This window comes from Hippocampus zosterae, chromosome 17, assembly GCF_025434085.1.
Source record: "Hippocampus zosterae strain Florida chromosome 17, ASM2543408v3, whole genome shotgun sequence".
Classification (NCBI taxonomy): Eukaryota; Metazoa; Chordata; class Actinopteri; order Syngnathiformes; family Syngnathidae; genus Hippocampus; species Hippocampus zosterae.
In genome coordinates, this window is record NC_067467.1 from 5,215,035 (window position 1) to 5,278,594 (window position 63,560).

A 63,560-nucleotide genomic window follows, 5' to 3' on the forward strand; every position below is an offset into this window, starting at 1 on the left:
AAATGGACAGAAATACATAAAGCAAAGTGCTCAACGTTGAAATCATAAATAACGGTGAGATTAAAAGTTTGGAGTCAAAGAAAGTTTGCCCTGTAAAACGTGTTTGTTCTAATAGAGCAAAATAACGGCGCCGTGGCACAGCTGCTCCGCGGGCCCCGACGGCGTCTCGTGGCGGCGGGGCTCTCGTTAGCCTCGTCTCCCTGCGCTGTGTGCTCGGGTGAGAATTAGCCGGCTTTAGCGCTCGCCTCGCCTGCTAATCCCTTAATCTACGATGGTGGAAAGAGGAGGGAGGATTTATTTCTTCTTGGCACTTTGGGAACAAACACAACAATCCAACCGCAGCAAACTTTTGATGGAACGATATTTCAAAAGTGAAGGACCGCATTGAACCTAGCAGCCCGTTGCTGTTTTCACCTCATTCAACAGTCGGAATGGATTTAGATTAGGGCTATCCAAAGCACAGCCTGGCATTTGCTCTGTATTCTCATAACATTCAAGACCCTGTAAAGTGGTCACTTGGAATCAAGGCTCATCTTGCAACCGTCACATGACCAAATTCACAAATCAGGTGAGCCGTGATTGGTCTTTGCCCTGGCCTGAGCAGATGTGATGTAATTTTCAGTCGACAGCAAGTGGCAAAAAAATCCCCCCTTTAAAAGTGTCAATATAAATTTGGCAGTAATCTATCAGCAAAATAATCTTGAAAAAAAACAACTCATCATGTATAACTCTTAAACTGATTTTTTTTTCTATGTACCACCAACCCGAGGAAAAACAGCCAATTAGAGACAGAAGGTGTGACAGATGACGTGTCAGTCATTTGCTGTGCACTCGCGGGCAAACTCATAGCCAGTGATCAACACACCCCCTCCACCCCCTTGCTCTGACCTATTTCCTTGGGCTTCAAGAGCTTTGCTGAAACTATGGTGGAATATCCATCTCCGGTTAAGCAGCAACAGTTTAAAAGAAATGAACAACTTTAGTTTAGGACAAGTTTACGTGAAGTCCAGTTGAGTTCATCGAACGATATTCGAAAAGATTCAACAGGATTTAAGTTGACTTTTGGGTTCAATGGAAGACATTTGGAATGATTAGAAAGCGCCGATCGTGCATGTCATGAAGGAGGAGGAGGCGAGTTCCAATCCATGGTTGAGGCCAAGCACACTCTAATGAATATCTAATGTACAGACGCACAGGAGCTCTTAATGCTCCCCTAATCCGCCCCCCCACCCCCACCCCCAGCCCCGAGTGTCCTGAGCCTGTTAATCACAACCCTTTAAACCTTTAATCTGTCGCACTCCAACACGCCGACCTGCCAGCGCCCCACTGCACCACCCCGAAACCCGTCGTAGGGCTCCTCCCCTCCCCGCGCAGACACATGTGACATATTGAGCGCCTGCAGCCAGATTCTTCCCCATGAGCAGCATTCCAGAGCAGGCCGTCCCGCGGGAGCGTCGGTCGTTGGGGGTGAGAGGGTTTGGGGGGGTGGGCGGTCATTGACGGCGGGGGCGGGGTTGTTAATGGTAAAGTGTGCTGGGTCATGATGATTGGATTTATTCTCTGCTGCTACTTCAATGGGGGCGTGTGGGGAGGCGTTTACAATGTTCATGCTTTTTTTTTTTTTTTTTAAAGAAAAGTCATGTGGAAATTATGGAATATGCAGGAACATTTGTGCAAATCAGGAAGTTTTTGTTGTAACATGTCCTTGTCTCAAATGTATATTAGGAAGAAATAATCCAGTAAGTGTCTAGTCATGGACACCATCGTTTTTTTACTTATTGTATGAGACATCTCCTCAAACAATATTTCCCGTGAAAGTCACCATTCCTCCATCCATCCATCCATTTTCTGATCCGTTTTATCCTCACAAGGGCATGCTGGCACCTATCCCAGGTGTGTTCAGGCAGTAGGCATCCTGAAGCGGTTACCAGCCAATCGCAGGGTACACGGAGACAAATGCCCATCCGCGATTACACTCACATTTAGGGGCGATTTGGAGTGTTCAATCAACCTGCCATGCATGTTTTTGGAATGTGGGAGGACACCGGAGTACCCAGAGAAAACCCACGCAGGCCCGGGGAGAACATGAAAACTCCACACAAGAAGGCCAGATCGAACCCACGACCTCTACGCTGTAAGGTAGACGCGCTAACCACTGGACCACCTGGCCGACCTATTATTAGATTAGAATTATAAAATTAAAAAAGCTATTTGAACATTTAAAATTGGAACAAAATTTTTGGTGATGTGTGAACCACTCGACATATGTGAAAGTCACCATGATGAGAATCCGCACGTGATATCTCATGTGTTATTTTGGGAACCGTCTTTTTTAAAACATTTTTGAGATTGCTGACAGACTTCTTTTATAATTTCACAAAAATGGAGGCTTTGCACGTGTCAAGAACAACACCACATCAGCGACATATCTTTTGTTTTCTATTTTTTCTGCCTTTTGTCCTCTCCTGGCTTTTATTTCTTCTTTTTTTTCTTCCTCCCCTTCTGCCTGCTGGTGAATATTTCATTGGCAGTGTGAGGCTGGTACATTAACCAGCGGTGCCAGTCGAGCTCGCTGCTTGTGGCTGTATAAAAATAAACACACTCTAGTTGTAATGAACAGATGTCACAGAATTTACCCCCCCCTCCACCCCAACCACACTACCTCTAGAGCCCCCCCTCCCTCAACGAACACGCGTACATATTTGAACCTCATCTCCTGTCTCTCCTCCTCCTCATCCTCGCTCACGCATAAGGTGCACACGCAGTTCACGCCTTGAAGAAAATACAGTGGAACCCCGAAGGTCCGCTGATTTATTCTTTTTTTTTGTCACCTACGTAATGTTAAAATTGGAGTGGATTTGTTCCAATAATCTGTGATTAACATCAAAGCTGTCACCGTGCGAGCAAAAAAAATCACATTTTAAATCGCAATCACAATATTGACAGGAAAAAAAATTGCAATTACATTTGTAAGTTTCACTGCTCTGTTCATTTTCAAAGTAGTGCTTTTCGATGCTAATTTCCGTTAGCCAGTGTATGACATTTTGCATTATGTGTTAGCATTAATAAAGCGTATTTTCTGAAGATGAAGTTCCGGGGCTGCCTTGAGATGCAACTTGGAATTCATTCCGTGACCACATTTGTAATTCAAAGCACTCGTTCTATGTCATTTTCGTGGTCAAGTTCTACTCGGAGTGGCGAATGAAGAGCTTGAAGCAAGACGAGTTCGCCTCTTATTTGGCGAACTGTGTGAGCGAGCGTCTTCGTTTCCTTAATGATGTTATAGTGATCGTTTTTATTTATTTTTATATATTTTTTGGCAACTCAAAACATTTACACTTGGTAGAAATGTGGATGTCAAATAATAAATCATCGTTTAAATGCCATATTTATATTGAATATAAATTAATCAAATGTTTATCCTTGTTAATATTTCAATATTTACAATAAACAAATTGACAAATTAGTACATAAAAGGCCGTAAATGACAAATAATGAACAATTACATCACAACTCGCATATTTTAAGAATTAACAGCTAAATGAATGCAAAAAATATGACAGGATGGTCAGCTTACGACTAATTTATTTTGCCCACCCATGTTTTACATGCTTACTGAACTGAACTCTCATGTGACGTCACCCATTTTATTGTTCTATCGCGGCAGTCATTTTCACAAGCGGCATTCATGACATTGCGCAATATCCCTCGTTGCCATCCGTGCCCATTTTGATGCCACACGTATTTACGTGTGTGTATGTGTATGCGCCCGCGTGCATGTGTCCATGTGTGCCCATCCATCCCACTTGTCAACATCCCGCTCTTTTTTTTTTTCCCGCCCTGCCATTGAGCGTGTGCCAGCGTAGTGTGTTTGCTGGCTGACAGCAGCCAAGGAAAGACCATTGTTCTCCTCGTACCCAGAGACCCTCCCCTGCCAAGTCTGAGATGAGAGGCGCTCTCCAGTGCTAACTCCGTCGCAGTCGGGCACCACGCGGCAAAACACACACACACATGTACACGTAGATGCCAGGTGGGAGGGTGATAGCATGCTAAAACTTGGTCAGATACATCAAGAGAGGTTTGTTTGGTACCCACGCTGTAAAAAAAAGTCATTGCAATAGGTCTCAGTGTATTTGTTAAAGTACGAAGTCATGCTGGGTTGCAACTACTTTTACTAGTATGAGTCAATATTAGTCATGTTAATTGGTCAGACACTTGTCCAAAGACACTCAGTTTTGTCTTGTTTTGACGACAGTGTAATGTTTTTTAGTTCATGGTCATCCTAACCAAATTGTTCCTATCCACAAGTAACGGTCAAATCAGAAAGTAATGTGTGAAGAATGAATCCCGCTCGTCCTCAATGTTGTATGGTGTTCCACAGGGCTCAATTTTGCGTCCCTTGCTTTTTTCATTGTATTTGTTGTCTCTGGCTTCCATCTTACGAAAGGATGGTATTTCATTTTACAACATGTGTGAGACGAGTGTTCAAGAGTGTTAAATGATTTGTTGTCACACTATTTTCACCACCTTTACCACAATGCGTAAAAATTCAGACGACACCTGAAACCCGTTTCTCTCTGATGCCTGTCAGCCACAAGAGCACAACATTCGGCGTTGACATCGTTTCCGGTCTGCAGCTGATAATAAGTTTTCCTCCTTTATGTTGACGAGTTATTCTCTTTAATTCTTATTTCACAAATACTATCTGAGTTTTGCTTGTGCTGCAATGTCCAATGTATTGTACCCCTTGAAATGACACTTGAATCAGGAAGTAATAAACGAAACAGGAAGTGATGGGTAGGAAGCGAGACAATTAGAAGTAATGGTCAGAAGGAAATGATTGAGAGTTTAGGTCAGGGGCAGGAACTGACTCTCAGAAGCGAGAGACTGAAAATGACCTATGCCCATTGCAGTCAATGAAGTGGGTAGACAAAGCAGGCGAAGCGTAGATAGGGTTTGGGAGAAGGGTTCGAGGCAGAGTATAGGGGGGTGATCAGTGGGGTATGCTCAATGCTGTGTGACAGGTCCAGCTGGGAGAGCACCCCCCCTCCCCAACCCCCTCCTTCCTCCCAGCGCTGCAAACTGGTCAATATGGAGGCCAATTACTGCTGCCCATGTGACCACGAGGGCATCATCCAAGCCTATCATAACGGACCCACGCGCACGCCATCTGTGCAGACCAGCAACCAAAGCCTGCCCCTCACCCAGCCATCTCATCCAGTTGTGCCCCCGTGCACGCTCCTACTTAACCTCCTAAACTGAGGCCAGACACCCCCACCCCTGCACTGACCCCACACCTCCACGTCACACTGCATTCCACGAGGATGAGGACGAGGATGAAGAGCAAGGTGCTCATTCGTCAAGAAATGCAAAGACCATTTTTGTTGCCCTCGTGCATGCACATCTGCCAGATGTTGCCCCTCCGCCTCCCCCCAATGTTGCTGGCCACCCGCCAAAAAGACCCCCTTCACCTCCTCCACGTCCTGGAATCTCTCCCTGGAGCAGGACCCACAGCTCTTCATCTTCTTCTTCTTCACTTGAGTGTGCGCAAACACGCAGATGTTGCGGAATGTCATCTGCATCATCATCCTCCTCATCATCAGTTAGTGCACTTTTTTCCCCCTTTTTATTTATTGGTGCATTTTTTGTGGGGCAGAGGGGGGGGGTCCTTGACAAATTGCTAATATGCAAGTCGACAGTGGTGCCACCAGAAACGGTTGGGTCAAAAATACCCCAAATTGGTTCAAAAAAGGAATTTACCCCCCTTTTTGGATTAAATGAATACAATTAACACAAAAAATGGGATTGTACTTGACAAAACAACCAAAAATATTGGTTATTTATTTGACCCATTTTGGGAATCGGCGAAACACATAACCCAAAAAGTTGGGTGAGTGCCTCTTTGAGCTAGTTGAGGTACGGGTGACTCAATTGAAATTTACAAGATACAAGATGCCATTCTGGTTTCTGTTATTTGTTGTTGTTGTTTTTTTTTGGAGGGGAGGGGGGCTAGAATGGATTCATGGTATTTCCATTCTTCTTTTTGGCAAAAGATGATTTGAGATGCTTTTTGAGCTCCCCAGAACAAATTCAACTTGGATTTCAAGTTGCCGGTGTATTTTTATTATTCATTCCATCCTTACTATACTTGTTCTTATTAAGAATATCGCAGAAGAGCACACACACGCAAACACACACACACACTTGTATGTATTTATTTATTAATTATCTGGTCTTCTGGTGGCTAATTGGACTTCACACCATTGTACTTGTGACATTTTGCTCATGGCCATGTCGGACAAACACACTCTCAAGTTTGAGTGAGAAAGAGAGTGGGCCGGCTCCACGGTACATGATAATTTAAACAGCGAGATCACTCACACACACACACAAACACACACACACACGGTGTCACTGCAACTTTAAGCAAGAGTTTATTCACGATAAGAAAAAAAACAACATGCAGGAAAATCAAAAAGAAGAAGAAAAAGAAAGAAAGACTTGTGCTTGTGTTACTGTTGATTGGAAATATAAAAATAGAAAATACGTGGAAACAAGACTTAAGTGTGCAGGATGAAAATACAAATCGGAATATTTCTAAATGCCGCATGTGCACGCGCTGTTGGATAATGAACAGATGCTTATCCCCCCCCCCCCCCCCCCCCCAAAAAAAAAAAAAAATCTGCAAGGAGACATGGATGATGCACACTCCCACTTTGGCCCGCGAACCGCTGCTACCACGGCGGGGGAACATTAAGGGACTTGGCTCGGTGTACTGCCTGAATCTCTCTCTCTCACACACACACACGCACACGCACACACTGGACTGCGAAGGCTGCACCTCTCCGTACAAATAAGGCCTAGACGTGCACAAAGCAGGAATATATAAATTTAAACTAGAAAATTGAACAACATTAAAAGCAATATAAGCGTTATGTGTTTGCAGATTCTTTTTTTTAAGAACAGCGGCAATGAAAGGGCAGCATTGAAATGTTGTGATTCCTCCTCGCCTATTCGCCCTAAACAATGTACCACATAGAATGTTCAAACTATATTGCGTTGTCAGTAATATAAATAGAACGTATACATTTTGTTTTATGTGGTGTGGAGGGCGAGGCCTTGTAATGAACATTTCCGGGATTAAAATGAAATGCGTGTAGTTGATGTGCAAAAATGGAATAAAAATGCATCACATAAAATTAGGGACAAATTTGACAGTTTTGCCGAGTAATGTTTTAAAATCGGAGCAGTTGAACAACCGCAAAGGTGAATTTGCTGCGTTCAAAGGATCGAAGCGGGCCTTTGTAAGGCCGTACTGCATTCAATTCGCGGGTGGTCAAGTTGAAACGGCACTTTTATTTTTTTGCAGTGAGGGGTGACATATGGGTCCTGGGGCACCGGTCCAAACTCAGTTGACGTGGCAACGGATGCATCAGATTGTCTATTATATTTTGTTTTGTGTGTGTGTGTGTGTGATGATACAGTAAAAGGCTTGGCTTGTCCAGTGACGTTTTCTGAACTTGTACATTATTGTAAAACAATGAAAATTCCCAAATCGATGTTATATTTGTGAAATGTTACCACTGCTTCTTTTTGTTCCGATCGTTAAAATTGAATAATGCTCATTGAAAGTTTAAAAAAAAGTATAGGCCTACACAAAATGGCGGAATTTATTTAACCAACAACATAATCTTAAAATAACGCATGTGACATAAATCGAAAATATTGCAGAGAAATATGCGGCTGCTTTCCAAATTACCTGGTTGACCTTGAACGCATCACTGGCCACTTTAAATGAGCCCCTCTGTTAATCCACCACATTTTTTCCCGCGTGAAATAAGACGCGCGCGCGGGCACACACACACACAGACTTGTATTTCTAAACGACTGTTTTGTAAAATATTACGATATCTGGCACGCGTGACGATCTCGCTCACTTTTGGCGCCAAGTTACCTCGCGCGGGGAGCAGAACAATGCCAACGCGGGGGAAGGAGCGTCTCATGCACGAATCGCTTCATTAAAAATCTGATCGAAGTGAAGGGAAATATGTTGCGAGTGAGCAATAATGGCAATAAATCAAGTTGCGCAAACTCATAGTTGATCATTTTATTGTTTTTTTTTTAATCTTATGCCACACAGTTTGGTTGAATACAAAGTTTAAAGACTGGATGGGAAAATTAATAAATAAGCACACGGAGGATCCCTTCATTTCCATTCACTATACATTTCAACAATAGGGGGAACACAATAATAAATAGACGTGCAGCAGCAATAATAAATAATTTCTGAAGTGAAAATGGGAACGATTGAGTGTAACGGGTTAGTTCAAGAAGGATCAAGAATAAACGACAGGAGGAGAAATGAGGAAACTTTGTGTGTGTGTGTGTCTGCTTTTGCATAGATGCCAAACAACAGATTTGAGCGAAGGGAAGAAAAATAAAAAAAAAACAGCCCACAAAGCTGGTTGGTCATTTAATGAACAGGAAAGAAAAAGAAATGACCCAAATCACACATCACCTCCTGCAAATATTCATGTAGTGTACGATTCTCCAGTGGCAAATAAACAATATAAACGATAACCAACGCAAAGTATTTTATTTCTCTTTGAAACAGGGCTGCAGCTATTGATTATTTTTATCATCGATTATTCTCTTGATGAATCAATGAATTGGGGGGTTAAAACGTTTTAAAACCTAACCAATAACTGAATCCGAATTAATTTGTGCACTTTCGACTTCAAGTAATGTCCTGTTCGTGAATAAAGGTGTGGCCTTTTATTTTGGTCTGTAATGAGTCAAAAAGCCGACAAAAATGTTGATCACTATTGTCCAAAGTAAATGCAAATGTTTCGTTTTGATTCAACACAAAGCTAATGGATTATCACTGTAAAAAAAAAATACCTGCGTGAACTCAAAATTTCAAGGCAACAAACTTCAATACGATTTTAAGATGGGCAACTCAGCAAAATATTTTTTACTTTTGTGAAAATTGGCTTTCCTGCATTTAATAATAAAAATATGAGAGTTTACAAAACGGTTATATAAGGTAAAACAACTCAGCACAATGTGCTTGCTTTGATGTGCTAACATTGTTGTCTTAAACGTCAATAATTTGTATTTTTGAGTTATTACAACTTAAATCGCTGTTTCAAAAAATATAAGAAATACAAGTTTCGTTTGTTGTAGTGTACAGAAATCTCAGAATGTTTGCCGTTGAGAGGCGAAAATTCTGGGCATCAGGACAATTGTTAAAAAAAAAAACCAGCAAACGATTAATCGAATCTCTTTCAAAACGACGATTAATCGGATATTCGATTAGTTTGCGATTAATCGTTTTGCATCTCGTTTGAAAATAAAAGTGTACATTACACATCTCGGTGTCAAGTGGTAGCACATGTTTTCACGAATCATTTCCCTGACGATTCCAACCAACGAGAAAAAAAAAGTCAAATTAATGAAGCGTGAGTTAAGATTGTGGGCAGCAAGGGGGCGCCCTAGCGCTCGGGTTTAGTTGTGGAAAAAGGCATTAAGTTCGTCGTAGGCGGGCGCGCGCTCGTGGTGCAAGTGCATGTCGTGGTAAGGCAGAACGTTTTCCGAATGAATGGCGCCGCGTGCCCCCGATGAGCCGAACACCAGGTTGTGGGCGCCGCCCCCGCCGGCCCTGGAGCCGGGCAGGCCCGAGTAGTGCATAGAGTAGTGGTACGCCTTGTCGTGTTCGGGTGACGCCGCGCCTTGGTGCTTGAGGGCAAAGTTCCCGTTGACACACAGCGGCGGGCTGAGGGGCCCCTCATACTCGGGGCTGTTGTACTCCGGGGACCCGCCGCCGCCGCCATAAGCCGAGTCGTACGCGGGGCAGTAGCCGTGCGAGCCTAGCGGGTGCGAGTTCGAGCCCTGGCGGCAGTGCGGGCTGGACAGTCGGGCGCACTGGTACGGGTACGAGTGCATGGCGAAAGAACCCGAGCCGTAGCGGCCCCCCTCGGGACACTGCTGCTCGGTCAGGAAGTTTCGCGAGTTGAGCTGCAGGCAGCCGGCCACCAGGTTGGTGGTGGGCTGCGAGAGACCCTTGCACAAGGTCTGGACATAGGACACCAGGTCCGGTCGCTTGCCCGAGCGCAGGATCTCCGACAGGGCCCAGATGTAGTTCTTGGCCAGGCGCAGCGTCTCGATTTTGGAGAGTTTCTGCGTCTTGGAGTAGCAAGGCACCACCTTGCGCAGGTTGTCCAGCGCCGAATTGAGGTCGTGCATGCGGGTGCGCTCGCGGGCGTTAGCCTTGATGCGGCGCATCTTGGAGCGCTCAATGCGGGCCTGCGTCATCTTGCGCTTCTTGGGGCCCCGCTTCTTAGGGCGCTCGCCCTCCGTGTCGTCACCGTCGCACTCATCGTCCTCGGCACCGTCGTCCTCATCCTCATCATCCTCATCTTCGCCGGCGTGCTCAGAGTGTGTCCGGCTCCCGCCCAGCATTTCGGAGGAGGCGTCCATGTTATCCCGCGTGTCGCCGTCGTCCTCTTTGATCTTTTCGTCGTCGCTGTCGTCCGCCCAGCCCGAATATTTCTGCACGTCGGGGAGCAGTGAGGGATCGTTGAAAAGCCTTGTCAACATTTTGCCTCTGTGAGAGAAGGGAAAAGGAACACAAGCTATTAAATTGTAATTGCAATACCGAGGGGGAAAAAAATCGCAATAAGATATTTTTTAAAAATCCTTCATTCCAACCTCGATTTTTGTTCCTGATTCGCACGACAATAATTCCCTGTACATCTGCATTTAACTAATTGCCCAATTTTAACTTCCTGTTAGCCACTAAATCACCTTCGGTATATATGCACTTTGTGGAATGCCCCCAAATGCCACAAGGTGGCGACAAAGTGTCGTTCAAATAGGAAATGAGTTTTTCCAGGGAACTATGTTGAAATGATGCATCTCGACTGTGAAACAATCTTTGTATGTTGGGGCGGGGGGGGGGGCGTATGGTTAGGTTGGCTTGTTATGGAGAGTCTTCACCGAAAATGGACGTTTTTGTCAATCGTCACTATAAGCAATTAAAAAATCAGGTTCAGGGGCGGCATTTTGAATTATTTGTGGGTTTAAAGGGTGGGGGGTATTCTGCAAATATACTCACTCCCTGACTGCCCATTTTTTTCCTGTTTTTCTTTTTCAGGTGCAAATGGCAAATGTACAATTACGTTTTGCTGAAAGAAAACTTCAGAAGGCGCTATCCGGAAGTACAAACACGTCACAGAGGAAGGCAAGTTTTCCAAAGCAGAAGAAGACGACAGATTCCCTGAGCTCCACCATTATGACGGGTGCACCTTCGCTGATATCAGAGCTAAGTTTGAAGCAGATTCTTCAATTTGCGATCTCGGCTCTCCGGCAGCATTGATGTATTTCAAGGTCTGCAGTAATTTAAGATGGAACAACTTTAAAGTATAAATTGTTGACATTTGGGGCTAAAATGTTAGCACAACAAAGCAAGCAAGTTGTTTTCTCCAGCACAATTTGCCGAGCTGTTTTTACTTATATCTTTAAATTGGGCGCCGAGGAGGGGGTGGGGGGGGGGGGCATTGTGAGAGACAACCGTTCTGTAAACTCTTATTTCTTTGTTGCGATATGCGGGAAATGCCGTTTTCAAAACCGAATCCATTTTGGGACACACCGGAAAGGCGATATCACGCTTCACCTGTAAATTAAGTATTTGTTTTCACACATTGTACTCTGGTAGGAGTGGGGGCAAGTGAGGAGCGGGGTGGGGGTAAGGGGGGCACACTACAGGTCCCATGAGGGGGTGAGAAAGGGAAGAGGGAGGCCAGGCCGCCCACATCCACTCCTGGCTGCATTCCAACACTATTCATCCCGAATACATCTTGTCACAGGACGACAGAAGGACCACCCCCCCACCCCACCCAAAAATAAAAATCCTAATCTAATTGGGTGTATTGCCTCCTGTAAAATGACTCCAAATATTACATTCATGCTGCGAAATTACATTATTGAATTAAAACATATCAATAATGTAATCACAGTAAGCAAAAATAATTTCATTGCTTTAATTTTCATCTTGTTTTTAAAGTGTAAACCTTCCTGTTTTTGTTTTTTTAAATTTATTTATTTTTGGTACACATTTTGTGTATATTGAAAAATCACGTATAAAAGCAATGCGTTTTACATAACATTTTAGATTTTCAATGTTGATTTTGCAATCTATTTTTTATAAAACAAGGGTGTGTGACCCACGGATAACGTAATAGTGAACAATAGTCTGCCCCCCTCAAAAAGTGTATAAATTGGATATTTTTACACTACACCCCCCCTTTAACATACAATGTACATTTAAAAAAATCCGCAAATATAGAAGTAGAAGGAAATATCAAGGCCATTTGTTGTTAACTTAAAAAACGGGTCCACTGCCCTCAGCAAGAAAATGCATAAAATAAATAAGAGTGTTACAATTTAGCCTTCACTCTATGATTAATGGATTCCAAAAAATGTATTTTACAGCTCTGCAAAATGTAAGACGGTCGAACACTTTTGGGTAATTATCTTTACGTGTTGTGTGTGTGTGTGTGTGTGAGCACGCCAGGGGCAAAATCTACTTTTAAAACCACACACTCGCGTCTGTTTTCGTCGCGGCAATTAGAAGCAAAAACAATTAACAGGCCAAGCATGCAAAAACATGAAATTGATTTCACTGCACGCATGCGTACGCCTTTACAGATGGACACATGCTTGTCGGGCTTTTAGGGCTCGTGAAATATATAATAGTGGGCCGTGGGCTGTGATTTAATGAAGGACCCGAGACGTGGGTGTACTTTAAAGGAGCCGGTGTACGATGCAAATACATTGTCGGAGAAAAATCTGTAATTTCATGTTCAAAACTATTGCGTCGATATGAACGTTAATGACGTTTGATAGATTCGTTTGCTCCCAGCTGCATATTTAGAGCGCACTCCGACAAACGAAAACATGATTTGTAAATCATGAAATCTGGAAATTTCACTGCATACCGAGTCCGTATTAATTAGACGAAGCCTTGTTCTGATCGAAAACTGCCCATTTGAAACGCATACAGACGGAACAAAACGCGCGCTGGTTGTTTATTAAATGAACGGCAAAAAGCAGTCCTTCATTTTAGAGAAAAACAACATTGCTTACCCATCGACATGAATTCACCTGATGTCATTAGAGAGAAGTGGCGATTCAGCTAGTATCCATTTGCACAAAACACGTTGAACGCACGCGAATCGATTCCATTGATTTCCCCCCAAAAAAGGTGCGTTCGAGAGCATCCGTAAAACGCAATATTGTCTCTCCCCGCGTTCGCTCGCAAACTCACCTGCGCTTGAGCTCTTCTCGCGGGATGGGAGGGGAGGGGGTGGGGGCCCAGTAGCCAAGAAAAAAAGGAAGGGGTGGGGTCGCTTATTTATTTTTTATTTTTTTCCTTTCAGACCACCGTCTTCAGGGACCGGAGCGGCATGGTCGCTCCGCGTCGGCGTGCAGGTGCGTACGGCGCGCGGGCTCTTCCTTCACTGGGTGCCTCGCCCCCCCCCTTCCTCCGCCTCCTCCGCGAGAAAGGGTGAGCACAAGAAAGAGAGAGAATGAGGGAGAGAGAGAGAGAAAGAAGAGAGGAAGGTTACGTAGCAGCTATAAGGCTGCGATGCCAGCGCCCATATGGCTGCACGTCACTGGCAAGAGCCATCACATGAGGGGTCGGCTGATTGACATGCGCCCGCATTCGGAGGGATCTGGCCTCCCTGGAGGGGTGGAGCGAGAGGGATGGAGAGACATAGACGGAGAGCAAGAGAGTGAGGAGGAGGAATAGGAGGGCTTCGCCATCTGTCGCCACACTAGTGCGCACAAAGGCAGCAGAAAACCAAAACAAAACACACACACACAAACCTACACTGTAAACCCGAATTAGTGAGCAGAACTAAAAAAAAAGTGAGGTAATAAATTGCCTCATTTTTTTTTTTGAGTTGGTGAACTCAAAAGTTCTCGTTCTCTGAACTTCAATGCTTCGATTAGGTCCAACTTATATTTTTTGATATAGTTACTCAAAAGCTTTCAGTTAGAGCTACTCAATTGTTCTATGCTACTTACTTATAAATGTTAGTTTTCAAATTTTAATTTATTAAGTTAACGGAACAATCTCTAATTGCCTCACTTTTTTGGGGTTTGTGAACTCAAAAGTTCTCGTTCTCTGAACTTCAAGGTTTCGATTCGGACCTACTTATATTTTTTGAGATGGTCACTCAAAAGCTTTCATTTAGAGCAACTCTATTGTTTCTATGTTACTTATAAATGTCATTTTTCAAAACTTATTTTATTCAGTAAGGTGTACTCAAATCTTGTAATTAATTTGAACATTCGGGTTTACAGTACAATCAAATAAAATGGCGGAACACCCCAAAAAACCATTCAACCGAACCTCCTTTAAACTAAGGTATTTATTATTACACAGGTCACCCTTATTATGGATAGTATATGCATTGCATGGATAACCGCATTAAGCAGATCACCCGCTATTAAATCATATTAACACAAGCGATTAATCAGTTTAGCGTCCGCATAAGACTGTAGGCGGCTTATCGTACAATTACATCAATTAAGTGGAGAAGGTGCAGCCTGCCACACTGCGGGCCACTGGTGTGGGTGGAGGTGGGGGGGGGGGGGGGGTTTGGGAGAATGCATTAGAAGCGCATTAAGGCCGCCCGAGCAGAAGGCATATTGTTTATTTATTTACCTAATTGGATCCAATGATGCCATGCGGAAGCATCGTAGCCGTTTTGTTTCAGTTGACACATTTGAGAGGAAAAGCTCTGGTAAAAAATGGGCAAGTGACCTTATCGTACAGTGAATTCGGGAGGAAGGGGTGATGTTGTGGAATTCAAGTTATTCCGCCATTTTGTGCTCTTCTGGGAAGATTTTTGGGGTGGTGAGATCACAGAGAGATTTATGTTCATCCACATCGAACTGTTCTGATGGCAAATTGGCTCCCTAGGAATATACAGGAAGGGCTGCTGTTTTGGTTAGCAGGCCACTCGCTGTTAAGACTTTCATTCTGAGAAGATGCTACACTTGAAACTGGTAATCGGCTCAGTAATTCACTATTTCAGATTTAAGTGAACTGTGGTCAGTCTTTTTTTTTTTTTTAACAACTTCACTTCCATTTCTCTACCGTGATAAGGGAGGCGTTGATGTACACGTAAACCCGCTATCACCCGTTTAATGGTGTCTCACGTGCTGAGGTGATGATGCGGGCCGCAGGTGTGCCAATCGTGAAGGAGGGGTACGTCTCCATGTGAGGGAGCGTTGGCACGTGGCGGCACCCTGGCTGGCCCCCGTCGTCCAGTTTTTTGTCCGTCCCTGCACTGAGATCTCTATTTAGTGTGTATTAGTGGAGCTAATGCGGGAGAAATGAGCTCCATGACCGCCTCGTCCAATTTGGCTGGCGAAGAGTGTCGTCAGGCCGAGGGAGGCGGTGACGTGGTGGCGATACAAGCTAGTTGCATCGCCCGTGTGTGTGTGTGTGTGTGTGTGTGTGTGTAAGCAGAGGTCAAGTTTGCGTTCTATGTGATGATGCTTGTTCACTAATGAAGTCCATCCCTGATGGGATGCGGGGATGTGAACCTGGAAGCACACCAGCTAGCGTTTGTCGTCATCACGTTTTGGAGGCGTGGATCTGTTTCCACCGTCACTTGATGCAAAGATGGCTCAACACCTTGCATATGCACAACAGGACCGATGTGATGCCGCCAAAGACCGAAGCTTTCCAAAGCGGTCAACTGAGAAGAAGAAAAAAAAACAAAAAAAAAGAAAGAAAGCAGCTACATCATATTCGCAGTGGACATTTTGTTTTGGAGTCACGCAACATGCACTGTTGTGTGTTTAAACAGGGCTCCAAAAGCCACAATAGTATCAATTTTATTCAACCAAAAATCAGAATGGGCCTCAAAAAAATTCGTATCGGTTGAGCCCGAGCTGGGTCATTAACAAACTTGGGTATGCCCCGGTTAAAGGAAGCAAACTCATCAACAATAGTTAATGGGATGAATTAAGAGTAGCAAGGCCTCTGTGCCAGCCAAAGATGTGCCAAACAGAGGACTGGCAGGAGAAGGTCTCTAACAACCTTCAAGTGACCTTGCCAAAATGGATGCTGAATGTCAACGGCAGCATTTTAGCCAACGTTTGGCTGCGAGCGGGCCAAACAAACGGTGGAGGGGCTTCGAGGCCAGTACTCAAATCCTCAATCCCACTGTGTTGAATAGCATTACAGGCTAACGCATAGCTATGTAGCATCCCGACGCAATGATGGCTGGCGCAGGACTTCATTGTTTTTGTGGTATTTGCATTCTGAGAGATTTTTCTGGTTCGTGTTTCTCATCAGATTATGTCAAGGTGGGGAAATGTTTTATAGCTGAGGATGAACTGATCACTGTTATTGACCTGGATTTGTTTCTTTTTTTTGGGACATTCTGAAGGAATTCTTAGTTGGCGTTCCAGTCAGACCGACCCGGAAATTGCGGAATGTGGAAATGTGCTCCATAACTGAGGAGTTCTTCAATCGTGTTGCCTTTGGCACCTCTCATCACCCGCCCGCCATGTGCCCAAAATACTCTCAATGACGTTGTGTTTGTACGTAGATTAGTGGCAAGTGGGGAGGCCACCTGCTGTTGCTTTTGCTAAGCTAATCGACACGCGAAATAATAAAATGTTTAAATCTCCTTTTTTTTTTTTTCCTCTGAATGTCATCCAGTCGATGGTGAAAGTCACTTAGTTTCCCCTGCTCAATCCTCCCATCAGACATGCAAGGTGACGACCTGCACTTCTCTTGTCTTTCTGGACCTATTACTAGCACGCACACACGCACACCAGCCAGCATCCTGGACCCCATCTGCACTCTCCTTTCTCCAACCCACTAATTGCATATGCACAAATGCAAATGCCTATTAATTAATTACTTGACTAATTAGCGCAGTGGTATTTTAGAGCGATAAATCAAGTGGAGATGGGGCAGAGACGTCTGAAGGAGGAGGAAGATGTGGCGGGGCAGGGTCGCTGGGTCGATGGCGGAGTTTTAGGAGGAAGGGCCGCCAACACGCCGTGCGACGTCGACAAAGAAGCCGTGAGGTTTCCGAAAGGCGAAGTGCGAAAGGTAGAGGCGGATTCAATTTAGGTGGCACGTGAGCCCCCCCGACACCGTGCTCTGCCAGCTGTGTCGCTTGCTGGCAGGCGGCCAAGAGGCGGGCACCCACCAAAAGGGTCTTGGATGCATATTCATCCACAGTGGAAGGAGACACTGAAAAATTCAATCCAAATACCAGCTTTAGTCTGTCAATAAATTAAAACACCAAAATTGGCATCGTAAAACAGTACCACAATTTCCCCATCGGGAATAATGTCAAGTCAGTCAATTAGTCCCCTCACGTCCTAAAAGCTTTATGAACTGTCCAGGTGACACATTTTGACCTGTTCCTGCAGAAAGAGACATTAGCCACCGTATTGTAAAACTCCTCACTGGCGCTTCAGGCTTTCCTTTTGTTTTATTTGTCAATTCTTACAGTGAACTTGCGACTGACAACAGCTGGAAGCAGACACACTGCATCTTATTTGGAGAACTGCGTGAATGTGTTTCAAGTGAGTGGGAGGCTTGAAACTCTAAAAGACCTTTTTATGTGGTCTCTATTGCAGGTTTCTCCCTTTTTTAACATTTTTTTTTATATTTTTCATTTTAAATGGGGTTCACTGCAAAATAAAACGCCTTAAGAGAGGAAACTGGAAGCAGAAGTGAAAGCCTTGCAATAATTTGACTGCTATGTGCATTATCTTAAAATAAAATGACCAATCCATAAGAAGAAAACAGGAAGCAGCGTGACACTGTAACCTGCAATTTTTATTCACTGGGCAAGAATTCAACTCAAGTTACAAAGTATGTGGAAGTGGGTAATAGCTGGAATTCAGTAACAGACGTGTGCATTTTCTTTACTAGCCATTAGCCTTTACGAGGGGGGTTGTAGGAGCAGAACTGCATTTTTTTTTTTTTTTTTTTTTTGTCTGGTGGAGGTTGGTGATGATTCCGGAAGCTTTTGCAATGATTTGTCAGTTTGTGTGTGTAGGTGTGTCTAGCCCTCACTGTACACCGCTAGCGACGGACTGAAATATGCAATCTTCTTCGCTGGTCCGGCAGACAATGAGGTTCTTAATTGCAGCATCAGCAGGCTCCACCTTCTCCTCCTCCTCCAGCTCTTCTTCCCTTCACTTGTTCGTTTGGCGCATCTGCAGCAGAATCAAACATCGTCAGATACAATCAGTCATGCACTCACCTTCATACCGCTGAAGTGTGCTTCTCATTTACTTCCTATATGAGTGCAATTGTTTTTTTTAGACGATGAAGTCCACTTTATTCAGTCTACACATGAGAGAATTTACTCCCCCCCCCCCCCCCCCCCCCCATCATATCTTGTGCCAAGTCAGCCCCGCACCCGGCCAAGCTCGACCATCTTTTGGGATTTTTTTGCCTTTTAATTATAGTAAGAGAGGATTAATTATGGCAGTGGAAACAAGGGGGGGGGGGGGGCGGGGGGGCATGCATTATTGATGCTATGAGTGCAGGGCTAGAGGGGGTAGAGGGTGCTAATTAAATCACTGCCCCATTGCCACGTCCGCCATGTCTCCCACCTGCTACATCCCAGAGACCCCACCCTGGGCATTTTGCTCTCACAACACCCACGTGTTTCACATGGATTTCAAACACAAATAAACCAAATCGATATTCTTCTTTCTGTATAATCTAATAATCATCCGAGTTTATATGTAACCACAACAGCATGAGTAAAAGGGAAAAAACAACTACAACTAATGGAAGAAACAAGAAAAAAATTGCCTATCAACAAAAATCTATGAGGAGAAATAAGTGTAGGTTGCCCTCTAGTGGATTGCAGTTTACCTGCAACCGACGAGCATGATACTGATTGGTTTGGTTTGTTTATTGAACATAAAACATATACAGTAATAATTTGACAGAAAATAAGGTAGATAAAAAAGTAAAAGAAAGAAATCAGTCTTCATTCAACACAGTTATTATGTTCAAGGGAGTAGGATGAAGTAAAAAACTTATCTAGTCCTACTGATGCTGCATATAACCATAATTCAACGTAGAAGAAAGCAGAAACCAAGTGATAAACCACCCCAAGATAACAATTCTGTCACGAGATTAAAAGAAAAAGAAAAGGAAAACGTGAAAGTGTCAGTTGTGCATTTTGTGTGTGTGTGTGTGTGTGTGCGCGCGTGTATACAGCGAGAGAACCTGTAGTTCCCTAAAACGCCACCAGGTGGGAATGAACACGTTTGAAATGTACAAATTGTTGAGTACTGATACCTTAACTTGAGTTTAATTCTTTCCGTGACCCATCGATTTTCGAGAGTTTTTGAGAGCTTCCTGTGTTTCCCCGTACCTACGTGGATTATCTTCGAGTACAGTACTCCTTTTTCCTCCCACATTCCAAAAAACATCGAGACATTGCTTCAACATGCTGTATTGGAATCGAAATACCACAAGATGGCGCCATTTTTGTGGAAAAGTAGGACTGCATTTCTGTGAGGCAGGGCTTTGGTGGCATCTTGTGGAATTTTAAGGCGAAAGTTTTTCATCAGATCTAGAGGATAATTTTTTAAAAATCTGCGAAAAAAATGAATTACAAGTCGCTAAGTGTGAAAAGGCAGGATTACACTCTTCATATGAAATAAAATATTTTGTAGGTATGATCTTTTCTCGCCTTTTTCTGTTTCAAATGGCACTGACACAGAAAATAAAGGAACAATTTTCTTTTTTACTTGTTTAGACTTACATACTAGCAAATTACTTAAAATATTCACAACAGTATGACCAAGTAATAGATTATTTCTATTTGCGTTATTTATCGGATTGTGTTAGACTTTAGAGGTCTCACATGTGTACGAAATGACCGAGTCTTCACCCACAGAGCTACAAAGCAGATGGCACAAAGCGTCTCCCAGGAATAAATGAAACATATCCGGATTTCTCCCCCCCCCCACACACACACCTCCACCCCCACAACAAAAACAAACACAATGTCTCATCTGAATTAGGAATGGGAAGAAAAAAAAACAGATTTACTGGTGCCCTCAATCTGATTTTCTGCATGCGTAATCCACGCAGACGTTACGCACGCCACACTCAGAGAGCATTCTCCTCATTTACTTACGACCAGTTCAAAGTTAGTTGAAGTCTGCAGTCGTGAGCCTTCGGGGTTGAATGTTGTCTCTCTGATTTATGCTCCGGCATCCTTCCAAGGACCACTGCTCTACAACTGCTATCAAACTGTGATCATATTTCTGCTTTTGATGGTTTTAAGTGCAGCCAAGCTAAAGGATATTTATTTCATGCAATCTGGATTTGGAGTCAGATTAATCATTTTGTCGTACTCCTGGAGCCTCTGATGAGCCCCCTTGCCGTCTGTATTTCATCAGACGCAAATGCCTGCGCCGTAGTCGACATCAATTAATCACCCGGGTGCATTGTCTGCTTGAAAAATAAGAATAAATGTCGCGCTGCAATTGGACACCAAAGCGACAGCAACTGGATACAAAAGGATGATCGTTTACTTCCTGATAGTAGAACAGCCACAGAAGGCTCCTTAAGTATCAGTGGCTAGTATCGGCGGCCTTTTTGATGACACGATACATTGAAATAAAGAAATAAATACATAAATAAATCAATGATGTTCATATTTTTGGAGTTATGATGCACCTGTACTCCGCCTCATTACATTCAGTTGAAAGCGCATTATCGGGCAAGGGTGTGATGACATGACGGGTTGCCTGCGACTGTGTCTACAGTCTTTAATACGTTCCTCATGATTTATTTTATTTTATTTTTGTGTGGAATGCCGGCCAAACGCGCAGCAAGTTACGCAACAGCGCTGGCATGAATTCAAAGAGAGCAGTTTAAATTCTCCGGAATTTTCTTGCAGCTGCTTGTTTGTCAAGCTATTCCATTTTCCTCCATGAATAACGATGAGTGAGGGGCTACCTGGGGGAATGTGTGGGGGTGGGAGGGGAGGATGCCCAGGACTGGAGGAGCTTTGTGGAAACGTTAAGAAAAAAAAAAAGTATCAAATTCAGTCTCTGCACACTGACTCCCCCTTGTAGGCACTCCCACAACGAAGTAGTGATTGCGCCACAGCGGGATGCTTTTTTGACTCCACCAAACTATTTAAGGAGTATTGGTTGTGAGAAACGGACATGCAGAAAATTTCCCAAATTAAACAACTGTTCAAAGTCAGCAAAAAAAAAAATGCATTTTTTACTTATTTGAGGTAGACAACGTCACCGTTGGATCTCACTTCCTGTTTCAACCCCGAGAGTTGCGTTCTCCTGACTTGAACTTCAGCTCTTCTTCTTTCATCCACAGTCAAAGTTTAAGAAGACTAAACTGATGATTTCAGTTTTCCCCTCTGCTCCCTCCTCTCTTCCTCCTCCCCTTCGGCTCCAATCTCTCATTCACAAAGAGAGGCCAAAAGAGGCTCAACTGACGTGATGAGATTATTTTTTTTTCTCCCCCGTTTCACTCTGATCACAAATCCACCTCAGCTTAGAAAGTAAAAAGCTCATCCATCCTCTCTCTCTCTCTCTCTGGCTTTCTCTCCTCCCCCCTCATATGCCGCCCCTCGATTCCTCCCTCCCCATTCAGCAGCGTGTGAGGTCGGACGGACGCACGCACGCACCACTGGGCTCTTGCTTCTGCCGTTGCCGTACAGGTTGAGCCGAGAGGAGGAACCACAGCGGACTTTGACGGACCTCTCTCATCTGCTGGCTGTGCTTGAAAGAAGCGAGTCTCGAGGATCAGCAGGTCCTCCGGAGAGGTTGCACCGATTCCGTTTCGAGGAGCCATGGAGCCCTCCATGTCGACCGAGTTGGAGCCCAAAGAGCGGAGGAAGATCCATTTCGCCGTGCCGGCCTCGGGAGCCACCAACCTGGACCCCCGGCAAGTTGAGATGGTGAGTGGGCAGCGTTGTTCAACAAAACTTGTTTTTCAAGTGTCTCACAGTAGTTTGCAAGATCTCAACAACTTCCTGTCTGCTTGTCATTGAGAAACGATGGTGACATTTCTCTCTTGCCGCTTCCTCCGGGAGATTATCTCATCTCGACCCGCATCCTTCCTCCTATATCACCGCCGTTATTATCTGCACCATTGGTCCTGACCTTGAACGTTTTGCACACGTTGTTAATTTTGATCTCATGCTATGTCTACATGATTTCCGCCAAAGCAACAAGTGGCTCTGTAACACTGGCAATGGAAAAGGGAGTGCAGAACATTAACCAAATGATACTTTCAATGAATTGATCGCTTATTCCCCCACCGCCCACCCCATTGAAATTTGGTTAAATAACAAGTGAAAAAAAAAACGACAAAGGCACTCTAATAGAATGCAGACACCGATGCAAGTGGACTGTATCGTCAGATTTTTCGGTACAGCGCAGAGGAGTTGCCCGGTCACCATGGCGACGGAGCAGGCAACAATGTCACTCCGAGCTTCCCTCTCGGCAGACGACTGAAAAGGTCGACTCTAATGGACGGCTCCTTAGTTTGCGCTGGATCTTACGCATAACACTGGACACTTCTTTAGGAACACCCGCACAAAATAATAATGCTTCCTTCTGATTGATAGGGAGAATTGTATGTGTCAATCAGCCACAGATCAGGGACAAATTATTAGGAACAGCTCTCTGGAGAAGAAAACTCACTTCCTGGTTGTAATTTTTCGTCGCTTTGCCCTTCGCCACTCCTCCTACTAATGTCACCAACGTATACATTTTCAAGGAAAGCGCATATTTTGAGACTCGGGGAGACTTGAGATTCACTTGGGCGTACAAAATACTACTAAATTCAAGAACAAGCTGAGACACTTACGGTGACATTTAAAGCGGATTGAGCGACGTGGTCAAAAGAGACTGAACAGGACAACTGTGAAAAAAAAAATTAGTCCGCAATTCTTTGCAGAACATTAACTCATTCACTCCCAAAGACGTTTCTAAACGTCTTTTCAGACTTGGTCGAGAATTGGCTGGTACTGAATGAAAATCATGCGATCCATATACTGTTATGTGTTCTGAACTGTATTTCTTTTTAACTCATTCAGTACCAGCCAATTCTGGACCAAGTCTGAAAAGACGTTTAAAAACGTCTTTGGGAGTGAATGAGATTGAACCACAAAAACATGGCATGATTGTCAATGGAGAGGTTTCACCGACTTTACCCTTCAGAAATTCTTTGACTGGGTGACACTTGCGGCGCTATTTAGCGACAATTCAAATTTTGAATCACAGCGAAACCAGCGGCCGACGTTCGGCAAATCTTTTCCGAAGCCCCCACACTGCGTCTGTTTCGGCCACGTCGCTTTGTGTGCGGCTGGCTCAGCACGTCCGAGCTTTTAGGTTGCCCACCTGCCGTCCACTTTTTCTGGGTTAAACGTCAAGCGGCGACCTTTGAGGCTAGCCGTGTTTGTGGACAAACACGGGAGGTCTGGCAGGCTGTCAACACACAAGACACATCTGCACACTCCGCATCTTGACGGATGCCGCAAATGCTGGGAGAGAGGCGGGAATGTAATCGATGAAGCAATTTGGGAGGTGCTTAAAATGAGTTTCGGAGATCGTTGAAGTAAAGTAAAAGTATGTGCATATATTTAACCCTTTCAGGGAGCGCGGTTACTACATGTCGTCAGGTTACGGGGTGCATGAAAGGGTTCATATGGAGGCAGCGTGGGTTCAATGATTTGCAACCAGTCCATGGTGTATTTCAAAAAATTTGAAAATCACTAAATGAAAAAAAAAAAGCGCATTTTAACGGTGGTTGATTTCACGAGAAATTCTTGAGAAATATTACAGAAATCACCAAGGTTGATGACGCAAAAAGTACCAATGCAGAGATGAATGTAAAAAGTCAAACAACCCATATTTGTGTCACGTGACCACATATCCTCACATCAAAAGAACACACTAAACCGAACATCGCCTGCGCCAGTATGAATGTTATGTACACGGACTTGATTTTGAAAATCCCGCAAATTGCCCTGATGCTAATACGAAGGCGTTAATCGTGCAGCTTGAGTGTGTTTATAAACTTGTGTCATGTGTCAACAGCCTTAAAACATCAATATTGAGCCTGTACTGCATGTTGATGATAGTGTACACAAGCTTGTTGAGTATATGCGCCATCAACGCGGAGGCCTCGCCACGCTCGTCGGGTGTCGCCGTCCCACTTAGTGGCTCACGAGCGGCATTTGGATCAATCGAGGCTCTAACGCACGTCCGCTTGTCAGCGTCGGCGTACATGATGAGAACAAACAGTGGCGGCCATGACGGCAACAGGGGGAGGGATTAAGTCAGACACGGCGGATCAAACCCCGCGCAACATCTGGAGATAACTTGTCTCCGACGGTCATCGCACTCGGGCCCTTTAGAGCGGCTCCGCCTGTTGATTCTCCAGCGCGGTGTCCCCGTCTGCTCCGCTCACATTCTTCAGGATGAGTGCACAGAGGCGTTGATGGACAAACAAATGAGATTGGTCATCATCCCCACCCCCGTTTATCAAAACATGACACATATGTTGTAATCTCTAATTATCCCGGATGGATTTTTTTTTTCACGCCCAGTTGTTACGCACGCGACCTCGCTCACTGGACACTTCATTAGGTACACCTGTAAGTTTAACCCTTTTTGGGACAGCGGTCACTACAGTGGACATCCTATGATGTTATCAGGTTACAGGTTATCATTATTGGTGCATGAAAGGGTTAAATTTTTTTTTAAAGATTTTTTTTTAAAGCTCTCTTAGATGGTGGGTCTGAAATGCATCAATTATGATCAATCTCCAAGTCATATGTGATGACAATGAAACAGATCAGGACCTTGAAGAAAAAATGAATTAGTACAAAATAGATGTTATACAGGGGCGGCCCGGTAGTCCAGTGGTTAGCTCGTCGGCTTCACAGTGCAGAGGTACCGGGTTCGATTCCAGCTCCGGCCTCCCTGTGTGGAGTTTGCATGTTCTCCCCGGGCCTGCGTGGGTTTTCTCCGGGTGCTCCGGTTTCCTCCCACATTCCAAAAACATGCGTGGCAGGCTGATTGAACACTCTAAATTGTCCCTAGTTGTGAGTGTGAGTGCGAATGGTTGTTCGTCTCTGTGTGCCCTGCGATTGGCTGGCAACCGATTCAGGGTGTCCCCCGCCTACTGCCCGGAGACAGCTGGGATAGGCTCCAGCACCCCCCGCGACCCTAGTGAGGATCAAGCGGTTAGGAAGATGAATGAATGAATGAATGAATAGATGTTATACTGTATGCAAAAAAGGGACATCATGGCCTTTAGAAAGTCTCCCGAATGTCAACACGGTCTTTTGTTGTTGCGTCCTTCTGACTACAGCGTCGTTTGTCCCCGGAACAAACAGTTTGGTACGCCGCTATGTTTATCTTCATTTCCACACCGCAAATGAGAGAGAACAAGAGGAAAACATCGTGTTGTGCCGCTAACCTGTTTTCCCTTCATCTAGTTGTTACCTGCATCTCATTACAAGCAGGCTGGAGGGTGCTTGTATGAGATCATTGTGCCCCTGGGTCTCAATAGTCTATTCAGGGAAGCGAGGGCGAGGGTTTTGCTCATTGGAGAGCCCCTCCAGATGGGGCCAAAGTTCACCTGAGCAGCAAGACCCTTGATATAATTAGCGATACCGTTCATTTTGAATCCAAATGAACTCTCAGGCAACAGTTGTGCTTGTAATTAGCGTTGTCACGACCTTGACCGCCACCGCGATAGTCTCGGTGTTACCACAGATAGCCCAGCTCTCAGTGTCCGTGCTCATGGAACCGTTTTGTCTGAGCTTTGTCTGCAGGCGTAATCCTAAAAATCCTCTGGTGTCACAATGAATTTGTTTTCCCAGTCTGACCAGCGGACATCGGCTTTCCAACAAGCTGTGGAAAACATGTTTGGTTGCTGGTTCGTGTTTCCACTTTCAAAAGTTGGGCGGACTTGGCGTGGTGAGGGTGTGATGTCAACAAGTCCGCCAGTGACTGTCTAGTTGAGAGCTGGTTTTAAGAATAAGAGTGTAGGGGATGATCAAAACACTTTTTTTTTAATGTGGTTGTTTTTCCACACCAAACTCATACATGCAAGCCGTCAGCACCGTAACTCATTCTCTCCCAAAGACGTTTTTATACGTCTTTTCGGACTTGCTTTAGCATTGGCTGGTACTGAATATTAATTACAGGGTGTGACCCAAGACTTTTGAGCATCTCTTAAAGTGCGTATCACACGGTGGTCCCCCCCCCCCGCCCCCCAAGACTCCCTGTGATCTAGTTTACGCTGTCCTCGTGACGTTGCTTTTTATAGGCCTGCCGTCTGCTCGCTTGGGGAGCAGGTCCACATCGGCCCCATACCTCAGCGCGTTCAATTTCCGAAGCATCAGAGCAGAGGGTCATATTGGAGGGGAGAAAGGGGAGGGGGGAAGCGATGGCAGGGTGGGGAGGGTGGACGTAATGCGTAGTAATCTCCGCGCTCCAATCGCTGGCGCACATGAGGAAGTCACATACGATTATTACGTAAGAGATGTCAAGCGGGCTGGTTTTTAAGGCTGGAGAATTACTCGAGTGTGTTTGTGTCAGGGCCGCCATCATGGCCACCGGCCCGGGTGGTAAACATCATATTTTGGATTTGTGTTTGGTGCTTGTACGTAAGGGGACGTTATGTACTGTATGACATCAAATTTTGCACAGTAACAATCATGATATGTTTGTAGGCCATCGTGAAACAATTCTCATGCAATATTACTGTCATGGTAAAACATTTGACAAAATACAAATGATCACAAATTAACTTATCATGACATACCTTGGAATAATTTGATGTAATACGCTCTCATATTTTAAATAGCAAACTATTTGTGTAAAATTACATTTCTAATTTATCTTATCAAAGATCTCCATGTTTCTTAAATAATCCACATATATACCCTGTTATTCGCATCCTATGCAGGGTCGCCTCTATCATATCTAATAATAGCCCAAAATTAATCGACAATTTTAAATGTCCAAATAGCTCTTTTAATTTCATAATTCTAATCTGATAATAACATAGATTTGAAATGTCCAATAAATGTATAGTTAAAAAAAAAAACAACAACGGTGCATTTTTAATTGATGAAATTTAAAGCATCAAAAATCACATTTAAAATACCAAATATTCAAACCATTTTAAAAAATAATTGTACATGCATTTTCATATATTTTTATTATAATTAGTGTCCTCAACGTGGCCACATCTGGCGTCCGTCTGATCCATCTCGGGCTCCCATGGAAGGTTGATGGCAGTTGTCAGATGGCACAAGGCCCCCGGCTGTTTCACCTTGCCAGGGGGCAGTGGGTGGATAAATTTGACAATGGGGGGCTTGCTTTGGAGCGGGTGTGGTCGCAAGGAAGCCCTTTTGATAATCCTTGACCGTGAGGAGAAAGAGGACGGGAAACACAAACTCTTGTTCATTTAATCAGCGGCGTCACACTCCGATGATGGACGGGAAGGAGATCCAGGGATGAAATATGGGATGGTAAACAGGACGTTGGAGGTCAGAGCCTCGCGTGGGATGTCACAATCGAGGGAGGTGATTGCGTGGTGGTTGTGTTGTTTTGTGGCGCGGTTCCACCAGTGCGGCCTCTGTTTTGGCAACACTCACACACCGCTTCCCCCTGCTCCGCTCTCTTCCCGTCATGAGGTGCATGCACAAAGGTTCATGTCATGGCCAAGGTTGGTTGGCTGGCTCGATGTGCGCTAAGCCGTGCGTGCTTGCCGTTTTTATTAAATCCAACATGTTTCCTGGAGGTGGCAGCCTCAGCTGTCCACGGCGCGGAATGCAAAGCTATGTTCGCTGATAAATCCGCACATTCCTTCCATTCATCTCTGTCAAGTATGTGAAGCTACTTGCTAAAAATAATGAGCTGTTTTCCACCATTCCAGTTTTTCTTGTGTTTTTTTTCTTCAAGGCATGACTAAAGTGCCGCCACACTTTGGAAACCAACATCAGTTGCCCCTCATCCACGCACTAAGGAGTTGTACGTTAGCGGTTACCTCGCACAGTTGCCACATGCAGCTAGCTAGCTTGCTAAAATCAGTTGCCACGTGCAGCAAGCTAGCTGGCTAAAGTCAGTTGCCACGTGCAGCAAGCTAGCTTGCTAAAGTATGTTTTTTTTCATGATTTTGAAGCCTCATTTGCAATGAATTGAATGAATCAAATTGGGTTGTTAACATCACTCTTCTCTTTGGTGTGCCAAATTTACAAGTTATACCGTATTTATTCTCACTTTACAGGGACTTTAAACTTGTGGCTAGCAAGGTCAGACAATGCTCACGATTGCTCAAAAAATGTTCAAAATAATTCAAAATGGTAATGAAGACAGACTTTTTAGACATAATGGCATCTGATTTGGTATGCGTTTGTTTTTGACGTGCGTATGTGTGTTTGTATACCATGTTTGTAGATTCGGCGCAGGAGACCGACACCTGCCACCCTCTTCAGAGTAGCCGACCATACATCGCCCGAGGACGACCAGTCGAGCCATCAGGTAAAGGTGAAGTCCACCCTTTTTATACCGTTACTTCTTTGTTTCATCTTTTCAATTCAACTTGAGTCCCTCGATTGAATACAAATTGTATTAATATTTTGTTTAAAGTATTTGTCTTTTAAATGTCTACTTGTCCCACAGTGGGTCGTTGGGGACAACGGCGTCCTCAAACCAAAGCGAGTCAATCCAAACGTGTACCAGCCTCCATCACTTAAAGGTCAGTGCAAAAGTGCGTGCATATATGTGTGTGTATGTGTGTGTGTGTGTGTTTGGGTGTGTGACTTAACCTTGTGTTTTTATACCTTTTATTTGTTTTCCTGCCACGCTTCACAATGCATACAAACGAGGTCTTGAAATGCTCTATTGTATCATACAAGGTGAGGAAGGCTGCTCTGAAGTGAGAATGGAAGGCAGGATGGAAGCATTGAGGCAAGAATAATTAAAGGTTTGATAAAAGGAAAGATGAAAGGATGAAGGACGGGAGCAAGGAAGATAGGAAGGAAAGATGAATCGAAGTAAGAGAAGCCAGTCAAGGCGGAAGACAAGAATGAAGGAAAGAAAGAACGGAGTAAGGCAGGATGAAGGAAAGAAGGGAGTAATGATGGTTGTCTGAAGGAAACAGAAAAAAAGAAGAATGAAGGAAGGAAACAAGGCTGTAGGAAAGGAAGGAAGCAAGGAGTGTCGGAAAGATGGATGTAGGAGGGAAAAGAAGGAGGGAAGGAGGTAGGGAAGGATGAACGCTATGATTAAAACAAGGGAGGAATCATGGTTTTGTAAGGAAGGGAGTAAGGAAGGTAAGAAGGAAAGATGGATGAATGGAAGGATTGAAACAAGGAAGGAAGGAAGGAAGGAAGGAACGAAGGAACGAAGGAACGAAGGAACGAAGGAAGGGAGGGAGGGAGCCAGGCAGGCAGGGAGGGAGGAAGGAAGGAAGGAAGGAAGGAAGGAAGGAAGGAAGGAAGGAAGGAAGGAAGGAAGGAAGGAAGGAAGGAAGGAAGGAAGGAAGGAAGGAAGGAAGGAAGGAAGGAAGGAAGGAAGGAAGGAAGGAAGGAAGGAAGGAAGGAAGGAAGGAAGGAAGGAAGAGGCTTACCACCACTTTTAGGATCCCCACAAACAAACCCACAGCCAGACTAAAACCCAAATTTGAAATCTTAACTACCTTACCCCAGGCTAGAGACCTTATTTTGAAACCCTATCTCGAAGTCACATGATTAAACTGCGTCTCATAAATGTAAGCGTAACGGATAGCATAAGTGCAAATCTAATATAGACTGACATGTTTGAGCTAGTTTTGGCCCACCCGCTTGACGGCACCGATTGTGTACCGCGCAATTGTTTTGAGGTTTGAACGTGACATCATCTTGTGTGTGTGATTGTGCCACGGGAAAAGCGGACGGGGGATTAGAGCAGGACAGCTGTGTGTGTGAGTGTGGATCATCCTGGATTACGGTCGGGTGTGTGTACAGCTGTGCTACACGCACACACACACACACACACACACACACTGCAAATGCATACGTTGACACAAAGACCCTTTTGTGCTCTTATGCACAAGGTGTCCAAAGTGCGCACCGATGTTCTATTTCGACAAGATGTCTTCACACCTGCATCGCATTACGTGTCCATCGAGAGCGCAGGACCGCGCGTGTCATGCCAAGGTTGCATAAGCGGCCTTCTACCAGAATAGGTGACCCGATGCGGCGCCCGGGTGCGCGTCCCACACGTTGTGAAGGAGAGAAGAGGATGGGGTGGCGGCGAGGTGGCGCAGAGGAATTTAGAGAGGTGCTGTTATGAAAGAGAGGAGGGTGAGTCGGCGTGGCAAAGAAAAACCAAGAGAGACGCCAACGAACCCAGATGGCGGTAAACCTCAGCGTCGGGTTGTTGGGATGAAAATGGCGGGAAGAACTCATGATCCTGAAATTGTGAAAAATAAAGAGAATGATCAAAATGAGAATGTGAGGAACAGAATTTGGACGCAAGTGGTAAAACAGAGTCTCGTTATACAAAATTACAACAGAGAGCATGGCTCGATGCAGACCGCATAAATACCAAATAACTACAGAAAGCAACTCTCATTTTAAGTGAACTAAGAGCTTGGTTCTCTTTATTTAAGTAAACATGCCAGCGTTAGCCAAAAGGCCCATTTTTATCTTGAGTCCCGAGACAGGCAATCAATGTCACCCTAAAAGAAGAACAATAAAATACAAAGCAATAACAATACTTTTACTAAGAGCACAACTGATCGACAATTGCACAAACAGATGCAAAAACATGAAAAGATTCACAAAGCAAGGTGCCACCAAAAAGTCTTAGCTTGATTATCGAATGCTAGCTTCAAAGAGCCGTATGCTAACGTGTCGTCAGGCGTGGTAGCGATTCTCACTTGCCGCGTGTTTTCCTCGACTATTTTCTCCTATTTTGGAATTTTGCAACCTCCGGGATTTAAGTTTGACTTCTGAGACTCCGCTCTGCTGTCAAAACACAACAGACACATCCGTTTTCAGACAATTGTTGAACAATGTGCGTAAGACAACGACACCATTTTGTTTGGAGGAAACAGAAAGAGCTGAAGCGTGGTCAAAACAAAACACCAGACCCCTGTTATCCTTGTGTTTGTGTGTCGTCATCTCCCCGTGTGTTTGTGTGTGTACGTGTGTGTGTGTCCGTGTGTATGTGCGCGTGTACGTATGCATAGCTGTGCAGAAGATGGCCGAGGCGCACATGCAGAACCTCGGCGCCCACCCTCCTCTGGAGGACCCTCGTGAGGGCGAGGAGGATGACGACGAGGAAAAAGCTGCTGGTGAGGAGGAGGCTTTCGTTCCACCGTCAAACTGGAGCCGCCAACCACTGCGCTGCACACGTTCTTGTTTGTAGTTACTCTAAAAGGAAGAATACACCCGCTAGATTCTACCGTCAGGTCAGTTTTAACATGTATGACAAAGCAAAAGTGCAAACTCCACCTTTCAGGAAAAGAAAAAAAGAAAAGCAGCCAACTATCACTTGAAAACTCTTGTAAGTTTTGCCACAAGCGATTGCCTCGTATGTTACACTCCAGGCCTCTTGGGGGCAGTATAGCACTCATCTGTCAAATTAAAATAAGCACTCACTAGCTTTTTCTGTTACTAGCGTAGCATGTTTGTAGCATGAGCGAATGCCTCATATTTGATACCGCAAGCCTTTAGCACTAGTAGCTAATTGAAGCCTCGAAAAGTAATAATAGCACAATTTGATGACATGAGACATCCCAAGCTTAAAGGGGACAACATACATGTTTAAATTATTCTTCAGGGGCAAAGAAAGCACCTGATAGCTAAAGTATGTCAGTCTGGCTCGTCTAGCAAATTACACTATTGACCAGTGGGGTGTATTCTTTCTTTGGGCTTGTTCATTCTACCTGTTCCAGATCTTTCTGTGTTTCCACCGCTGTCAAAAACATCCCCAAGGTTTATTCGAAAACATTTTTTAAAAAAATCTTTCCCTCCGTGCTTAGACCACCAGGAAACGGCGACCGGCGACCAGTCGGAAGCGGCCCTCGGCGCCCAGGAGACAGATAAGCTGATCCAAGCAGCGCAGGTGGAGGGGGCGGAGGAGAGTGAGGAAGGGGGAGAAGGACGGGGGATGACGACAGAGAGTAATAACTGAGGAAACCTTCATTTTGATTCCCAACCAAAAGGACAGCACACAGACCACTTGCCTCCCTTTTACTTCGAACGCCGAGGTCGGTGTGACTTGGTAAAGAACGTTGCAAGCACTAACCTTTTACCCACCAACACTAAATTGGCCTTCTTCAACCAAAATAAAGCTTCAGTATGTTGGTCCCAGGAAGTGTTTTTGGGGGCGTTGTTTGTTTTTCAAAATTCGTAATTGTCTTTCAAGTGTTAAGATTTGTCAGTCAGCATCAAGATCTGAGCATGTGGAGCATGCAGCACACAGATCGTCAAACAGAAATATTGTGGAGGTCCACTTGCTAATCTGAACACATTCTGAGTTCTGGTGACTGGCTAACTTGAGGTTCCACTGTACAGTATTTTGAAGAGTCCCGTCACCACTTAATTTGCGTATACTGCCATCTAGTGGATATCAGTAATGAAAATTTATCAGTTGCAATTGAACCCCCTTCTTTTTTTTTTTTAATCAGTAATTTTAATGCAATGAAAAATACCAAAAAACAAACAAACAAAAAAACACACTTAGTGTAGTCTCAATGACACACCCAAGTTGTGTACTTTTCACATAGTGAGGGTGGAGTTACCTTTTTGGTAACGGACCTTTCAAGGGCAAAGCTACCTCACATGTTCTGCTGGACGCATGTCATCAAATCTTTTGGCTCCTCTTCTATTCATTCTTTTAATGCCACCAGACAGGTTTGGAATTCAGCGTTTTATAGAAACAGTTGCCGTAGTTACCATTTGACTGACATTTCAACAAAATTGATTTCCCACCACCATCCCCCACAGTATTTTTGCTTTGCTCTGATATTTGTAATAAATAAGTAAATAAATACATACATAAAAATAATCTACTGACTGTGATGAGCAAATCATGTATTTAGACTTGATTTTCTCCGCCTTGCTTTCCCCTCTCCTCTTCTCCGGTCCAAGGGTTGCCTGAGCTCACCGCTTTTTATTTTTATTGTTTTCTGTTGGCTCATTTTTAAATGTGTTTGCTGGTGTTTGTTTTCAAATGACCAACTTTCAAGAACAATGTTTGAATAAAACTTTTTTCCCCTCACTGCTATTGTCTTGTTTGCAATGTCAAACACTTTATGCGGATGTCCAGAAGGTCTGGACGCATGTACATTTTTTAGAAATTCAAATTTCACCATTTTATTCCATTAGACTATTGTCAGAACATATTTTGTAAGATTTCAATCATTTGTGATGTGAAGATTGATGCACTTTGCAAGATTCAAATCAACTCAATACTACCAAAGAAACTGTCATTTTCAAAAACGTTGGGGTTTTTTGTTGTTGTTTTGTTACACTAATTTTACTCCACATTTGCTCGCTCCTTAAAGCTCGTGGCTAAGTGTTATTTTACCCACTACACTTTTAGCTTACATAAAGTATTTAGAAAGGAACTATTACTGTATTTTTAATGATCAAATATTTTGATCATTTGAATACAGTAGATTACTCCTTTATACGTAAGTAATTATAGCTGTTCGTTATTTATTTGTTTTAGCACGAGATTGTTCTTAATTGGATTGGATTGGATACTTTATTGTCAAATGTGCTACAGCACAGATGAATGTGCTTAATAGATATTACGTCACATAATTATTAGAATATTTATTTAAAAAATAAAAACGGCAAAAGAAAGAATAAAAAAGATTGAACTGTATGCAGTTAATTTTTCGTTGCAGTACTGTGTGCCGCCGAAACAGGAAGTGGTTTGTTGATTCTTCTCTCGACGTTGTTTTCCCTACGACTATTGTGGTCACATGATCTTTGTATTTGCAGTTTCGGTTACTTTTCATCAATTTAAGTTCTTGCCTGTCAAATTAAATTTACAACAGTGATTTTTCAATGCGCAGGTGACATTTTCAAGCCATTTCCTATAAATGTGTTTAATATCATCTGTGATCGAGTCATCATTCGTCTTGCCACGAAATTGTGTTAATTCACTATGTTAGGATCCTTAACAAAGCACATGCAGTGAAGTTGTGCTTAAACGTATCACGTAACCCCAGAAACACCATGAAAAAACAACATTCTCTCTTGTGAAAAATATTTCATACAAATGCAAGCTGACTCCGCGCAAGCGCATACGGACGAGATGATCACGTGATTGAGCGTTAAACGCCGAGGATGCGGGTACCTATCTTTCGTTTTCATTTGTCCTCTTCGGAAGGTCCTCAGAATGGCAGGAAAACTTGCCATTGCAATGATGAAGCGTTAAAACAAGTAAGTTAAAAACATGAACTGTTGTCATTTTAATGAAAGCGTGAGGCTAAAATCTCTGTCAACGGTGTTTACTCGAGACCTGGCTTGAAATCGTTGAACGTTATGCACACAGCAAGCCAAGGGAGGAAGGTAAAATTAGCCTTTGTGAGCTAACTGGGGGCAGCTAGCAGCTGTAACACAGCTGCTAAATAACTTGATTGTTTGTCGAAAATATTTTTTTTTAAAAATATATTTCCGTTATGAATATTGAGTTTTATTTTGTTCTGTCTCCCCTTACATTTGAGTCGAAACATACAATTAGTGCAGTGCACAAAATGATGATTGTCGCTGACGTGTTCGTGATTTTAAATGCCATAAATAGGCTTACTTTTACATGTTAAGTTAATATAATAAATAAAATGGGGTGTGATGTATTACAATGTTAAATGTGGAGCGATGACTCATGGTGGAGACTTGTTTACCTCAAGTCACAATTGAAACATATTGTGATTCATTGTTTGGCAACGTTCGCCATTAGTGGCAGAATAATAACGCATACTAAATATAAACTGGCACACCTTAACTCTGATGAAAAGCTGTCATTATTAAATTAATACATGGTTTTATTATAGATTATTTGCAATCTTTGTATCAAATCACTTTTTTGGGGGTACATTTTGTGTACAACAAAAATATCAGCTGACATGTTTTCAGCCTGTCTGTGTCAGCTTCATTTTATTGGACAGGAAATAAATAAAGTACCTGGACATGCGGCCGTTATTCTGGGAAGATTTTTTTTATTAGTTCCTTTTTTCGTTGCTGATCTGACAAAGCACACGTTTTCATGGACCTTGCTTGGAAACAGAAAAGAGAACTTACCCCAAACTTTAACCACAAGTGTACATTTGTTCATTGTCTAAAGTAAAAGGGTTCACTGTGACACCTTCACAAAATTCTTCCAAACAAGTGTATCGTTTACGTAAGTCACTAATCAGAAGTTACCTTCAGCAATAATGTAAACAAATCTGTGGCTCCTTCTACATGTTTCTTGAAAAAAAATCTGGACTGCACTGTCCAGTCACTGGACTTTTCTTGACACTACTAAATACAAATCTATACATAAAAAATGCCGACTGACCAACCAAAATGAAGCTTCCCCCTCAACCCCCCCAATTGCAGCCTTTGTAATTTGAAAATTGCATTCCACTACATTTAGATGTTGATTTAAATTGAAACTTGCTGTTATTGTGCTCAATACAACACTTGCCAATTTTTTGTATGTGTGTGTTTTGAGGTCGTGCGGGGAAAATGCCGGGCGCAGAGTACGGCGAGCTCGGGGGCAGCCTGCCCGCCATCGCCTCTCTGAACGCGTCATACTCCACGTCGCTGCCGTCCCCGTACCTGCTGCTGCCGCCACCCGCCGAGCGCAAGCTCATCTCGGACGTGCGACGCACCTTCTGCCTTTTTGTTACCTTCGACCTGCTCTTCATCTCGCTGTTGTGGATCATCGAGTTGAATGTGAGAGACCTCTTGTTGTTTTTTTTTGTCTATTTTTGAAAGGGGTGGGGGGCATGTGAAGTTTGACTAATGCGTCCACGTGGGCTCGCGATACAGATCTCCAGCACCATCTGGGACAGCTTGGAAAAGGAGGTCATCCACTACAACTTTAGGTCTTCCTTTTTTGACATCTGTGTAAGTAATCAGTGATTATTTTTACAGTAAAATGTTGTTGCACTCGGAGTCATCGACTCGGTCTAGTCCAGTGGGTCTTGAATTTTTTACACCAAGTATTGCTCAAAAAAAAAAACTAAACTACAGACCGCTCCAAGTAGCATCAACATTACTATACAGTTGCATAGTAGACCTAAGTGTTCATCAAGAGTAAACAGTAGTTTTATGCCTAAAAAGTATAATTATTATTATTGGAAGACATTGCAACATTTTGTATATTTTAGACAATGATTCTTTTGCAGACCACTAGAGGGAGCCCCAGAATCACTGATCACGCGGCTTGTGGAATGTAACAGGAAAATGCAAATCACTGAAACTTCTCTAAGCATTTTAGGGATGGATGGGAGGCCACAACACGCTTGATAATGTACCGATTTTTGCAAGCATCTGTTTGCTGGTATAATTTTGACACCAGCAAATTTGATCCCAAATTATTTTTTTGTAAAATATCAACAAAAAATATGCATGTGAGGTGCAGGTATTATTTGTACCCGCTTGGGCTCCCTATCGTCTCATTCTACACTGCAGTATCCATTTCGGTGTATCTTTCGAGTGAGAGAATGAGTGTGAGAGGTGAAAATCGTCACACATTGTCCCGTTCATTGCGCTTAAAATGATGAATCAAAAATTAACTTTGAGGCAGAAATGTTTTTGTCGACTAATTTTTGTCGATGACCAAAGTCAGCCGACTTTTTTTCTCCAGCTCATATCATGTCTCCCTCCCATTCACAGCTCCTGGCGCTGTTCCGTTTCCTGTGCCTGCAGGTGGGCTACGCCGCCTTCCGGTTGCGGCACTGGTGGGTAATAGCGGTGAGTCACCTTGGAATATTTGACAAAATACCCCACCCCTAAAAAAAAAAATCCCAAATTTGAGGATGTAAGACCTGCAAAATAAACACCCCGCAGGTCACTACCCTCGTGACCAGCGTCTTCCTCGTGGTGAAGGTCATCGTTTCAAACGTGAGTGCCGCTACTTCTTCTTCCGTGTGTGTGTTTGTCAGGTTTGTCAGTTTCCACCCCATAAACGTTTTCGCTTCCGTGCGAGTGCCTGAAAACATTGCAGACGTCGGGGCTTGCATTCGGTCATGATTTATTGCGAGCTGCATCACTCGCAATGAGGAAGTGGGGACTACTTTTCACCTTGTGACCCCATCGACATGCTGCGCTGCGTGATCACCCCGCTTTGTGTTTGTCCAGCTTCTTTCCCAGAATGCATTTGGCTATGTGCTGCCCATCACCTCCTTCGTGGTGGCCTGGCTGGAGACCTGGTTCCTGGACTTTAAGGTTCTCCCGCAGGAGGCGGACGATGAGCGAGGTGGATGGCGGCCACCTGATGGAACCCCCCCCCCCCCCCCCCCCCCCCAAAAAAAAAATCATTGAGGTTTGAACCTTTTTTTGTCCTCAGCTTACCTCGCAGTGGTGAATGCGGCCTGTGAGCGCGCCCCGGTCATGTACCCCCACGCCCTATCTGACGGACAATTCTATTCGCCGCCCGAATCGGTCGCAGGTAATGCAATCTTAGCTTGTCTTTCCACCTTGTACTGTATTTGCTGAGTCTCTTTACCCTCCTGCAGGCTCCGAGGAAGATCTCGACGAAGAAGGTCTCGGCCGGCGCGCCGTCACTGCTCAGGTATCCCAAATAAGATCCCGCCCTCGCCATCAACTCGAGACCTTCTCTTCTCTGACTTTTCCTCTCCTCTCACCGCAGGAGAAGGAGTTTGTTCGACAAGGATGCGAGGCCATGACCATTGTGGAGCAGATCCTCACTCAGGAAGAAAACTGGAAGTTTGAGAAGAACAACGTGAGCACTTCGTGCATGCTTGGCCGCTTCAAAATCCATTTTCTGTAGGGCTTGTCCTCAATAGGGTCACAGGTAACATGAATCTATCCCAGCTGACTTTGGGCAAGAGGCGGGCACACCGTGGCCTAGTTCGACTAGCATTTACGCACACGTTCACGGTTTAAAATATTGTTGACCAAACAAAAAAAAAAATCACTCAGTCAAGCCTAACTGTAAGCGTTCGTTTAGTGCAGGGGTGTCCAAACTTTTTGCCAAGGGGGCCAGATTTTATGTGGTAAAATGTCGGGGGGCCGACCTTGGCTGACATTCTATACATTGAACAACAATATTGTTCAACAAATTTTAGTAAGCCAGTCTGTTTCACATTTCCATTTTTATTTTAATTTCAACAATCTTAAGAATTTCTTTTGGTTCATTTGAAACAGGTATATCACATGCAACTGCTTATTCACTTGACTTTTTCTTAAACAGAAGTCTCCTGAGTGCAAATTGATTGATTTGAAACATAAAATGTATCACCATGACTTTTCAATAGTCACAAAACCTTTGACTCAAACAACAGGGAAATGAACAAGCAATACACACATCCACAACTGCAAGGATCATTTGAAATATGACATATCAGTCAATATAAACACGGAGTGATGTCTTGTTAACTCGTGAGTGATGCCCTCTAGTGTCTAAATACTATTACTCATTTAGTGAATGCTATTACTCATTTAGCCACTAGAGGGAAGCAGTACTCTATGAAACATCACTCACCAGTCTACGAGACCTCAGTCAATGCAACACGTGTTCCATTGCGCCCAACCTGCGGGGCAGACGGCACTGATTTTATGACAGGGGCCGAGGGCCGGATGAAATTCGACCGCGGGCCGGATTTGGCCCGCGGGCCGGACTTTGGACATGCCTGGTTTAGTGCATAACTTCCTGTTTTAAGTTGTTCATACCAACGCATGAACTCTTCCAGCAATGCAGAACTTAACTCTGTTCACGGTCCACCACTTCGTTTTGCATCTTTTCCCCTAATCGGGGCCGTAATTGAGTCTCTTTACCTCGGGCGGTAAATCGGGCGGGAGTAGAATTGAGTTTTCAAATCGTAAAGGCTACATTATGGGGCTAGGGGGGAACTTTTGTAAGTTAACAACTCCAGTTGAAGTTGATCAACTGTCTTTCACATTAATTCATCTTTCATTTGCGCTTATATTGGCGTAAGCCTAACCTATAAAACCAACATTTTTTTTATGTATAATAAGATAAGATATCCTTTATTCGTCCCACACTGGGGAAATTTACAGCCTCCAGCAGCAAGAATGTATGTAGAAAGAAGAAAGAAGAAAGAGAAAAAACAACAACAAACATCTTTCAATTAAATGCAATATGAACACAAAATGGATAAATCGCAGTACTATTTACAATTTTCCTTCACATCATTTAATTATTATTATTATTATGATTGTTATTTTTTATTCATCAGCCTGACAGCAGTCGGTAGGAACGAGCGTCGGTATCTCTTGAGAGTCAGAGTCATCGGAGAACTTCTGAAGGTGGCAGTTTGGATCAATCTGATATTGATATTGCTTGTGTTTGCTAAAATAAAAAGTAGATGCAGACCTTGAAAGCATCATCGCTTAATAAATCACAGTCCCGCTATTGACAGGAAAAAAACATTATTTTCATAATCATCCAGCCATAGTCTTCATCAAATGCTAAATAATTGTGCTAAGCTACCTAGTCGCAGAGGATTTTTCTTCAGTAGCTTTTGTTTTCATAATCACTTGCCGAAAAAAACTGTCGGGGGCCAGGGAGGTTTTTTGAAATGTTTATTTGTATTTTTTTGCGCACTGATAAACAAAGAACTCCCAAACATGAGGTACAGCAAACTATACTTTAAACTTGCATGTGTTTCACGTTTTGTTTCAGGACGCGGGCGACTCCGTCTACACCCTGGAGATTCCGTTCCACGGGAAGACGTTCATCCTTAAAGTGAGAAAGCAGCCTTTTGCCATGACATCGTTCCAATTTTGTTGTCTTGATTTACATTGACGGTTCACGTTCAACGCCTTTTAAATTGTACAAAACCATGATTGTCACCGGTCATCATTGTTCCGGTAGAGCCTGCCGCCGTTGCCAAAGCGGTCGCATCTTTTTTGCTTGAATCAATTGGCCGTACCACCGACTACACTGAAACTGTGAAATTCGATCCAGTCTATTTTTGTTCAACAAATGTACTATGGAAAACATTCAACAGAGAGCGCTGTACTGCCAGCGAGCTTTAGGAGTGTGAAACTGACGAGATAGCTGAGACGCTATAACCGCAAACTAACTCCCCAGCTGATTCGCAGGGACAATGTGGCTATTGTTGATTCTGTGGGAGCACTGGATCGTGTCCACACAGGGTTGCCACTTTGTTTGCCGATCATAAACAAGCGTGCAAAAAGGGACTTTTGAGCATAACATCAGCTCTTCATAGTTCTGACTGGACTTCATCATGTGAGAAGAGAATTTTTGATTTACTGTATACGCATCCATTTTATTCCCATTGTTAGCGATGAAGTTGAGCTATAAAACTGAAGAACATCCAACAAGGGCGACATCCTATTCACACTTCTTCCAAATGCACGAGACTATTTCACAGTTTAACTTTTTATGATGTACTCAATGAAATGTATTACAAACCATTCTCATACATTGTTATTATGATTATTAATAATGATGACATTAGGAATGATTTTTCTCACCATTGCCTCGGGAGGAATTACCGGTACTTGTTTCCGGTGACGGCGAGGCATCCCAAGTAGTCACCAAGCAGCGTTTTACTTGCGCTCTCGCTGCAGAATTTGACGCTCTTTGTGGTGGTCTTTGGTATGCTTGGTGAGGTCGCCATTTTGTGCTCTTGACAGGCCTTCATGCAGTGTTCAGCTGAGCTGGTGTACCAGGAGGTCATTTTGCAGCCCGAGAAGATGGTCCTGTGGAACAGAACCGTGTCCGTTTGCCAGGTGAGCGTTGACTAGTTGTGTCACTATTCGCCTCGACTTGACTTGTACTTCTAGATGGCAAAAGTCCAAAGCAGTCTGCCCGCACAACCGCAAACTCAAAGCATTTTTGTCATGGATTTCATTCCAACTCAGCGCTAGTCAATCTTGTTTACAATCATGATGGGGTGGTTTTTTTTTTTTCCGTCTCCTCAGATCCTGCAGCGGGTGGACGACAACACGCTGGTGACGTATGACGTCTCGGCTGGGGCAGCCGGCGGAGTGGTGTCTCCCCGGTATCTAGCCGCCATCTTGGCTCACTACTCCTTACCCTTCTCTGTGTTGTACTAATCGTGTTTTGACCACACAGGGACTTTGTCAATGTCCGACGGGTAGAACGTAAACGAGATTGCTACCTTTCTGCCGGCATGGCCACTGATCATGACGCCAAAGCACCCTGTGGACGTTATGTTAGGTCAGAAAAAAAAAGCAACAGGATCAGTCTTTTTTTGGGGGGCAATCTCCCCCCCACCAACATTTTCGTGTGATTTCTGCTCAACAGGGGAGAAAACGGTCCTGGCGGATTTGTGGTCCTCAAATCCAGCAGCAACCCGTCCGTCTGCACCTTCATTTGGATCCTCAACACGGACCTGAAGGTGAGGAGAACTGAATGATGCAACCGAGTGGAACGGCTTTCATGGACAGTTTATCAACAAAAGCAATTGTACACTCCTTATTTTTATTTATTTATTTATTTTAATTTGTAGTTAGTTTTTAAATCAATCAGGTTGGGTGAGAGTAACATTGTGGGACGAATAAAGGATATCTTATCTTATCTTAACCTTTCCCCCAAAGTGTGAGTTCCCAACAGGAATTGGTTAAAATACTGTATTGTAGCATGTATTTTCTTCACAGCTCTGTAAAATAAATGTTCTAAGTCCAATAATCTTAAAAGCTAAAATTCACTGCCAGCGAGTTTGTGGTGTGCACACAACAATCCATAAATTGTGCTCGGAATATTGTGGCATGGAAGAATGTGTGAGATTGGTCTTAAATCCGATCCGACACACTGTAAAATGTTGTAGAAAGTATTCCCAGAAGACTGGAGCGAGGAACTCTTTTTAAAAACTAAATGGACCCTGGGTTTTTCCTCAGGGTCGACTACCACGCTACCTCATCCACCAGAGTCTGGCTGCCACCATGTTTGAGTTCATGTCCCACCTGCGCCAGCGCATCGCCGAACTGCGGCCCGCCATGCGCTGCCCGCGCCAATACCACCCATGCTAGGAGCATGACCACCACGCAGACAGCGAGGCGGCGTCCCCGCGACTTGGCTCCTCTTAAGCTGAGGACACGCGTTGCACGTGAGAACGCATCGGCCACTGCAAACAATGTGGCTGTTAAGACTGAACCTTTTCTCTGAGCCTTATTTTCTTCTGCTTCCTTTTGGTCTGGTGCCTTCCCACTCAACATTTACCCTATTTGTCACATGAGGGAGACAGGAGCAGTCGAAGCTGATCTCCTTGCCTTAAGGTGTTAATAAAAAATTAAAAAAAAGAGAGAGACACACACACAAAATGAAGGGTTGCGATAGTGTGGACATTTTCTGGTAAATTTCCTCGGGAATTATAGAGGGAGAAATAATATCTCTCATTTTTGTTTACATGAATTGCCCTTTACTTTTGTTTCTAACTTTAAAAATGTGGATTTTTATCACCTGACGGCTTATCAATTTTTTATAGAGCAATAATTCATAGAAAAACAGTTTTGTTTTTTTAATCCTTCTTCAAAATCTAGAGAAACACAGCAGCCGTCCTCTCACGCACACAGTCTCCAAAACATCACCAAATAAGCCAGTTTGCTTAGTTTGTTTATTTGCTATGCAAATATCAAAATTCCATAGAAAAAGAAGATAGATGAAATGTCCCCAATAGCGATTGCGGCTCACTTTCGGTGCAGTCCCAACTCAAAATGGCTGCTTTCAACCAAAATGACCGACTTCCTGTTCAAATTCGATCATGGGTCCTTAAGACTTTTTCTTTCGTCCCATTACAATTGACATGTCCACCAAATCTTATGTGGATTGGGTTTCCCCTCTCGTTTTCTGCAGGCAGAGGAGCTACTGAGTCGGAAAATGTGATAACATGGCCCACTCACAATAGATGACCTGAAATGTAGCACGTTAAATTTTGCGTTGCACATCTGCTTCTGTTTGGGCTGTATTTGTGCAATTCCAAAGTTGCTTTTCATCAAGCCGTGGAATTTTTCCAAACTGGCAGCTTCAAATCAAAATGGCCGACTTCCTGTTCAGTTTGAGATGTGGGTCGTTGAGAATTTTTTTATGCCCTCTATTAGTATCGACATGTCCACCCAATTTCATGTCAATAGGTGAAACCTAAGGACTGTGAAGCAGACACTGAACACGAGGCACCGCACGGCCCCATTTTGAACAAGAATGACCACCGAAGCACAGAGAAAAAAAATCCAGCTATTTCAGAACAATTGTTAATTACTATATTAGTGTTTGGTGTGTGGATGACCAGGACAAGCTTAGCATGAGTACCAACGATTGACGATCAATCTTTTTTTTTTTAAATAGAATTCAGCGTAGTGGACTTTTTAAAAGATTAAACCCACCCAATCATTGTTCTTGGGAGCGTTCTTAAAAAAATCAAATCATGACAACATGTGATGATCCAGCAAAAGGGGACAGATTGTTCTTTGCTCACATTCAGCGGCAAACATGTGAGTGCTGGAAAATGTCAGATGGGTGGGAATTGAGCCATGGAGGCATTTTCAGTGCCTTAAACTCTTTGCTTTGTCTCTTAAATATCCGTGCACTTGTTGTCAACAATGTCACGCACGTACATTATACTGTACTTGTGTTTATACAAACGTTCATTTGAAGTTATCATGACAAACTGACCAACTGTTTATTTTTTTGTTTGTTTTTTAGGTAGTGTCTAATAAATTGATTTCATGTTATAAAGTCATTTTCTTTCGCAGGCCACTACAGGCACTCCACTGGTCACCGTTCATAGAATTTTAACTTGAAATTGATTTTGAATGATAAAGATGGAAGTCAAAATGGAAAAATAAAAGAATCTCAATATGGTGCTTGACACATGGCCACCAATTCCAAGTTTTTAATCGGCTATGCCTTAAACTTAATGAGACAAAATGCTGCTTTTATTGCTTACCCTGCCATATGTTTCATTGAATTCTTTGCACAAATCAATTGACCAAAAGCATTATGGTTATCCACAATAAAGCCAATTGAGCTAACCGTGTAAGTCACATGCTGACTCTGGGCTCCTGAGGGCTAAATTGTGCCTGTTGAGAGACAATTTTATCGCGACCAAGTCAAAAAGGGGTGTTGTGCTTCGACTGAGGCGAGGTGGTGGGCGGGGGGTGGGGGGATGTTCGTCCCACTCACATGACATGGCTGTGACCGTGTGCCGGGGCGATGGCTGTCGTATGTGTGAGGTTGCCTGTGTGAGTTGACTCCTCGAGAGGCAGCAGACCTTCCCTGGCCTCCGCCGTAGCATCTTGAAGGATGGGAAGCCGAATATGAGGTAACTAAAGCTGTACGGGTACTGACTTTTTTTCCTCGTTTACTCGTGTTTTGTTTTTTTTCCTCCCACCCTTCCAGGATGTGAGAGCGAAAATCATCCTCAGGCATTCAGGACAAGAAGTGCTGGGATATTCCGAACTTGATCCTCCATGGGCTCGGTGTTCTGCAAGTTGTGCTGCTGCTGCTGCTACGACGACGACGACGACGATGAGAAGCAGCCCTTAGTGGAGTAAAAACACTCATTCAATACCCTCATGTTTTTTGTCTCTGCATGCGGTGGTAGGAATTCGGCCTCGATCAAATATACCTCGCCTAAAATATAGAAATTTGCTGCCTTATTGTCGTGCCCGTTCAAATATTTTTTCCCCACATATTTCAATTGTTTATAAACTTGTAAATATTTTTACAAGCTGTAATAACGATGTAATAACGATACAACAAAATGTCCACTCCGAGGACTCCGGATCCGTTGGAGTATTTTAACCGCGAGGTGCAGAAGCGCCGCGACGAGGAGGCCAACCTGTGGAGCGAGCCGGGCGACCCCAGCCACTCGGAGCGGGATGACGACAGGGCGCTTTACGCATTGCTGCAAGCCCGCAACAAGACCCGCATGGGATCCACGGTACATCCAAAAAAAAAAAAAAAGGAAAGTGAGGCAGGATGAAGGAGCTGTGCAGTCTTGTCCTTTATAGGGCTACCGCCGCCTGAGCGTGGACATCGAGGCCATGCGTGACACGCGTAGGGAAGTCCGGGACAAGTGGAGGACCATCTTGGAGAACCTCGGTGAGTCCCACCTTTTCTCTTCAGAACCGCATGTTCACCAGTTTTGTGTCAAGTGCAGTGTTCTTTTGCGGTACAAGTGACCCAACGAGAGGATACAAGCCATTTGCGTCCTAATTGTTCGCATTGGGAGGTTTTAGAAGCAATGGGTCATTGGTCATAGTGGATGGGTGGTGAGTTTTGGACTTGGGCCTTCAGTAGGGACAAAAGTGACTTAATCCACTTTACACCTTTGCAATAAAAATGTGATATCACTCTACATGGCATTAAAGAAGAGGCAGAGGCATTTTGCATGTCAAGAAACACTGTTACCTTTATTTTACATATTTAACACCTCCAAAATGTCTCTAAACTCCAATTATAGCAGTTCAATCAACAATATTTTTCAGTGTAAAAACTTGAAATAAGACAGACAGCCACATTGTGTGTTGGTTGACCTAATCTCATAAATTCCAAATTTTCTTGAAAACTGTGCCTTGAAAATGAATTTTAAATCATGTACAACATCATCCTCGATATTAAATATTTGGTACGCATTTTAAGTTCAACCAGTCTGAGGGATAAGCATAGCTGAACGCATCAGAGGATGGAAAATGGTCATTTCTGAGAGTCCAGAGTAGGTAATCGAAAATCTGAAACGGTTTAAAAAAAGGTTTAAAACTATTTCAATGGTGTGTGTGTGTGTGGGGGGGGGGGTTAATTTATTCTCTTTGCTTTGCTTGAAATGTGACTGTCACGAATATAGCTTGAAGCCTCTTTTTTTTAAGAATCTGTCAAGCTACTTGTTGTCAAGTAAATTGAGTTGGACTCAATGCCATCATACGGCATTTTTTTTTTATCCCAAGTCAGCCGCACTCGTATCTCATGGCACAGCTGTATTTGCACTTGTAATCCATTGCATTCCAAAACCGAAGTTTACCACCGACGTCGTCTTCCAGGCTTCACGGCCGAGGCCGACTCGCTGCTGACCGTGTCGGCCGGCGCCTCGCTGGACCGCATGCGCAACGCCGCGGCAGCGCGCTCTCTCCTACAAACGCTCCACACCGAGACATCGCTCTTCAGCAGAAGGGAGCTGCCGCCGGAGAGATACCTCTTCATTCTGGTGAGAAGGCTGAAAAGTGTCCCATCACAGACACTTTCGAATTGCTCCGCACTGTGATGTTGTCAAAATAACCCACCGCGACCGGCAATTCATCATGGTTTTCACCCTTCGATATAGTCTGAGCTCGTCATTTCAGAGCCGCATTAACGGCGCCGTGTTAAACGCATCAGTGTAGACCTTCCAGCAAATTAAAGTTATTCTGCAAGGAAGAGTGGACCACAACACTTAAATTTCATATAGGATAAATGTCACACAGTCCATCCTATCAGGGTCCTCTTTTGGCCCCCTGCAACTATATTTCGACGATACACTTCATCGCTCCCAACGTTCTGTCCTTCCGGCCAGGATCGCTTGCTGTACCTGGACATCGCCGAGGACTTTGTGGCCAAGGCCAGGCGCTTCTTCCCGCCCCGGGACAACTCTGACGACGAGGACGAACCTTCCGGCGCCATCAACCTTCCGCTGCTGCTGGCCCGCGTGGAGGCCATGAAAGGCGGCCTTAACGATGACGACAGTGTGGAGAGTCTGGAGAAGCCCTGAAGGGTTGTAGTAGCTCCACAAACCCGGCAGGGGGCGGCAGACTTTAAGGTTAGATTTTCGCTGTAAGGTTGATCATCTTCAGGGCGTCCTATGAGCATCACATGACTAGACAACCAGTTGCCAATCCAAACAGCTGACTCGCTCAAGTATGTTTGGAGAATAGAAACCAGTCAACTGTTTGCTTGCTGCTCTCTGTATTTGGCCTGTTCATAATGATAACAAATAAAAGTTGCAAGCCTGCGGAGTCCATCATGAGTCCGCGTCACATGCTGTCAGCGGGTTATTTGGAGTTCAGAGGAGTGATTTAAAGGAAACGCTTTTGGCGTCGATGCATGCTTGTGCATGTGGGCCCAGCTGGCGGGGACACGCCGCTCCGCCAGGCATGCCACAAATCCCCGGGCCCGACGTGGGGCGCCGTCCGGTGTCTGGTGGTCCTGCCGGGGAGCCGGGCATGTTTTGGTGCTCAGCTGTTGCTACTGCTTGTTGTTGTTGTGGTTGTTAAGTTACAGGTCAAGAGCTCAAGGTCATGTTTGCGCAATACAAGAGAGACGATTATGACTTGGGTATGGGGGGAGGAAAATCAGCTTTGATGGCCTAATGTGAAAAGTGCTGTTGTTACTGACTAATGCTGTCTTGTTTTTGACATAATTATTAGAAACTTCAAAATAAAGTCTGGCACGGTGATCACTTTGAGTCACTATTGGCTTCGGTTTAACAGGATTAACAGCTGATTCTACCATCATAGCAATGCTGTGTGTGCGCGCGTTTGTCTGTGTATGCGTTACAATCTGTCATTACCCAATGCAGACGAGTGAGTCACTTGCGTAACATCACACCAGCAGACGACTTTCCAAAGGCGAGCGCTTCCCGGGCGGCGTAACCCGAGTGCGCAGCGTGGCGCTCTTGTCACTGAGGTGACGAATCCGTGGATGCGGCGACCGTGAGGCAGCGGGCAGTAACGGGTTTGATGGCGTCACGCGGCGCTGCATCAGCGCAAAAGAAAGAAGTTGGCTAACAATTTAATGCTAAATACAATTGGATTCAATTCATGAGTGGAATAATCTATTCAAAAAATATTTTGTCGGTGCTTGCCTCAGGCCCCGCCCTGATTTGAACTTTTATCCCTCATGTCCACCAACATTTTCCAATAATCTTTCATTATATTTATGGTGACCAGCTTCAGCTTTTTAGCCCATCCAAAAGCAATCTACAACTCACTTTGCCGTGTCAATGAATTAACCCAACCTTGGGTTCAAAACAACCGAATCTCCTCAAAATCCACAGCGATCCAATGAGTTGGCTTGGAAAACAACTTCACATTTTAGTTTAGCGTATAAGTTGTGAGTCTTTGGGATCAAGTCCAAGTGCGGCACGGGCACCCGCAGCGGCTCCTCTCGCTCCCCAAGAAAGAAATTTCATATGTGCTGTGTGTTGAACATGTAGCACATTTGACACTAAAATTGACTTGAAGTGGTCGAGAAGTTCTTAAGTGAGTGTCCGAATGGTGCCTTTGACCCGAACTCAGGAGTCAAGTTTTAAAGGCTCAAAGGCTTAAACCGTGCTGTAGTGTTTGAAAAGAAGCTATGCCAGTCATCGACCGTTTCCACATTAGCCATGGCTCCCTCGGCGTACATCAAGACCAAATCCATATCAACATTCCTCTTTGTCCGAGGAGCCCTTTGTGTTTGTGTGTGGTTATATAATCCATATCCAGTGTGTACGGCACAGCTGATGTGGAAAATGTCGGTCCATCGACCATTCGGGAGGGGATTTTTCCTGTCAATTAGTCTCCGCAGAGGAGCTTCGCGGCAGCTCCCAGAACACCTCTGGTGTCCGGTGTCGGCGCTAGGCCCGATTGTCCGCTGACAACACATGTCCGAAATAGCAACAGTGCGTCCATAAAGGCGGTGGCGCGACTTCGGCCCAGAAGTCCAGCTGGAGTATCGTCACGCTTGCTTTTAAAATCCATCGCAGTTGATCTGAGATTCAGGAAGAAGATGGAGGTGTGTACCATGGTGGAGAAATGTAACGGCTTGGTGGCAGGAGCTGAGCTGGCATGCAGCGTCCGGGAAGAGAATAAGGCGCAGAGGGAGAGCTACTGGGCTGACTGGAAGAGCATCAGCCTCAAGACTCAACCTGAAGAACGGTGAGGGATGGCTTTGAATGCTTCATCCTTTCCCAAAAATTCAGGTTTTATGGGATGGATGGATGGATGTATTATCAAAAATTCCCCTGAATTTTGCATACATACTCATGGAACCCTTTTGGGTTTTGGAGGAGTCCTGATTTCGTAGACGGATGACTGATGCTAAACTGTGAAAGGTTTTTGCCTACGTTTCATTTTGAGGATTTACAAACCGTTTGGTGGGGGTAAGCCCCAGCAGTCAGTTTCACTGAGTGACATGAAATTGGGCAGACCTGTCCGTCATACGAGGACGTGCAAAAAAAAAGTCTGAAGAACTAAAAATAAATATTCACAGTTTTGTGAATATTTAGTGTGCAACCTGTCTTGAAATGTGCACCAGTGTGAGATGATATTTTTTTTAATTTTCAACCATTCGGCAAATAAGGTTCATTTTTGCTTGATGTCCGCAGGCAGACGATGAACATGAACGACGACTCTCGCAAGGAGACGCTCAGCCGGCAGTGGAAGGCCTCCCCCTTAACCCAGTTTTGCCCGTCCGGCGTCTTCCGCGTGGGCACCGTGGAGCGCGGCGTGAGGGAGCACCAGCTGCTGCCAAAGCGACACACCTTGCCTTTGCCCATCTTCACACCCGCTGAGCTCGGCGTCCGGCTGGGCCGCGGCGCCCCGCATACCCCCGAGGATTTGAGGTCCTTCCCGTTGGCAGACGGCGCCTGCCCGACCAAGAGGAGCGTGACCGAGATCACGCGGGACCTGCCGCCCGTCAAGCCCACACTCATGGAGTTCTCCAAGGCGCCCAAAGCCCTTGGGCGCTCCATGTCCCAAGAGGCCCAGAGAGGGTGAAGCAAATATGGACGACGGGGTGGTTGATGAACGTGCATGCACTTGTGGCATCCTACACTGACTGCTTGTTTCTGATTTGTAGCACTGGCTATTGAGGCCAGTACAGCAAACAAAGACTTGATAAGTGCTCTTAATGAGATAGAGGGATGTAATCATAAGTATGGACTGCACTTTACTGACCGGAAGGAAGCGTCAAATCAAACACTAATTTTACACTGAAAACATTTCAAGGCACACACAGACACAGCCCAAAAAAATTTCAGTCCAATTACACACAGCTTAATTCTGACTGGGACGGAAAAGCTTTGGAAGGAAAAATCAAGTGTGAGAAGGACGCAAGAGCAAGTGGTTCTGGAAACACTTGTGCATGACATAGTGTACATAGGAACGTTATTTGTGTATTGTCCGTGTTTTTCCTTTCACTCAATGGATGCTCTTTATAGATGAGCCGAGAGTAAAAATGTACATGTTTGAATTTGTGTTTTTCATAGTAAAATCTGAGCTGCTAGTCACTCTTGTCTTGCGGAGTCGTGAATATAAGTGTATTTTTTAATAAATACAAGTAGACCACAATTCTCAAACCGTTTGACCTTCTTTCTCCTATATGGATGCAGAGTGATACTGAAGCAGATATGTTTAGAATGAACCCTCAAAGCTCTTGTATATTATTAATTGACAAAGACAAAAAAAGACATTTGTGAAAAATAATTGAACAATGGTTACATAAAAATAAAGTTCTATCGTATGATATGATCGAAAACTAGATGACGTGTGCGTAACCGGAAGATATCGCGGGGGAGGCGGAAGAACACCTTGACCTAACAACGACCCGTTTGGGGCGTAGTGATCCGTTGTACTCCACACTCGTTCAGGAACGAGAGCACACAGCTTTGACTTCACGTAAGTGTAAATTGCGTCAGTAATTAAGACTTTCAAAATAACCCTAAATTTAGTAAAGTAGCTAGTGAGTTTGTCATCTCTGAGTTTGGGGTGTGGGAGCCATTTCTGTAAAGCTAGCTCACGGTTAAAAAAATGATAATGTAAAACAATTAATTCCAATTCAAACTATTCAAAATTGCAGACATTCGCAATATTCAAAATCTTCAAAACCACTGTTCACATTCCACAAATGTCCACTTTTTCCTAAATTCTCCATTTTCAACATCAAAAAAATCCCATTCAGGTGAATGACGAGCAAAAAAAAAATCCCACTGCTTCCATTCCAAATTTACTTCATTCAGAACATCTTGAGCGCTATTTTATTGAAATTCCCAAATGAAGACAATTTCTACAGCGTTAACCGCTCCGTCCACATTTCTCAACCAATTCAAACCATTTCACTTCCACAGTCCACATTTCAACTTCTCAGTAAACCCCACAGCATATCATTTCAATTCAACCTAAACTTTCAAGCAATCACAGATTGTGCCGATTACATTTTGTAGTTATACAAATGGCCTCTTCTAACTTGAAGTGCTATTTTTAATTTGAACCGCAAACAGAAAGGGCCAAAAGAATAAATAGAGCCGTGTGTGCTCAACTGAGCCAGTGAGTTTTGTCAGTTCGAGGTGAATGGAACCATTGAAAGTTATTTTAAGAGGCTAATGGAACCGAAACAAATATGGTGCTTTTTTTTAAAATTTGGCGACATACAGTACTGTTGCGTGAACGTGTCCTACCTCCACCCACGGCTCAATATTTCTGAACAATGGGTGTTAACGAATTAATGAGAGAGCTTCTTCCATTGCCTGGCTGCTGCTCTTCCTCCGCTCTGTGGTATTAATAGCCGGGTAAACTAAACACTGGCATGCTATCGCTGTGTTCTAACCCCTTGGAGCTCTTAATCCTGCTGTGTTATCAGGGGTCTGAATGTGCTCCCCTCTCTTGAAATGAGCCCCAGCACACACGCAGACGATGCGGCGGCACGGCCCACCACGGTCCCGGTGGATGCGAGTCCACATGGAGAGGACATGTGTCATTTCATCAGTTGATTTTGATACTTGCATTTATTATTCATCATGTGACCGACTGGCAACCAGTTCCGGGTGTCGTCTGCCTTTCGTTTGAATTTCGACTGTGTTCAGGATAAATTGTGTTGAAATTAGATGGATGGATTGATAATCAGTAAAACTCATGGGTAATTTTTACTCCTTCCAAGTCGTAACCCATCATGACGGGTCAAATTCTCAACCCAGTTCATTGGGTATAAATAACCGAGCACTGGCTTGGTCCCTGAGCTGTTTTGCCCAATTTGGAATACTTTTGTCTCGTCCATTTTAAGAATGTGAGGTACATCTTGAACAGCCAATCGTGAGGCACAAATAGACAAACACTGACAATCCTGCAAAAGGCCAATTTAGAGTTTTCAATGAACATAACATTCAGTTGTTGTTGTTTTGTTCTGTTTTTTTTGCAGTCTGGTAGGAAGCCTTGGACAACACCTGAGCAAGCAAAAGGATACCGTGCAAACCGCCACAAGTTTCCAACCACCAATGTCCGAGATGTGAGGCAGGTTCTCGAACGACTTACCACATGAGCTTTACTTTTAATTTATATTTAAATTGACAATTATTTTAATATTGAATATAACATTACTTAGAATTCACAATAAATTAACCAGCAATGTAAAGCTATTTTTTTCCAATTTTAATGACATCAACTGTTTAAAGAGATCAATTTATCTATTTATAATTTATCAATCATTTATTTAATGTAAATTAACCATCTTCAATTTATATGAAATCGTTAATTTTTTTATTTCACAAAACACTAAATTAACCAATTGTTTCCTTTAAAACATGTTAAATTGCTTTTTATTTGATTGATTTATACATTGTCCATTCCCGGTCTATCATGTGACGGTCCACAATCTTAGGCCCACCTGCATAATATTTGGACAGATGTGTTTGTCATTGTAGTTGTGCTCTAAAACGGATGGCATGACGCTGATTGCTGTCCCTAATATTTTCACTCTGGGTCTAAACCGCGGCAGCAGTTGTTGTGTACGTCTTTACATTACTACCCTCTACTGGTCAATTTGGGGTAATGCACATTCATTCATTCATCTTCCGAACCGCTTCATCCTTACTAGGGTCGCACAGTGGAACTAAAAATTCAGTCCTATGTCCGAATAATAGTACTGTAATGTTCGATTAATTTTGAACATACTACTCTTGTTGATATAGTCTCTCTCTCTCGCACTCTCAATTGACATGCATGCAGCCACATGAGCTCATTTGTTGTGTTCACACTCGTTCAAAATGATTTTCTGCCTCAATCAACTGAGTCGTCCAGGCTACAGGTCACATGAATGGTGGAAAGAGTTTGCTAATCATTGAGAGCAATCTTGGTCCCATTGTAGTAATCAATTATAATGTCCAAAATCAATCGGTGTGTACGAATGTGAATTTTCCTTGTGAATTCAGTATATATAGTTCCGGTTAAATCACTAATGGCCTTCTCGTGTGATATAACATTTGATCCTTCTACTATGGCGTCTAATGAGCCGCCGCCATTTACACACCTTTCTTATCATCATGGTCTCCATGTCCTCAATCAGGTCTCTTGTTAATGCAGCCGCCGTTGTTATCGACATTGTCAAAAGGCGCCGGTGACGTCACCGGTCATCGAGGCTATTAATTGGCTGCCTGCTGCGTGCGTGAGTTTAACCTCCTGATCCCCGAGGATTTTTTTTTCCCTTTCTGTCACGAGGTGGATGTAGTGCTGCCATCTTTTTTTTTTTATTCCCCACCCCCAAATTCTAGTGTGTAAATGTGTGTGTGTGCACTGTGTGCCCAAGTGTGACTTTTGTAACTCTATGAATTATTTATAGTGTGTGTATTTTTATGAGGCATTCTCGCGATTATCATAAGTGAATTGCTCGAGGAGCGATCACGTTAATGATACGATGGTTGACGGAGTATGCTGTTAACATTTTTATTTTATTTTTTTTTTACGGGATAATCTATAATTGTACTGTTCCTTTGTATTCTGCAAGGTGGCCGTTATCATGAAGAACTGGCACTGACGTCCAAAGCACTGTGGATGCCCAGGGCAAGCACATGAGTATTACAAACCCCCCCAAAATGTTGTTTGTGTGTCCTATTACAGTACAGTATTTATACTTTCATTTTTTTTCCTATGAGAAAACTTTTTAGCTAAACCACAGTCACCTTTCCACCAAACATAGACTTTTTTACTGTGAATTGACAAAACTATTTCCTCTAAATGTCTCAAACAACCTCCTACAGCTCCTTCCAAAAAAAAAACTTTCACTCTCCAACACATTTCTTACCATTGTCACAAGAACTCTGTAATGACGAAAACATTTGCAGGTAATGTGATATGAGGAGGGTCTTTTTTTTCCCCCAGTTTATGTGCAGTGACAGTCAGCCGTTGCCTCCTTGACATGACCACTGGGACTAATGGGGTGGTTTGTGGGGTGGGTGCGGTATCGCGAAAAGTCAACGTGGGCGCTGATGCCGAGGAAGCGATGGGCCTATAATGAGGCTGTATGCCTGGAGGCTCTGTGGCGCCGAATAAAGTCTCGCTACCTATACTGGAGAGATGGATCCACTTTGCAGGAAGGGAGGGCACTGGGGAAATGGGGACTTGGGGTTGTTATCGTCTTGTCACAAAGCCCAATTCTGCAAAAGTCAGGACACCGTGTAAAACTCAGACAGCAATGATTTGCTATCACTCAGCGGAAGCCAAGACATGAAGTTCATGTCAGGCCACATGTTTTGTTCTTGGGGCGACGTTACAAGCTGCAAGAAACTTCAAATGTTGCAATGAGATGATGCGAAGATCTAAAGGGTCTTAACTTGCTTTCGATTGACTGAGCTAATTTTATAAGGCACTTAAAGTGGCCTTAAGGAGCTCTTAAATTGCTTTTAGATTCTGTGGAGTTTTTGCATTTTCTCCCCGTAACTGTGTGGGTTTTCTCTGGGTGTTCCAGTTTGCAGATTGTTTACAAACATTTTAAAATGGTCTGATATTATCTTCCGAGATGGTGGCTTTTAATTGTAGCCCATCTGCTGGGGTGAAGAGGTGTGCACAGGTGACAAAAAAACAAAAAACACACAAACACAAAAGCCACCGTCTGCCACGTGCATATGCATCACACCTGGGCACCCACGCGACACTCCCCCCCACGCCAAATGAATTTGCGTACGCACATGCCAAACACCCCCCACCCCCTCCACACACACTCGCACACATGCACGACTCTGAGACCCCAATGAGTCACTGGGATTTTTTTTTTTACATGAATTCTATGAATTCACTTCAACAAGCAATCACAGCTTATTAGCTTTGACTTTATTTTTAACTTTAGCCACCATCAACTGTTGGCTGCTTGGTGTGTCACTATGGCAACCAGTGGACAGAACAACCCCTGAGGATTTAGTTAGAGTTTGTTTCGGAAAAGAAAAGAAAAGCAGCCTAATTAGGATGGAAACTGAGATTTTGCGTGTGAGTTGCTCTCCCTATTTATCTGGTATTTCTAACCGTCCTATATCTATTTCCAGACATGGGTTAATTTTGCTTTGTGTGTTTTAAATTGGCAATATTCCGTATTTCTGGCTTACCCAAACCCATTGTCAAACGAAAGCAAGAAAACAACTTTGCTTTTTTGAGGGAGTGGATGCAAATGTCTCTTGAACAGGTCACAACCTGGGTTGCCAACCTGTGCCGTCACCCCTTGAGTCCCGGTTTTGTCCGGAATCCTTCCAGACACCCGACAGTTGCCGAGCAATGGCTATAGGTGCTTCTGAAATATTTCATATCAGTCACGTGTACTTGCTACTTACTGATCATCACAACCGCTAAAGGTTTAGCGCGTAGAATTAACCATCATTTATTTATACACATGCGGGTGAGGAGGGAGGGGGTGGTGGCCATTAGTGGGATGTGCTGTACATCACAACAAATAGTAAGTTGGTTTGCGGCGACCACCGATCCCCCATCTGCATGTGGCCGTGTTACTGTGGCAACCTCCTGTATAGGAGGACAGAAGACGTTTTAAAGGGGTAACGCTGTCTTCATTGCGATGATGATGATGATGTGCGGTCACCACTGGGTCACATCTCACCCTCACAAACACACACACACACAAAAAAAAAAAACATGAGGATGTGGAAATACAGCCAGTGAGTCAATTCTAGTATCGCTCGTAATAAAGAGACCATATAAAAACACGCTAGCTATAAAGACATTTGAAGCCATTAAAAACTGGATAACTTATTTTTGGCGATGGCCTTAACTTTGCCTCTCGTGGCGCATTTTTCATTTCAAGTCAAAGCTTCTCTAAGCATTGCTTGCGGTGATGTAAATTTGTTAAAGGTGGTCTAAGATGGTGTGCGGCGGTCTGTTTTTTTTCCTCCAGCCAATTAACACATTTCTCTTCATATCCCCACTTAATAAATACATAAAAGTTATTAGATGCAAATTATCTTGTATTCCGCGGTAAAGTTATTTCATGGAGTTTAAGGTGGCCTATGATGAGTGAAAATGACTCAGTGTGGTTATAACGGTGACCTTTGGATGAGCTGAGGCGGTCTAAAAAGTTTTTAAGGATGCTATAGTGATGTGAAATGGCCTAAGGCGGTCGCGGCCCCTTCATATCATGTCTTTTGTGGTGCACAGTCCGTACTTAAATGTTCATAAAAGCCTCAAAGAGAGGAGTCTCCATCTTCATACTTTGCCCTGAAACCATTTTCTAAATAGAATCCGATTCTTTCTGAATTTCTCAATAGGATTATGGAAGTAGGGCTGCGCTTTGTGTTGATTACTCCCACTACGGTGGCCCGAGGCAGTCAAAACATCGGCCAAACCGCCGAGGAGAGTGCGCCGCGCTCTTCTTGGTCAGCTTGCGGAACGCAGAGGAGGTGCCGCGTGTAATGTAAGGGGAGAATGCTGACCCCCGCCTGCTCATCACCCCCACTGCAGCACGTACTGACAGCACTGTGGTGCTCTTTTGGCCACACGGAGCACAAGCATCCTGTGCCAGAACAAGAAGAAAGAAACGGGACTGAATGTCCTATTCAAGGTGGCGAACTGACCAAGCAATACACTCTCATATACTTTGTCTTTATACTTCACAATGATATATGAAGACTACACTTCTTATTTATTATTGCCCCCCCCCCCCCCAAAAAATATCCTGAACAATATTTAATTTTATAATGTGAAATATTTCATAAATGATTTTAGGGCAATATGTGACTCAGTACAATGTACACAATATTTGATTCTATATCGTTAGACAATATTTTTTTTCCGATCAAGCAAGCAATAAATTAATCTGTGTTATACTGTACAATGCCGGATATATTTTACATCAATGTTTTGGTCGTACAAGTTAGGCGAGAGAGAGAGAAATCTGTGTGCGGGCGTCTCAAACCTACGGCCCAGGGGCCATTTGTGGCCTGCAGGATGATATTTTTCGGCCTCCTCCTTTGCATCACAATGTATGTGCGACCGTCCCCCAGAATTTTTTTTTTCACTTTTTCACGACCATAGCTCAGGTGTTGATTTGAATCCATTAATCATTCCGCCTTAAAAGTACTCATGCTTTGGAAAGGCAAGATTGACTTTGAAATTCAGCTCCTTTGCCAGATGTATGAAACCTGTGTGCGTGTGCGTGTGCGTGTGTGTGTGTGTGTGTGTGTGTGTGATGGGATAACCCCTGTCAAGCTTGAAGTGGCGAGCATTCTTCCACGCCTCGTCTTTTCAACGTGACATATCCCATTAGGAAGCGGCTGAATGGACCCGAGAAAGGCCACTCGGTCCTGCAGGGAACCGTACGCACGCCCGGAACAAACCCTTTTTGTATCCGGACCGCCTGTCAAAAAACACAGGAGGGAATTAAGAACAGTTTTCGGAGAGGAAAAAACTAAAACTACCACAAGTGTGCTTTTTAGTCATCCCGTTTGAATGCCATCGCCACTTTAACACTGTTATTCTTGACACCACTTTAGAGCCGCCGCGATGTTCATTATTCAACCTGCGCTAAAGGTCAGCGGTGAACCTTCTTGACAAGCAAACGTACTCCAGAGCACAGATTCAGTTCTGTTTTAGGTTTGGGGTTTTTTTGTGTGCAAAACACTCCATGCCATCTTCTTGCCCTAATCATAATTAAGAACAACACTGCAACCTTCGTGTCCCGCTCGTAGTCATCGGAACATAAAGAACTGTCTTCTCTGTTACACTAATTAATGCACTTAAAATGTGTGTGTGCTTGTGCACACACTTTCAGTATGGGGCTCTTCTCTTAAGCAAGTAAGTCCCTGTGCACAGACATTTTGAAGTGGGCACTGCATTGTCTTTTTATGGGACAATAAGGCCTTTGGCGAAAAAAAAAGAAAATTTTTGGGCAGATTGTGGTTTTCATGGTATGATTTTGTGGCACGATACTGTGGCAAATATTATCGTTGTGTTGTGCAGAGTTGGGTGGCATAATAGGGCATTTTTGTGGTGAATATGTGCATTTTGTGGCATATTAGGTTTTCATGTCGCAATCTAGAATTTGGTGTCAAAATATTTTGTGGGGTGAAGGAATGATCACGTTTTGAGGCAAACATGGCATTTTTGTGGCACCGCATTGTGCTTATATCTAAATATGTATTGTATTATATGGGACAATCAGCATGCTGCGGCACAATTTTACATTTGACCACGAATTTTTGTGGCACTGTCTAACGGGTTTCATGCAAAATGTGCCATATTTGTAGCATGATATTGTATTTTTATGTAATGATACTGCATTTCATGGCAAGATGCGGCCTTGCGTGGCATCAGTTTTTGTATTGGGAACAGAATACAGCATTGTGTTTTTGTGGCACAATATGACATTTTGTGGCAAAATGTGTTTTCATGCATTTCATGATTGTATGAGTTGAATTGCTTTTTTTCCCCCCCTTGTAGGATAGAAGTTCTACAGTCGATTTGTGTTCATGTCAACCCACAGAAGATATTAATCATCATGTTGGATGTTGTTTGAGCGCTGCTGGAGCTGCTCTCAGCTGATGAGATCTAATTATCAGCCGCATTTTTTTTTATTTATTCATGCTTTCATGCTGTTTCCAGGGGACAGAGGTGTTTGTGAGCATTTGACGCTCGATTGCACGTCGGCGTGCCGTGCCTGAGCGCAAGGGCGTGTTTGCAAGGTGGCCACTCGGCTCATCGAGCGCGTGTTAAAATAATGATGAGGCCTTCGCCCCGAGAGGCTTTGGTGGCCAATGTAGATGTCCGTAAGTCCCTCTTGGCGTTAAGCTCGGCTCCGATGTCAATTCAAACTATGGTTATCACCACACCTTCGGGTGGAATAAAGGAGCTTCAAGTGGCCTGAGAGTAGGATCAGGCTAAGTGCTGGAAGTGATCACTGCTGGGTTTTGTTGTTTTTTTTAATTACGAAGAACTTTGTGGAATAAAGTTGATATTTATAAAGGAGGAAAAAAATCCATGAAATGTATGTTACTTTTCTCACAGAATACTCAAAATGTCTGTTACAAACTACTTTTTGTGACCAAATTAGGGCATTTTCCTGAGAAACATTTTTTTTAGCATTTTACAAAATTTAGTTGGGAATTTAAAGCCTTTTCCTGTGCGTTGTTACTCTTTTCTAGCAGGCTTTTACTTTTTAATGTATGATTTTCAGATTATTGACAAATGATTGATTTGTGGCCAAAGATTTTTTATTTTTTTTTGCCGGACAGCTGACAATCACTGACAAGCCACATCCAAAAATAAAGAAGGTGTTTGTGTGGCAAACTACATGTTTTAGGTAACATTTCATAGCCTTTTTGTGCCTTTTTTCATGACAAAAATCTGGCTTTTGTTGCAAAATGCAGTGTTTTAATGAAGAATTTCCATATCCTTAATCACACGTTCATCTATCAGTCAACATTAATGTGCTTGTTATTTTTTTATTGTTTGCAATCTGCATCGGTACAAAAAAAAAAGACTTCATGCATCATATTGTTTCCAAAGTGCAAAAACAGACTTTTTATGCACCAAGCAGCGAGCATGCCAAACATATAAAGTACAGCAGCATCACTTCATAAAGCTGTCCAAAACGAGTGTGTGCATCAAAACGTGCAACATTTGTCCCGTGTTTCCTTTATTTGCGCAACTATGAGGTGGGGGGGGGGGACATTTTAAATCCGCACGCAGAAGACAAGAGACCGCAAAAACATCACACCATGCTTTCGTGTCAAAACATTCATGAAAATACAACTACCCCAAAGTACAAACGCGACACGAACGTGAGGTAACGGCTTGTAAACATTTGTTGTCGCTTTTTTGTTTTTTTGTTCAAGTTGGCAACGTTTAAACTCACTTGAACGCTCCGCGCGTCAACAGTTGGCTGCTTTTACGCACAAACTTTACGCACAAAGGCTACTCCTTTGGAGTCACTTGGAAGGAGACGTGACCGTTTTGCATATCTAATTTTCACTGATTGACAGACAGGAAAGGAGGTTCATGCAGATAAGACCTCGGCTCCGCTCCCTCGCTCCCCCTTTTATGTGAGTCCGATCATTCCGGTCTCCACATCCTTGGAGGACCGGCGCTCCTTCACCAGGAAGTTGATCATGCTCTCGGACTTGATCATCAAGTTGCATCCCAGGAAGAAGACCCCGAAGAGCACCGTGAGCGACAGCACGCACAGCACGGCGATCTGCACCACGCGCATCACCAGCAGTTTGCGCTCCTCCTGCAGGAGAACAAGGGAGCCTCCGCCGGCTCCCACGCCGCCGCCGCCGCCACCGCCGCCCGCACCGCCGTCGCCGGTCACCGCCTGCTCGCTGCCGTTGCCCGAGTAGGCGGCCAGCGTCCCCGCCAGAGTCTGGCTGCCTTGGAGAAGCGCCCCGTGCGTGGCATCGAGGAAGGAGGAGGCGTTCATGGCTCCAAGTTGGCGTGAAGGAAATGACACGAGCAACTTGGCGTCATGGATTTAAAAGAAAGAAAGAAGATGTGGAGTTGAGCGCGTTAATGGTCACATGGAACGACTCAAGCCAGCTGAAATATAAAAAAAATAGTAATAATAAATTGCTGGGGTTGTTGAGAATCCTGGTCTTGGTGGCTTCTTTTCGTGGGTCCTCTTAAAAGAGTGTGCAAGGTGTAATAAGATACTGCGCGTGAGCGTGGGTCTAACCCCCCCCCCCCCCCGCCCCCTTTCCCCCCACCCCCACCCATCTCTCCAGCGCTCCTTTTGTGACAAGGCTTTGGTGCGTTGAAAGTCATGATGAGCTCCCCACCAACTTGCAGTCCGTGTCTTGAGGAGGGGGCGGGGCGGGGCGGGGGGGGGGGGGGGCTGATGATAGTCAGTCGCCACTCTTATTAAAAAAACATGTTATAAAAAAAAACATCAATATTTATTTATTTCAAATAATGTCAAAGTTTGAAAGTGGCGCTTTGGAGCTTTGAAATGCCAAAAACAAACTCTCTTTCAAAAGAATTTTGCTGTAGAGTACTACAATTCAAAAACCATCAATCATCATTCTTAGATTCCTTTTTGAACAGAGTGCTACCAATCATTTTTGCCTGCATATGTAAATCAAGATCAAGGTAGAATTTCCAATACAGTTCTTGTATCGGCTCCACCGAGACGGGCGGTCCTAATGAAGGGGCTTTTGAGTTAAACACCGGTTGCCGTGGAGACGCCTGCCGCCGCTTGGGAATTGTCAGTTCCGGCGAGTTATCACTGAGAACTGAAGACATGAATTAATAAAGTATTGAGCCGAGGCAAATATTTATTACGGTTATTGGCCGCCCTCCCCCAAGTTACACCGGCTGCTTCTCTACCAAGCTGCTGCTCAAAATAAGTCCAAATGTATTCAATTGGGGGAAAAAATTAACTCATTTACATATCCCGCGATTTGTAAACAAGTGCATTACAGTTAGACCTGAAAGCTGATCCGTGAGGAAACTTGAGCCGCTGTCGAGCGGGTAAAACCGGGTCCTTATGTCTTTCATGTCGTTAGTGCTTAATAGAAGGAGAATCTTCCTGCCCCCTGCGTGTACTGATGTTTTTGTGGCACATGACAACATTTTGTGGTAATATCTAGCATTTTTGTGTCTAAATATTCAGGTTTTTTTTGTAGCACAATGTGCCATTTTGGTGGCATTAAATGATGTTTTCTTGAAATATATTTGGTGGGTAAAATGTGGGCAAATATTCAAATTGTTCCTGTTTCACATCTTTGGTTTAAAATTTCATTTTTCCTCGCACCAGTTTTGTGGTATTATATGCAGCATTTTGTGACAAACAAAGGCAATATTAACATTTGTGGCACATTATGAATTTATGTGGCATCATTTTGTGGCTTCATGGCACAATATACTATTGTTGGGCAAGCTATTGCCTATTTGGGGCATTAACTTGTTGGCCTGGCATAGCGAATTGTGCCAAATATTGTCTTATATTTAAAACTAAATTTGTGTGCCAATATTTCAGTTTTGTGGCATCATCGTGTCTTTTCCAGGCAAAATATATCATTTTTGTGATGGCACCTTATTGAATTCTGTGGCTAAGTATTGCTTCTGTGGCACAATAATTTCTTTGGGGGTTGGGGGCCAGAATATTCAAATTCTCAAATTCAACTTGAGTTGGCACTGCTTGAGATGGCGTCGGGTGTGCCTGGGGTACATCAAATTGTTCCACAAAATATTCAAGTATGAACAAAAGTACTACCAATAAACCCAATCTTATGAATAACAGTCGAGAACATGAACAGTTCTTCAGAACGTGAACAAGATTGGTGACCGGGACTTTGCACCCATATCGCGGCTACTTTACATGTCTAGTTGAGTAGTAACCGTAACTTTCTACGTGCCTTAAAGACATGTCGGGGTGCTTCCTGTGCTTAACCCCCCGCCCCCAAAAAACAAACAAACAAAAAAAACATTCCATCGCCTGTTTGTCTTGAAATTGGCAGCCAATAAGTGATTAAAAAAAAAACGGCAGCAATAACATTACATTTTGATCGGCCGCAAATTCTCATCCTGCGGGCCACAAATGGCACATAGGCCGCGGGTTTGAGATCGTGCTGTAGGTCTTCAGCTCAATTCAGAGATAAATAAACACTTGTTGGGGTGGTGATGGGCGGCTGTCATGTTAATCATCAAAAGGCCACCGCCCCCAATTATGAGAGTAAGGAACCGGCTCAGAGGCCACAAACACCTCTGATGCTTTGTGTTTGCTTTTATGCGAATGAAATCTCATTAGTCGACGGATTCACCTGCAGCTAATTAATTTCCTATTTGCAAATCAACAAGGTGTAATTGTGTGTCTATTAATAAAACAAAGTCCGCCTTTGTAAAGTAGCGCGTCCTTCAGATAAATTCCCCTTTTGAGGTGATCGGCAGAATATTATGCTTCCGTTGCAAAATATAGCGTTTGTAAAGGCAGAATATTGCATTTTGTGGCCTAATATTTTGTGTTTGTGGCACTTTCATGTATATACTCTGCGGTAATATTTCATTTTTCTGGTGCAATGCAGCATTTTTGGAGAGCATTTATATGGCCGAGTATTGTTGTGCTCGTACAATATACTGTAGCGATTT

The 63,560-nt window shown here is 43.9% G+C and overlaps 6 protein-coding genes and 1 long non-coding RNA gene across 12 annotated transcripts; 4 read left to right on the forward strand and 3 right to left on the reverse strand.

Annotated features, from left to right (window-relative positions):
• Positions 1 to 9,333: 9,333 nt before the first annotated feature.
• On the reverse strand, positions 9,334 to 13,722 carry neurod2 (neuronal differentiation 2). Of its 3 annotated transcripts, none has more exons than XM_052048653.1 (2): positions 13,629 to 13,722; positions 9,334 to 10,606 (listed from the first exon to the last, which is right to left on the reverse strand). In XM_052048653.1, the coding sequence occupies exons 1-2, from the start codon at positions 13,688 to 13,690 to the stop codon at positions 9,508 to 9,510; spliced, it is 1,161 nt and encodes a 386-aa protein (XP_051904613.1). In that variant the 5' UTR covers positions 13,691 to 13,722; the 3' UTR covers positions 9,334 to 9,507. The 3 variants fall into 3 exon arrangements, with proteins under 3 accessions (XP_051904613.1, XP_051904611.1, XP_051904612.1); XM_052048651.1 differs by lacking the exon at positions 13,629 to 13,722 and adding an exon at positions 13,328 to 13,466; XM_052048652.1 differs by lacking the exon at positions 13,629 to 13,722 and adding an exon at positions 13,147 to 13,284.
• Positions 13,428 to 33,348, forward strand: ppp1r1b (protein phosphatase 1, regulatory (inhibitor) subunit 1B). 4 transcript variants are annotated; one of them, XM_052048675.1, is made up of 6 exons: positions 13,428 to 13,567; positions 21,707 to 22,010; positions 28,537 to 28,626; positions 28,762 to 28,837; positions 31,316 to 31,420; positions 32,111 to 33,348. In XM_052048675.1, exons 2-6 carry the CDS (start codon positions 21,903 to 21,905, stop codon positions 32,260 to 32,262), a joined length of 531 nt encoding a protein of 176 aa, XP_051904635.1. In that variant the 5' UTR covers positions 13,428 to 13,567; positions 21,707 to 21,902; the 3' UTR covers positions 32,263 to 33,348. The 4 variants fall into 4 exon arrangements, with proteins under 4 accessions (XP_051904635.1, XP_051904637.1, XP_051904638.1 ...); XM_052048677.1 differs by having other exon boundaries at positions 28,537 to 28,620; XM_052048678.1 differs by lacking the exon at positions 31,316 to 31,420.
• LOC127589494 (uncharacterized) lies at positions 17,864 to 21,442 on the reverse strand. The gene is made up of 2 exons (XR_007959420.1): positions 21,321 to 21,442; positions 17,864 to 18,267 (listed from the first exon to the last, which is right to left on the reverse strand). It is a non-coding gene; the product is annotated as an uncharacterized LOC127589494 (long non-coding RNA).
• A 1,045-nt stretch (positions 33,349 to 34,393) lies between the features above and the next one.
• On the forward strand, positions 34,394 to 44,001 carry stard3 (StAR-related lipid transfer (START) domain containing 3). The gene is made up of 15 exons (XM_052048646.1): positions 34,394 to 34,526; positions 35,800 to 36,023; positions 36,120 to 36,197; positions 36,969 to 37,046; positions 37,143 to 37,196; positions 37,434 to 37,551; positions 37,642 to 37,743; positions 37,811 to 37,866; positions 37,945 to 38,037; positions 39,961 to 40,023; positions 40,941 to 41,036; positions 41,229 to 41,308; positions 41,383 to 41,487; positions 41,575 to 41,668; positions 42,168 to 44,001. Exons 2-15 carry the CDS (start codon positions 35,814 to 35,816, stop codon positions 42,297 to 42,299), a joined length of 1,359 nt encoding a protein of 452 aa, XP_051904606.1. The 5' UTR covers positions 34,394 to 34,526; positions 35,800 to 35,813; the 3' UTR covers positions 42,300 to 44,001.
• A 428-nt stretch (positions 44,002 to 44,429) lies between these two features.
• mreg (melanoregulin) lies at positions 44,430 to 47,257 on the forward strand. The gene is made up of 6 exons (XM_052048668.1): positions 44,430 to 44,587; positions 44,665 to 44,815; positions 45,043 to 45,208; positions 45,279 to 45,369; positions 46,305 to 46,468; positions 46,814 to 47,257. The coding sequence occupies exons 2-6, from the start codon at positions 44,736 to 44,738 to the stop codon at positions 47,006 to 47,008; spliced, it is 696 nt and encodes a 231-aa protein (XP_051904628.1). The 5' UTR covers positions 44,430 to 44,587; positions 44,665 to 44,735; the 3' UTR covers positions 47,009 to 47,257.
• Positions 47,258 to 48,921: 1,664 nt separating this feature from the next.
• On the forward strand, positions 48,922 to 50,506 carry tcap (titin-cap (telethonin)). Its single transcript, XM_052048673.1, has 2 exons — positions 48,922 to 49,154; positions 49,604 to 50,506. Exons 1-2 carry the CDS (start codon positions 49,006 to 49,008, stop codon positions 49,992 to 49,994), a joined length of 540 nt encoding a protein of 179 aa, XP_051904633.1. The 5' UTR covers positions 48,922 to 49,005; the 3' UTR covers positions 49,995 to 50,506.
• Positions 50,507 to 58,910: 8,404 nt separating this feature from the next.
• rprml (reprimo-like) lies at positions 58,911 to 61,161 on the reverse strand. The gene has a single exon (XM_052048680.1). It carries the CDS (start codon positions 60,895 to 60,897, stop codon positions 60,517 to 60,519), a length of 381 nt encoding a protein of 126 aa, XP_051904640.1. The 5' UTR covers positions 60,898 to 61,161; the 3' UTR covers positions 58,911 to 60,516.
• Positions 61,162 to 63,560: the final 2,399 nt, after the last annotated feature.

What these genes read in the sequence shown, in the direction of transcription:
- stard3 (XM_052048646.1), top strand. Translation starts at nt 35,814, where the DNA reads ATGCCGGGCGCAGAGTACGGCGAGCTCGGGGGCAGCCTGCCCGCCATC. An exon ending in CTTCCTTTTTTGACATCTGT is followed by an intron (nt 36,198 to 36,968) that starts GTAAGTAATCAG and finishes TCCCATTCACAG; the next exon opens with CTCCTGGCGCTGTTCCGTTT. An exon ending in TCCTCAACACGGACCTGAAG is followed by an intron (nt 41,669 to 42,167) that starts GTGAGGAGAACT and finishes GTTTTTCCTCAG; the next exon opens with GGTCGACTACCACGCTACCT.
- rprml (XM_052048680.1), bottom strand. Translation starts at nt 60,897, where the DNA reads ATGAACGCCTCCTCCTTCCTCGATGCCACGCACGGGGCGCTTCTCCAA.
- ppp1r1b (XM_052048675.1), top strand. Translation starts at nt 21,903, where the DNA reads ATGGAGCCCTCCATGTCGACCGAGTTGGAGCCCAAAGAGCGGAGGAAG. An exon ending in ACCCCCGGCAAGTTGAGATG is followed by an intron (nt 22,011 to 28,536) that starts GTGAGTGGGCAG and finishes CCATGTTTGTAG; the next exon opens with ATTCGGCGCAGGAGACCGAC. An exon ending in CCAGCCTCCATCACTTAAAG is followed by an intron (nt 28,838 to 31,315) that starts GTCAGTGCAAAA and finishes ACGTATGCATAG; the next exon opens with CTGTGCAGAAGATGGCCGAG.
- neurod2 (XM_052048653.1), bottom strand. Translation starts at nt 13,690, where the DNA reads ATGGCTCTTGCCAGTGACGTGCAGCCATATGGGCGCTGGCATCGCAGC. An exon ending in CGCAGCCTTATAGCTGCTAC is followed by an intron (nt 10,607 to 13,628) that starts GTAACCTTCCTC and finishes CTTCTCTCACAG; the next exon opens with AGGCAAAATGTTGACAAGGC.
- tcap (XM_052048673.1), top strand. Translation starts at nt 49,006, where the DNA reads ATGGAGGTGTGTACCATGGTGGAGAAATGTAACGGCTTGGTGGCAGGA. An exon ending in AAGACTCAACCTGAAGAACG is followed by an intron (nt 49,155 to 49,603) that starts GTGAGGGATGGC and finishes TGATGTCCGCAG; the next exon opens with GCAGACGATGAACATGAACG.
- mreg (XM_052048668.1), top strand. Translation starts at nt 44,736, where the DNA reads ATGGGCTCGGTGTTCTGCAAGTTGTGCTGCTGCTGCTGCTACGACGAC. An exon ending in AGACCCGCATGGGATCCACG is followed by an intron (nt 45,209 to 45,278) that starts GTACATCCAAAA and finishes TGTCCTTTATAG; the next exon opens with GGCTACCGCCGCCTGAGCGT. An exon ending in AGAGATACCTCTTCATTCTG is followed by an intron (nt 46,469 to 46,813) that starts GTGAGAAGGCTG and finishes CCTTCCGGCCAG; the next exon opens with GATCGCTTGCTGTACCTGGA.